This window comes from Neofelis nebulosa, chromosome 8 (genome assembly GCF_028018385.1).
Source record: "Neofelis nebulosa isolate mNeoNeb1 chromosome 8, mNeoNeb1.pri, whole genome shotgun sequence".
Taxonomy (NCBI): Eukaryota; Metazoa; Chordata; class Mammalia; order Carnivora; family Felidae; genus Neofelis; species Neofelis nebulosa.
Window position 1 is genome coordinate 63,238,060 of NC_080789.1, and position 70,101 is coordinate 63,308,160.

At 48.1% G+C, this 70,101-nt stretch overlaps 3 protein-coding genes and 2 pseudogenes across 3 annotated transcripts in view; 4 read left to right on the forward strand and 1 right to left on the reverse strand.

Moving 5' to 3' along the window:
• Positions 1-9,216: 9,216 nt before the first annotated feature.
• Positions 9,217-18,812, forward strand: KRT76 (keratin 76). The gene is made up of 9 exons (XM_058742682.1): positions 9,217-9,843; positions 11,385-11,605; positions 13,013-13,073; positions 13,764-13,859; positions 14,460-14,624; positions 14,734-14,859; positions 15,713-15,933; positions 17,811-17,845; positions 18,266-18,812. Exons 1-9 carry the CDS (start codon positions 9,217-9,219, stop codon positions 18,604-18,606), a joined length of 1,893 nt encoding a protein of 630 aa, XP_058598665.1. The 3' UTR covers positions 18,607-18,812.
• Positions 18,813-22,763: 3,951 nt separating this feature from the next.
• On the reverse strand, positions 22,764-23,957 carry LOC131519547 (ADP-ribosylation factor-like protein 2-binding protein; annotated as a pseudogene).
• Positions 23,958-32,484: 8,527 nt separating this feature from the next.
• Positions 32,485-36,987, forward strand: LOC131483842 (keratin, type II cytoskeletal 3-like; annotated as a pseudogene).
• Positions 36,988-37,680: 693 nt separating this feature from the next.
• Positions 37,681-60,268, forward strand: LOC131483843 (keratin, type II cytoskeletal 3-like). The gene is made up of 11 exons (XM_058682227.1): positions 37,681-37,714; positions 38,065-38,188; positions 44,281-44,513; positions 54,312-54,531; positions 55,502-55,562; positions 56,212-56,307; positions 56,544-56,708; positions 57,810-57,935; positions 58,546-58,766; positions 59,405-59,438; positions 60,233-60,268. The coding sequence occupies exons 1-11, from the start codon at positions 37,681-37,683 to the stop codon at positions 60,266-60,268; spliced, it is 1,350 nt and encodes a 449-aa protein (XP_058538210.1).
• Positions 60,269-68,875: 8,607 nt separating this feature from the next.
• KRT77 (keratin 77) overlaps positions 68,876-70,101 on the forward strand; it is a 12,315-nt gene continuing 11,089 nt past the window's right edge. The window contains exon 1 of the mRNA XM_058742667.1: positions 68,876-69,529. Within this exon, the coding sequence (XP_058598650.1) occupies positions 68,969-69,529 (561 nt within the window). The 5' untranslated portion in view covers positions 68,876-68,968. The remainder of the gene's footprint in view (positions 69,530-70,101) is intronic.

The following is a 70,101-nucleotide window of genomic DNA, read 5'->3' on the forward strand; positions in this document are numbered from 1 at the left end:
GGCCTACAGTTGGAGCAGTGAATGTAGATTTAGAAGGGACACCTGTTAAGACCGGAGACTCACATTTGGATGTTGTCTGCATAAGGACAGTTAGGGGAGTTTCTAGAGCCATGGGAACCGATGAGCTCTCCCAGGGAGAGGAAAGAGAAGAGGGACCAGGCTGAGCTCCAGCATCTAGAGTTAGGGAGAAGGGAATAGTCAGCTAGGCAGCACAGCCTCATCTACGTTTTCCAGAAACTTGGAAGCCTGTCCCTGAGAAGTCAAGGGGTTTCTAAATGGGCTCCAAAGGAAAGCCACAACAGGGCCAGACTTCGTTGGGACACTGTCCACTGGTCTCAGAGTTCACATTCAGCCAGTGGCCTCTTTCCTTTGTTGCTCCTCCCTGGATTCTGGTCTATGCCCACTGGCTCCTGTGCATCCTGTGGGCATTTATAGGAGACCTCCCCTACCTAAGTAGCCTTCAGGTGGCAGGGAGGATCCATACAGCTTCTTAAAGAGAGAGTAGCCAGGGGTTAGTCTGGCTCAGGAAGAATGGCAGCACAGAGAGGGCTATTTCTTGGAGATGTCATTGTCCCAGAGGAACAACTAGGCAGGTGAACTTGGTGCCAAGCCCTGAGACTGAAGGAGTTAACTCCATGCTTGGCTGGATAGTCTCTGCCCAGCCCTGATCATTTCTAATCTAGCCTGAAAACACTTCCAGGGAACTTTGCCTGCTCCCAAGTGCTCCTTCTTTTCCTTCTTGGCTTCAGCTTTCACAGAATTTCTTTGTGAAATTCTATGGTGATTTTTCAGGTGCTCTTAAGTCTCTGGGCTTGGGTTGGGTTTCTTGCCCTTGACTAGACTTTTTTATTCTTTGAGTAAGGAGCCAATTTGTGCTGTGCTGTCCATTCTTCTCCTGTCCTCTGAGGCATGCTTGTTTGCTCACGGGGAAGCTCTCAGAGATTGTTGAACAATGCTGACTTGTATGCCCTAAACTGGGATTTGGGGCCATTGGTCAGTGGTCAAGCATTTCTTTTGCTCTCTCTGCTTTGTTGCACGTTTCCTCCTTGGCTGCAGAATGGTACATCCTCCTGAGGTGACACGGGGACCCAACTACTATCCCTCACCCCACTCCCATCCCCATCCACCCCTCTCTGCCTCCTCCCTCCCCAGCCCCCACCTGGAAAGAATGCTCAAAACAGCACCTTCCTGTTTTAAGAGCTTCTTGACCCACTGGTTCACACATTCCTTGATGTTAAGGAAACCAAGATGGGTTTTTAGATTTCAGGTTATTTTTCATTCTTGTTCCTTCTGAGATGTAGGCTATGGGCCCGAGCAAGTATCAACAGTGATGGTAACACAGCCACAAAAGTCTCAGTTAAAGAAACCAGGGGATTGTTTCTCCCACAAGAATCTGCCTCTGGATAATCCAGACTGCTGATGATCCGGATTTGCATAGAAAGTTCTGGGTAATTTGTAGGAAAATCTCTATGTGACTTCTCTGTTTTGCCCAGAGCTGGGTGGGGGCTGGTTAGCCAACCATCAAAGATCTCGTCTATTGGGATTTGGGCAGCCCCTTCCCTTCTTCTCAACAGTTTCACCCATGTGGATTCTCCCTCCACCTCCAAGGCCAGAAATGTAGACACCCCACAACAATCTTGGGAAGCCTGAGAAAAACCCACTTGAGTTCTGAAAACGCTTCTTCACTATTTTATCTATGTCCCTCATTAGCCCTTCTGGGATTCAGACTGCACAGTACACATCTCTCTTGTGCCTAAAATCAAGCTAACCACCACCAATACCTCCAGTGCCATTGGCACAGGCTGAAGGTTGAAGACTGAAGTCTAGTTGGTTCTCCTAGGAAACTGATGGAGGTAACGTGGGAACAATCTGATAGCCTTGGAATCCATGGTGACATCAACTTCTGGAGAAGACAGGGGCAGGAAGTGATGGTTCTAGATGGCAGTAAGGCGTGATTTTCATTGGGGGCAATCTCCCCTCCTCCACCAGAGAACATATGGCAACGTTGGGTGACATTTTTGGCTTTTGCAACTGGGACAGTGCTATTGGCATCCAGAGGGGAGAGGACTGGTTGCTACTTAACATCCTACATTTCAGGGACAGAGCCTCAACAAAGGATTATCCAAACTGAAGTGTTAATAGGGCTGCTGTTGAGAAATTCTGGACCCACGCAAGGGGTCCTCTCGTTCACCCCTCTCCTTAGGGAAGGATCCTTGTCTAGCTTGGCTGTGGTTATAGCTGAGCTGAATAGAGACCATTCTGAATTTGAGGGAGGGAGATATTTTTAGAAGTTTGTTCATTTTAAAATGGAAATGCCCAGGGGCCCCTGAGTGGCTCAGTCAGTTAAGCAGTTAAGCGTCTGACTCTTGATTTCCGCTCAGGTCATGATCTCATGGTTTGTGAGTTCGAGCCCTGCATTTGGCTCTGTGCTGGCAGTGTGGAGCCTGTGTGGGATTCTCTCTCTCTCTCTCTCTCTCTCTGCCCCTCCCCTGCTTATTCTCTCTCTCTCTCTCTCTCTCTCTCTCAAAATAAATAAACTGAAAAAAAAAATGGAAATGCCCTTCTATTCTGGGCAAAGGCACAGGAAATGAGCCAGGCAAGCAATGTGACCTTATGTGGGCACTTGCAAGACCTGTGCCAATGGCCCGGGGGGTCTCGCAGTTCTGGAATAAACTTGGCTGTTTCATGCCTCTGTGCTTTTGACAGTCTGTTCCCCTTGCCAAGAATACTCACTCCACCTTCAGTGACTAGACCAGCTCTTAGTTATCGTGGAAGATCACTCGGGCACTGCAGAGTCTGGGGTCTGTCTGTGTTCCCTTTGGACCTTTCCTTACTTGCCCTTTTAGATTAAAATGACTAGTTTCATATCTGTTCTTCACACTAGGATGGAAGTAACTCGAAGGGAGGGACACGCCTTCCTCATCTATACACTTCTCACTGCTCACAGTGTCACGCAGGAGACACTGAATTTTACTAAGCTGATGATGTGCTGGAAAAGGACAGCGTGGGCTCTTCGACTGCTGTCCTGACACATTTAACAAAAACAACATGATTAAACAGCTCGCTTTTGTTCGGCACCCCCTGGTACAAGTTGCACACTGGGCAATTTGCACGTGTCATTTCATTTAATCCTCACCAGAGGAGGCAGGTGGCAATTATCCCCATTTTCTAGATGAGGAAACTGGGGCTTAGCAAGGCAGAGTAACATGGCTGGCATCCTCAGATCCAAAGCCTACACTTGTAACCACCGTGCTCTGCCGGCCTTCGGGATGCCCTCTCTTGTGCTAGCTCCGGCATGTGGTGCTAACAACTCTGCAGAGTCTTGAGTTGCCAGAAGTTCCAAATCTGGTTTGGTTCCAAACCAAACCCGAAGCTCCTATGTCAGTAGGAGAGGTTTCTCCATGGATCTGAGGCCCTGTGAGGGGGCAGGTCCACCTTCACGTCTAGAGAGTTCGGCTCTCCAGTAGAGAAGCCAGAGGCCAATCGGGGGAAATATCTTGATAGTGAGAGAAAGTGATCTCTCTTTCTCTCTTTAATTTTTAAATTTTATTTAATCTCTTTGATGCCAAAGAGGAATTTGTAAGGTTTAAAACTATTTTCATTAACACTAGTTGATGCTTCCAGGCACATCACATTCTGGGGGTGGGTTCTTTAAATGTTTTTTTCTTTTTAATGTTTATTTTTCAGAGAGAGAGAGACAGAGCATGAACAGGGGAGGGACAGAGAGAGGGGGAGACACAGAATCCGAAGCAGCGCCAGGCTTTGAGCTGTCAACACAGAGCCCAATGTGGGGCTGGAACCCACAGACTATGAGATCATGACCTGAGCCAAAGTTGGACACTCAACTGATTGGGCCACCTAGTCTCCCCATGTGGGTGAGTTCTTTCAATGACGAAGTGGACTTTTCTCTCTGGGTGCTGTAATTTGACTTGCTGAAGCTCACGTGAATTCATGACAGGCTTTGGATAAGCTAATTAAAATCCTAGGTCCGTCAGTAAGTTAATTAACCTCACTAAACTTGTGTCCTTATCTATAAAAATGTGAGTAAAAAAAAATGTGAGTGAAAATTCTGACCTAGTGGCGTTTTTATGACAATTAGAAATGATACTGAGGGTTGATGGTGGGGGTGGGGGAGAGGGGAAAGTGGGTGATGGGCATTGAGGAGGGTACTTGTTGGGATGAGCCCTGGGTGTTGTATGTAAGCGATGAATCATGGGAATCTACCCCTGAAGCCAAGAGCACACTGTGTACACTGTATGTTAGCTAACTTGACAATAAATTATATTAAAAAATAAATCTAAAACTTTTGGTAAAAAAGAAAAAAAGAAATGATACTTGTAAACAGCTTAATTCAGTCCTGGTGTTATGGCAGGCACTCAGCCACTGTTAGCCATTTTTATATTCTTTTTACAGATGGGTGAAAGGAGCAAAGATTTGAAAGAGGAAATTATTTTCACTAAATCATAGTCCCCACAATCCTGGGAAGTATGCAGTAGCTCAGTAAATATTGTTGACTTATGGACTGCATTAACTGATGAGCCCCCGGAGCAGGAAACTGGCTTGGCCAGGCATGGAAGAATGGATTTTATGTAACTTGCAATACCGATGCTGTGATTCCTTGTCACTTTATGCAGAAATCATCAGACTTCAATGCCTCATTGACCTTAAACTGGGCTACCCCTTAGAACTCTTCCCACCTTTCAGCCTCTAAACTGATAACTTCTAGGAGGGCTCTGTACATCAACATCATCACCAAAGGGACTGCCATATGCTGACCACCTGCTCTGTGTAGGGGCTTCTAACACTACTTCCCATAGTCCTCATGGAAACCCAATGAGGTGGTTATGCTAACCCCCATTTACAGAACAGAAGACTGAGGGCAGAGAGTAAAATGACTCGCTGGAGGCCTTGTAACTGGAAAGTAGTGAGGCTGGGGTTTGAACACATGCCTAACTCCAAGGCCTCTATGTTTTCCACTCCTCCAAGACAAGGAAGGATGGAAAGGAGGTGCTGTCATTTGACTTCCAGAAAATTCAGTATGCCAATGAAAAGGGATGAGACCTCTTTCACTTGGTGCTTCCCGAGGGAGGATGAATGACTTTCAGAAAGACTCAGCAAGAGAGATCTGGGTTTACAGGAGACTGGTCTTCAGGGACCAATAAAGAGAGTTAGCTAGTAATATATTTTTACTGTTCATTTGTTAAATAAAGTTATTTCTGTAGTGATAAGTTTGTATTTTATATTATTTTTTTAAAGTTTTAATTTTAATTCCAGTTGGTTAACAGAGTGTAATATTAGTTTCAGATGCATAATATAGTGATTCAACACTTCTCTACATCACCTGGTGCTCATCACAAGTGCCCTCCTTATTCCCATCACCTATTTAAAAAAACTTATATCTTGGGGCGCCTGGGTGGCTCAGTGGGTTGAGTGTCCAACTTCGGCTCAGGTCATGATCTCACAGCTCATGAGTTCGAGCCCCGTGTCAGGCTCTGTGCTGAAGGCTCAGAGCCTGGAGCCTGCTTCAGATTCTGTGTCTCCCTCTCTCTCTGCTCCTCCCTTGCTCACATGCTGTCTCTCTCTCAAAAATAAATAAAGATTAAAAAACCTATATCTTTATGAGAGATGTTACTTGAACGACACATTCATACACCATGTAGTGTCCGATATAAGTTTTTATTTTAACCTGGTAGAAAGTAGAAAATGACAATTCCTAGTCCAGGGACAGCAGATCCAGAATGACTGTACATTTTTCTTTTTTTTTGGAGAACAAATTAATGGTTATCTTGAAAATTGGATCTGTGAATCCACATGTATGAAGGGCATGTAGCTATCAGCTCCCAGGTGGAGAGGGATGTTTTCTCACTTTGACCTAGAGGTAGTGACTGCTGTCTTATGATTCATTCTTCCACTCACAATTATATTATGGGCAACTGTTATGCGTCCTCACCGCAGTTGAACACCAGAGAAGAGATTGGCTAGAGGGAATAACTCTGCTTGGTGACCATCCCCCCTAATTTGTAGGTAAGGCAATAAGGATCCAGAGGACTCAGCCATCCGGCAACTTTTACAAAGAACGTTCTGACAGGCCAGGGATTAGAAGAGCTCAGACTGTTGGCAGCAGGCAGCTTGTTGAGACGCCACTGCTCTAAAAGATCCTGCAGTGAATAAGAGAAATATTGCCGAAGATGCTAACTCTGTCTCCTTCTAGCAGCTTCAGTCAACAGATGAGAGAACAAACCCAACCAGCTAAAGAAAGCGATGCTTTGGCAGGCTCAGGAAATGTGGATTAGGGGAGCCCAACCCAAACCTGTGCTTTTGTGATCTGCCCATTGCGTCTCTCTATTCCTCTTCCCCATCATAGGCTAGGGTGACTGACATAAGCCACACTTAGGAGACTGCCACCCGCTGCCTCAGCACTGGAGCCAAGGGAGGGGAATCAGAATCAGAGACACTGATGTCTGGTTTTGTTTGCTTTGGGCTCTCACTTGGAGCTTCAGGTGAGCCTGGCTCAACTTTCTTCCCAGCGAGGTATTTGTTCTTCTGCTTTTAAGGGAATTCCAAAGAATGAGACTAAAGAGCTCACCAAGAGGGGCTGGCATTCATCAGTTGATGGGTGGAGTTAATGTCTCAATGAAGAGCCCAACACAGACCCCCTTCATGGATTGTCTATGGATGGATAATATTGACTGCAATATCCAAACATTTGTTGGTGGACCATATTTAAATCTCAAAACAATCCTGCAGGTGGGGTAGGATTCTTGTTTTACAAATAAGAAAAGAGAGGCTCAAAGAAGTCAAGTACCTTGTCCAAGGTCACCTCATAGTGCGAGGCAAACAAGGGGTTTGAACCAGGTCTGAAGTTCATGATGACAGGCTCTCTGTTAGACCACAGCTACCTTACTCTTGTGAGGCATTTAATGATTTTCAAGGGACTTTCGCTTATGTTATATCCTACGAGGCTCCCTACAAACCACTGAGGTAGGAAGGGATTTGACTGATGAGAACACAGACTTAGTGTGTTAAATCACAGCTCAAGGTCACCAGCCCAAATCCCTCCCAGCAGAGGTCATGCTCTCTACTATTCCAGCTTGGGTTTCTTACTCTCCATCCTCACTTGGCTTCCTTTTGCTACCATCCTTTGGTGAGCTGCTCAGGGGTGCAAAGTTGTTTTGAGAACAACCAAGGCCAAAGTTAAGTTATCTCCTTTCTCCATATCCCTAAATAGAGTACTAGCAATAGCTCGGTATACAGTGTCTTACTAGGTGTCAAACACCATGCTACACATTTTATATTTATTTAACTTAATGCTCACAAAAGCCCTATGAAGTACCCGCCATTATCATACCCATTTTATCATTGAGAAAACCAAGGCACATAGAAGTTAAGCAATGGCCAAGGTCAAAGAGCTAGTAGTGAGTGGTGGAGCTGGGATTCTAACCAGGCAGACTGGCTCTTGCCAAACTGCAGAACAGAAAATTAAGAATTAGCTGCAGAGTACTTAAAATTGATGGATTCGAGGATCTTCAGGCTAATCCTCTGCCCCAGATTGCCTTGTCTGGAAACCCCTCCAGAAAGACAGAGTGCTGCTGATTTGATTGCAATTCTGGAGATAATACCAACCACCTACTTCTTAGGGAGTCCAGAATCACTCCCTCCTGCTCCGTCATACCTTGTAGAGTCTTAAATGTGGGTAACAACTTGAAAACGTGTTCTTGCCATGGGTGGTGTGGTTGGGTGTGGAGAAGCAATATCCAAACATTTGGATATTGGGGGCATGGGGATGGGGGATAGTTGAGCCGTTGGAAGTTAGAACAGTAGTGTACCAGTGTACCCAGTCTGCTACCAAGGATCTCCCACCCTTCCTCCCCCTAACTCCCTGGCCCAGATGGAATATCCATAGTCTAGACCAGGGCTTCCCAAACTCCCCTGATCATAAGGATTACCTGTAGGGCTTATTAAAAATATAGACACTCAAGCCTCTGCTCTGAAGATTTGCATTCCATAAGACTGAGGTGAGATCTGGGTCTAGATAGTTCTATTCTTAGACACAGGTCATTGGTCAGTTAACAACACACGTCAGTGGTGTGCTTTCCCTATGCAAGAAGCTGGCGATTCAGAATGAGTCGGACTCAATCTCTTCCGTTGATGAGCTCAGGGCCTACAGGGGTACTGACAAGTAAACATATAAGTTTACTTTAAGACATGGGGGAAAAGTACAGGGTATGGTGGGAAAACAGGGAAGGGTATCTAACCCAGACCAGGTGGTGGAGGGGTAGGAGATCCTAAGGCTACCAAGACTGACGCAGCACACACTCTCATCCTGAGATGAATGGGATCTTTCAAACTATTCCACCCACCAGCTGGAGGGTCCCCACTTTCTGTCCTCTCTTGCTTCTGGATCCGGAAATCACCTGCTGTGGGTCAAGGGTGGTGGTGGAGGGGCTTGGTCTGAGGCTCCTCCCTGCGCCTGTCTTTGTCCTCTTCCCAAGCCTTATACTTGTTTGCTTCAAATATGACCCTCACTTTTCCCATGGGTCATTTTATCTTTGTTTTGTTTGCCATGAGCAGCACTGCTCATCTCGAATGACAGACTGGCTTAAATGGATGCGTTTGACTGAAGTGGTGCCAGAGTGGACTCTGTGGGATCAGTGCACCTCATCTCCCCACTCCCCCCACTCCAAGCCCTCCTCTGGATATTTCTCTGAAGAGGTGGGCACAGACGACATGTCACTGGGGCTGTGATGCTCTGGCATTACAGGGAGGGACTCAGCCCATATGGAAGAGGTTGTCTGGTCCTTACCCCTGTGTCATGGAACTCAGTGGCTCCTAATTCCCTGGTGTCAAAATCCAATTCATCCTGCTAGGTCAGGTGCTGTCTGAGTTCCCTAGGCCCCCTGAGGAGATCACAGGAAGGGAGGGAGCAGAGCTCCTGTCTTTTGTCAGCTGTGGCAAGTTTGGGTGATTAAGCTAAAAAAGCAAAGTCATTTTGGTCCAGAGGATTAGTTTTGAGGTGTGTTGCAAATCTAGAAGCAACTTATTGCCTGGGAGGCAAACCAAACCCAAGATGACTCTCAGCTAATTGCTTGCCTTTCCTTGTGCCAAGCCTAACTCCTCAGTATATAAAGGCCAGCCTCTTCTCTGTCCCCATCCTCTGCCTTCATCCTTCTAGGCTCTTGCTAAGGGATTGCTAGCTGACCTCCAAGCTCTCTAACCATGAACAGACAAGTCTGCAAGAAGTCCTTCAGTGGCGGCAGCCAGGGCTTCTCGGGTCGCTCTGCCGTGGTCTCAGGAAGCAGCAGGATGAGCTGTGTGGCCCGCTCGGGGGGAGCCAGCGGAGGGGCCTGCGGGTTCCGGGGTGGGGCGGGTGGCTTTGGCAGTCGCAGCCTCTACAGCCTGGGTGGTAACAAGAGCATCTCCATCAGCGTGGCCGGTGGCTCCCGGGCTGGTGGCTTTGGGGGAGGGCGTAGCAGCTGTGGCAGTGGCTTTGGGGGTGGCTATGGAGGTGGCTTTGGTGGTGGCTTTGGTGGTGGCAGAGGAATGGGAGGTGGCTTTGGAGGGGCTGGTGGCTTTGGAGGGGTTGGTGGCTTTGGTGGAGCTGGTGGTTTTGGAGGGGCTGGTGGCTTTGGTGGGCCTGGTGGCTTTGGTGGGCCTGGTGGCTTTGGTGGGCCCAGTGGCTTTGGTCCTGGTGGCTTCCCTGGGGGAATCCAGGAAGTGACTGTGAACCAGAGCCTCCTGCAGCCCCTCAATGTGGAGATCGACCCCCAGATTGGGCAAGTAAAGACCCAGGAGCGCGAGCAGATCAAGACCCTCAACAACAAGTTCGCTTCCTTCATCGACAAGGTGAGGGCAAAGCTCAAAGGTGGCGTGGATGGTTTTGGCTGCCAGGGTTTGGTATACAAAGATGCCAGTAGGATCTGCCAGGCTCATAGGTGAGGTATTGGCTTCTTCTTTTTTTTTTTTTTTTTTTAATTTTTTAAATGTTTTATTTATTTTTGAGAGAGAGAGAGAGAGAGAGAATGAGCAGGGGAGGGGCAGAGAGAGGGAGACACAGAATCTGAAGCAGGCTCCAGGCTCTGAGCTGTCAGCACAGAGCCTGATGCAGGGCTCGAACTCATGAACTGTGAGATCATGACCTGAGCTGAAGTCGGACTCTTAACCAACTGAGCCACCCGGGCGCCCCTGAGGTATTGGCTTCTTGTCCTGGTTCTGCCTGGGGCCCTTTAGGACAGCGAACATGACTCTTTTGCTCTTCGGACCCCGTTTTCCTAGCTGTGAAACAGGGGAAGGAAAGGGAATCCAGTTCCCAATTTCCTTCTAGGGATAGGACTAGGGAAAATGAAGTGAGGGTCCAAACATGCTCATTCTCCCTTTTAAGACTGGGGCATTAGCCATGAGCTTATTATAGCTAACATTCAATTTCTCTTGCAAAGCAACTTCTGGATAATTGAACTGGAATTGAGCTGGAACTCAAACTTGCATTACTAAGAACTGTGGAACTATCTCTTAGTGGTGGGTCTCAGCAACTGACTCACCTTTAAAAAATTTTTTTTTTCTTAAATGTTTATTTATTTTTGAGAGCGAAAGAGAGTCAGAGCATGAGCAGGAGCATGGCAGAGAAAGAGAGAGACACAGAATCCAAAGCAGGCCCCAGGCTCTGAACTGTCAGCACAGAGCCCGACGTGGGGCTTGAACTCATGAGCTGCAAGATCATGACCTGAGCTGAAGTCAGATGCCCAACCAGCTGAGCCACCCAGGCTCACCTTCTTGATTCGAGCTGTCTATGCTGGGGCAGGGAAGGGTGTGCTGGGTTTGGGGGAATGAACCGGGAGTGTGAAGTTAAACCCAAGCCATCTGTAAACTGAGTAACTGGAAGGGGAAACAATTAGGGACAATATGGCACAATTTAGGAAAAGTTAGACCTTGTTGACTATTTTCACTGCCTGTAGGGAGGTAAAATGTTCACTTGGACAACAATTGTAAATAACTTCATGCTGGCCTCCTGTAGAGGTGTTCCAAAGGATCCTAGTAGAATAAGGTAGTGCTGAGTGTGACCCTTAGCTTTGTCACGTAGTAGCCACATCACTTTGGGCAAGTTAAACTGTTTGAGACTCTGTTTCCTTGTCTACAGAGGGGATATAGTAACACCTCCTTTATAGGTGGTTGTGAGGATTAACTGAAATAGAATAAGTGAAGATACTAGGTATAAACATATTCTAGCTCTCCCTCGTCTAAATTCTCACTCTTCCAAGTTAAAAACAAAACACGACACAACAGAGGCTATCGCTGATTGGAGAACTGGGTTCATTTTCTACTCTTCGGGCTGCGTGGCCCCACTTGCCCAACTCAGGTGGCTGACTCCTTGTCTTTCTCACCTGATGCAGGTGCGGTTCCTGGAGCAGCAGAACAAGGTCCTGGAGACCAAGTGGAACCTGCTCCAGCAGCAGACCACAGGCACTGGCTCAGGCCCCAACAACCTGGAGCCTCTCCTTGAATCCTACATCAGTTTTCTACGCAGGCAGTTGGATTTGGTTCTGGGGGAGAGGGGGAACCTGGAAGGAGAGCTGAAGAACATGCAGGACCTCGTGGAGGACTTCAAAAAGAAGTGAGGGCCCCAACTGGGGAGTTCCGCCTTCCAGGGGATTAGCAGGGAGGTGTAGCCCCGGTTTGAGATTTTAACTGTCCCTGACTGCACCTTCAGTCAATACTCTTGGATGGACTTATTGAGTGAGGCATGACCAAGCGGAAGGGGTCAGAGGGTGGGAACTGAGACTTCTAGGTGGCTGATTCTGACACATTTCTCAGGCTCTGGGCAGGCCCCTCCTACACTAACTTAGGTGGATGAGAGAATCTTCCCAGAATCAAAAACGTTTTGGGATGAAGAGCCCTCCACACTTGCTGTACATGGGAATCACCTTGGGAGCTTGTCAGAAACACATATTCCTGTGCTCCAGACCTAGATATTGTGAATCAGTAGGTGTGGGGCAGGTCCCAGGAGTCTAGTGCCCCATGGTTCCCAGGGGGGAGACCACCTGGCTGATGGTCTAGGGACACACTTTGTAAAACACTCTTTCAATGTGTCCAGTCTAGTACTCTGTTTCTGTAGCTTCAATCAACCTTGTCCTGCATGTTTGGGGTTGTAGTTGATACCCTCTGAGGTCTGTGAGGTGAGGAGGGAGCTCCAGATATCCGTGGGGTCAGGACCCACAGGGGTGGGTACACCCGTTTCGGGGAAGCCCCATCTTGGGTCAACTGCACAAATCTGGCAGGCACCGCTCTGTGCTGGGCTCAGTGCTGAGTTCTGGGAATCCAGTGGCAACTCAGATTGACGTTGCCCAGAAACCTTTTCTCCTGGAATCATTCCATTTTCAGTCTTCATGAGATCCAGACCCTTTGGGGGAGATTTTAGTCATTAACGAGCAGGAATCTCATAACCCTGGTGCATTCAGGAGACATGAGTTCATTCTTAACCCAAATTCCTGTAAGAAGCAACTCTTAATGAAAACAGAAACAGCGAGGGCAGAGGCAGAAGCACCCAGTCTGAGCAAATACCTCTCTGGGTCTCATGTACACACATTGCGCTTTGTGACCTTTGTTATAGCCAGACAAGAAGTCATGCCCCTGGCCCCTCCTCCCCGCCTCCCCTCCTCCCCTCCTCCCCCTCCCATCTCCCCACACTTCAGCCTGTTACCTGGGCTTGGAGGGAGGAGGACGAGGCAGTGGCCTGAGCTTTGAAAGGTCTCCAAGCAGGATGGGTTATGTAATTCTAGGGGCTCAGTGCACAACGAAAATGCAGGGCCCTTGTTAAAAAATCGGGTTGGTGCCAGCAGAACATTAAACTGTTAGGACTTTCTGAACCCAGGGACCTGTGTAACTGCGCAGGTCACACGCCCATGAAGCTGGTCCTGTCCCCTGATGAGAAGATTCTGGATGAGTGCTTGGGATCCTCAATTTTTTTTTTTTTAAATTTCTGGAATGTCACTGTCCAAATATGTGCTTCTTTCTGTCCCAGATATGAAGATGAGATCAACAAGCGCAATGCGGCTGAGAATGAGTTTGTGGGGCTTAAGAAGGTGAGCAAGTGGGGAGCAACAGATCAAGGCTCTATTTCTGGGCATCACCCCCATGGAGTCAGGGCAGAGCCAGCAGCTCTGGGGCACAGTGACCCTATGCTGGGTGTGGGGTTTATATTTTTCCTGACAGTTTTGGAAACGAAGGAAGCAGCTCTAAATACGTTATTGGTGAGGAAAGACGCCTTACAATGTCACTGTGACTAATGAACTGATCAGTAATGCGAACAAATAATGAAGGATTTATGTGTAGCATTAATCAAGGTTTGCAGCCTACAGGGTACCCTGGATGGTATTAATAAGAACAATCAGCCAATACTCACAGCTGACTTGATTGTAAAGATGAAGTAGTGAGAAGAATAGAATATCCTCCTTTCTATTCAGAAGGCTGGTTACCTGGTACCAAACCTCCAAAGTCACATGTTAGATAAATGTGATTTATCTACCCATACTCCATGCCTGGCTAATATGGTTTATATTTTGTTAAAGCATCAGGGTTTGGTTGGTCAAAGCAACTAAAGGGAAGAAAACCACTTTGATTTTCTATTAAGAGGGAAGGTGAGAAGTGGAAATTAGGGGGAGGACAGGGGAGGGACAAGAGGAGGGACAAAGGCTTAGGAAAGAGCTGTGGGTGGTAAGGGGGCTGCGGGTCATTCTTTTGGGTGTCTGACTGCCCGTCTCCACACCTCGCAGGATGTGGATGCTGCGTACATGAACAAGGTGGAGCTACAGGCCAAGGTGGACAGCCTGACAGATGAACTGAACTTCCTGAGGACCTTCTATGAGATGGTGATTCCTTGATTTCTTGGTTTGCTGAGCTCCAGAGCCTTCCTGTCTGCATCTTCTCTGACATGCTTCCCAAGCAAGACTTTAGGGGATAGTTAAGGGGCAAAACACTCACAAAACCAGCAACAGAGCTCGGAACTCAGCTACACCCCACCTGGGAAATGCTAACTTAGCTTACCCAGCCTGCATTGACCTGGGCCTCAAGGCCAGGGTCCCTCTCTGACTTCTTTGTTTTCCTTCTGTCCTCAGCCTTTTTTGTTCTACACCTTCCCTCTGGCTCCTATGCCAGTATCACAGCTAGTTCCTTCAGAGCACTCCTCCCTACTCCAGCCCCCTGGAAACCCACACAGTTGAACTCACTGACTGATACTCTCAGGCTGACAACCTTATTCTATTTGCACATTTACTTTTTTTCTTTAACTTTGTTGCCTGGCATCTTTTAGGCGGTAGCCAGGCCTGAAATGCAAGCTTATTTTTCTGACTGTTCCATTCCTGGCCCCATTTTTGGGATATCTCTGCTGGTAGAAGATTCTTGGACTTATTCATTCCCAGCATCTCCTGGGGCCAAGGGATGGTGAGAATGACCATCCGTGTTCCCTATAGGAGCTGTCTCAGATGCAGAGTCATGTCAGTGACACGTCCGTAGTCCTGTCCATGGACAACAACCGCTGCCTGGACCTGGACAGCATCATCGCCGAGGTCAAGGCCCAGTATGAGGAAATTGCCCAGAGGAGCAAGGCAGAGGCTGAGGCTCTGTACCAGACCAAGGTGGGAGCCCTCTCCTTGCCTGCATACTCTAGGTTTAGGTCCCGCTGACCTTTATCAAGAATATTCTAACACTTTGTGAAGCTATGTTGATTGGTTTCCCCTCTGTCAGCTTGGGGAGCTGCAGACCACGGCCGGCAGGCATGGAGATGACCTCAAGAACACTAAGAGTGAGATCATGGAGCTCAACAGGATGATCCAGAGGCTGCGGGCCGAGATCGAGAATGTTAAGAAGCAGGTGGGTCTGGTCCTATCGGAGAGATCCTGGAGGTCTTCTGGGCCATGGGGAGAAAGAAGAGCAACAATTGTGCCTCTGCCACACGCTTTCTCTGTCCTTCCATGGTGTCACATGTGGGATAGCAGTCTCTGGGAGACTCCATTCTCCCTGAGATTCCCTCGGAAATCTTTCAAGTTCCCTAAGGAGAGATGGTTGCTCCTGCTGGCTTTCCCAGCAAATCTTGCAATTGTAGGGAGGGCCTTAAACACTCTGTTCTCAGTAGGATCTACCTTCTGTGAACTATTTGTCATGAACTTCACATTACCTCAATGGCTAATTTGTGTCACTGGAATAAACTGATTAGGCAGGGGAGTATTTAACAGTCTTGCAAAAAACCAGTTACCAGTTACCATTACTGCCTTTACCAGCAAATCAGTGTTTTTTTTCTTTAAAAAATTTTTTTTTTACATTTATTTTTTTTTGAGAGACAGAGACAGAACACAAGTGGGGGGAGGGACAGAGAGAGAGAGAAGGAGGCACAGAATCTGAAGCAGGCTCCAGGTTCCGAGCTGTCAGCACAGACCCTGACGCGGGGCTTGAACTCACAAACTGTGAGATCATGACCTGAGCTGAAGTCGGACACTTAACCGACTGAGCCACCCAGGTGCCCCAGTGTTCCTTTTCTTGATGAGACAGGAGTTAGTTTCAGTGGGCCATAGATAAATAGACCAATTGCAAAATAGACTTCTGTTTTCTGGGCATGTGCCACTGTGGTAAGGGATGGAGGGATGCTGAATGGAGAAAAGAACTTCAGGAAAAATCAGCTGTTTCTTGATCACTATGTTAATTAGTCTCCTACCTCCTCCTGGCCCAGAACGCCAACCTGCAAGTGGCCATAGCTGAAGCTGAGCAGCGTGGGGAGCTGGCCCTCAAGGACGCCAATGCAAAGCTCCAAGAGCTTCAGGCTGCCTTACAGAAGGCCAAAGATGACCTGGCCCGGCTGCTGCGGGACTACCAGGAGTTGATGAACGTGAAGCTGGCCCTGGACATGGAGATCGCCACCTACCGCAAGCTGCTGGAGGGCGAGGAATGCAGGTGAGGGGCTGTGGGGCCAGCATTCTCCAGATAGGATTTTAGAGTGACCTTTGATAATGAAGAAAGAGAGCAAGATGATTGGAGAGGACAACTCAGACAAGGGGTAAGGAACCTCCTGAACAACAGAATTTAGGATTCAAGTGCCCCCCATTTTTTTTTTTTTTTGTCAATCAAGATCGTCCAATTCTCCTATTTACCATGGATATATGTATTACACAGCTCTGTTGATCATTCTTATGAGCAATGAGTACGGAAAAGTGCTTTGGGGTTATGACAAAAGTTATAGTGATGTCCACTGGAACTTTTTTTTAAATGTTTATTTATTTTTGAGGTGGGGAGGGGCAGAGAGAGAGGAGGACAGAGGATCCGAAGCAGGCTTTATACTGACAGCAGAGACCCCAATGCGAGGCCCAAACTCACCAACTGTGGGATCATGACCTAAGCCAAAGTTGGATGCTTAATCAGCTGAGCCATCCAGGTACCCCTGGAACTTCCTGAGATGACAGAAATGTTTTATGTGCTCTCCAGTACAGTAGCCATTAGTCACTTGAGTACTAATGGTTAGTGCAACTGAGGAACTGAGTTTTATACTTAATTTAATTTTAATAAATGTGACTAGCTTCATGTCACTAGTAGTTACCATATTGGACAGCACAGTAGAGAGAGCCCTGTAACTTTCCACCCCTGAGGCTGAGTCCACAGGGGAGGTGGCCGATGCACACATACTCTGGAAAAATAGCACAGCATCAAGCAGCAGATAAGGGCTTAGGGAGTGGATATCAAACGCCAAAGGATTGGCAAGAATTGAGAGATCTTTCGCTGACTAGTTGCTCCGTGCATCCTGTGTTGAACCTCTGTCCTCAGGCAGCTCCCAATCCGATGGAGGAAGCAGAACTCAGGGGTGAGAAGGAAGTTTATGAATTTTTTTTTTCAACGTTTTTTATTTATTTTTTTGGGACAGAGAGAGACAGAGCATGAACGGGGGAGGGGCAGAGAGAGAGGGAGACACAGAATCGGAAACAGGCTCCAGGCTCCGAGCCATCAGCTCAGAGCCCGGACGCGGGGCTCGAACTCACGGACCGCGAGATCGTGACCCGGCTGAAGTCGGACGCTCAACCGACTGCGCCACCCAGGCGCCCCCTTTTTTTTTTTTTTTTTTTTTTTTTTATAAATCAATGAAAGGTGTGAGAGTGAAGATGGTGCTATGTGTACTGGGGATTGTGGGATAAAGACAGAGCGGTCGACCACAGGGGGGCCCACACTGGCAAGGGGTGCAGACACACTCTATGTCTGCTCAGATGTGTGGACGTGCCTGCTCCATGAACATGAATGAGGCACAGAAAGATGGGCTGTGTGGGCAGGACATTTTCAAGCTCCTCATGTGTTGAGTGTCAGCCCCTCTCACATTTTACCTTACCTTGAACCACCACCCCTACCCCCACCCCGGGAAGGCTCACTGGAGAAGGCGTCCTGGGAGAGGAAAATCAGAAGAAAACCAGGGCTGGGTGAGGGAGGTACAAAGACGGTCTCAGTAGGGGAAGAGTGGTGAGGCAGGACTAACCAATTGGGGGCTGGGTAGTTGAGCACTTTGCCTGGAACAGATGCTCTGGAAACTAAGGGAAAGAGGGCAGACAAATGGAGAAATGGAGGATGGCTGGTGAAGCTTCTGAGCACCTCAACCCCATCCCCTGGCCCCACAAGCTCCTTTTTCTGGGGAGATGTGGTCATAGAGACACTTGGAATAGCCTTCTTCCCCCGGGAACTTGACCTCTAGTAGGGCAAATAGGGGAACGTGGCTCCCAAGGTAATGAACCCTCAGCTCTGTGGCTAGTGACTCATTGCAGAAATAGTCCACATCTCTTTCTCTTCCTTTGTAGGATGTCTGGAGAGTGTCAGAGTGCTGTGTGCATTTGTAAGTAGCCCTTCAAAAATTCTCTCCCTGGGTTGCAAAAAGGGTGGCCACAGAGACACCCTCACTGACTGATCTACAGCAGGAGAGGCTGACCCATACAAGGAGACCAGGCCACCAAACAGTGCTAGGGCCATGGCCACACACTCCCCACCTCACAAAAGTTGGGAAACTCTAAGGCCAAAGCTAAAATGCCCATGGTCTTGGGGAATTCCCTAGGTTGGAGAACCAGAAATTTCTGTGGATGCTGCTGGCTCTTGTTCTTGGGGAAGGACGCCAGAGAGCCAGGCTCACTCTTGTCATTTATTTACAAGTTGAGGCCTCAGAGAAGTTAAGCACCTTCCTCCAATTCACAAGCCAAGCAGGGTAGAGTTGTGATGCAGACCCAGGCTTTTGCTTGAATTGAGTGCCTGTTCTCTGCAGCGGTGATCAGCAATGTCACCAGCACCAGCAGCGGCTCTGCTGGAAGCCACGGAGGGGTCAGTGCCAGCAGCAGCGGTGGCTACAGAGGCGGCAGCAGCAGCAGAGGCAGCAGTGGTGGCTATGGAGGGCTCAGTGGTGGCAGCAGCGGTGGCTACCAGAGTGGCAGCAGCGGGGGTAGGCTCAGCAGCGGAGGCAGCAGCTCTGTGAGCCGGAGTGGAATTGGCTCCGCCTCTGGTGGCATCCAGACCTCGGGAGGCAGCAGCTATAAGTCTGGCAGTGGAGGCAGCACCAGCATCCGCTTCTCCCAGACCACCAGCTCGAGCCAGCACTGCTCCAAGTGATCCTCTGGGGTCATGTGTCCAGGCCCACCTGCATCCCTCTCAGCCTGCCACAGCACCTCCTACTTTGCTTGGCATCAACAAATGCCAACCTCAGCCTCGCTTTTCCTCAAGTTCCCCGGAGAAGGGGCTGAACTTCTTCCTGGCTCCTCCATCCCCAAGACCTTTTCTAGGCTAGGAAGGTCCAGCTGCTAGTCCCAGAGGATGATGCCCCCAGATGAGCCTGTGGGCATCATACCACTGTGGGCTTTTCCAGCCTGGCCTGTTCCTACACTGGCCCATCTCCCTTTCTCACTGGGAGTCGATCGATGGTCTGAAGTAGGCATGTTTCAGCCCCGCTGAGGAGGCGGGGGTGCTAGAGGGTGAATGGTCAAGTTCTCTAGACTGTTGGTTCTCAGGGTGCCTTCTTCACATTGGCATCATGTTCTGACCTTGCCTCTGTCCCCTTAATTCCCCCAGCTGTGGATCCTCTGGTGATGATTATGTTGCACTTTCTTTTCTCAATAAATTGCACTGTATTTCACATTCTGGTGTTTGGCTTTCATTCAGGGAGTCATAGAATAAACTGAGGTCCAAGAGAGGAGAGAAATTAGGTGTGGTTGGTGGTCTTCCAGAAGTTATGGTAGGTATAAGGGATGCTCAATAGTCTTAGCTTCTCCTTTATCCATTTGGCTGGGTTCTTGTGATAGGTCTGCCCAAGAGTATTTATGTTGCTTAAGTGAAGACCCCTCCACTCCCATGGAGGTTTTCCCATCCATCCTCCTGCCTCTGAGCAGGCCTCTGGGATCCAGTCTTGGAAAAAGAGGGTTTTGCAGTTCATCAAGGGAAGAGATTCTCCTGGGACTGTGGCTCTTTTGCTCCAAATCCCATGCTGGCCAGACACAGCAAATTCTCTTTCTGCAAGCACAGCTCCTAGAGTCTGAAGAGGTCAATGCATGACAGCCTCTTTTCCCAGACCAGGTTCTGAGACAATTAAAAAATAAGAGAAAGGAATGAGCAAATGGAGAGCCAATATTGCCTTTATTATCAGCAAAGCAGATACTGGAGAATACTGATTATACCTCTGGTGGGATGGGGTTCCTTTACAGGACCTCAGGATTATACCAGATTTCCTACCTGGGCAGACACAATATAGGGTCATTGTAGCCTTCCTATGGGTTCAGACCCCTCATGGGACATAGGAGAGCAGAACATAAGCTTGCTTTGGGTAGTCCGATCTTGAGAGATGGAGGGACAAAACTATGCATGCCCTACCTTCCTTCCAAACTCATATCAGGCAAGAGAGAGAGAGAGAGTAGTAGAGCCACTAGTGGAATTCTCTCCACATGGATGAAAAATTAGGATTGAGGACGATGCATACTCGCTCTATACTGGCATTTCCCAGCTGTTCTCAGGAAGGTGAAACCTAAACCCACGGAGGAGAGGGGCAATGAGACAGCCACTGAAGGAAACCAGGAAGCTGAGAACTTCAGTGGAGTCTCTGTTCCTTCCCCGACTCCCAAATCCAATCCCATCTGCATGCCTTTGAGCATGGTAAAATGTGTAAGTCACTGTAGATCATACATTATCTCCCCACACTTCCCAAAGTCAGATCAGAGCTGGACTAATGAGAGGTCACCTCATATGAGAGGACATAAGAGATGACCTCTTATCTGATGGTCCAAGAAAAGTACCAGGACCTGGCCTCCATGTTCTTGTGTCTGATCTGATCTTCTACGCTCTACCCCATCTGCTCTCCAAAATATAGCAGACCTGGTCTCAAGCCTTGGAGGAATCTAATTTTAAAGCTCCTACACTTGAGAGTGTAATAAATCCTTGCCTATCCTTTCAAGGCCTGCTGGATTCTTTAGCTCCTTCCCCGTATACCCTTGGCATAGCTCTAGGTACTGTGGAAGTAGAACAGTCTATTCTGTATTGCTGCTCTTACTGGCTTTTTAGAGACATTACAAGAAGCATCACTGTGTGTGGGGCACACAGTGAAAGTTTGGGGGTCAACTGAAAGAATGAAGAGAGTAATGAGAGTAGACTTCCCTCCACCCCGGAATAGGTCCACTCCAAGGCAGGATGAAGCTGAAAGTTGAGAGTGAGAGCCTGGCACCTTCTTATAAGCTCTTGCAAGGGGGCTATGGAGGGAGTTGGCAAAAGACTACAGGATACTTGGAATCCGGGGAGTGGGGGGTCAATCAAGACATGTTGGAGCAGAAGCCTGGAGCAGTACTGGGAAGGAGAGTCTGGGCAACATGGAGGTGGGGCAAGGTTACAGGGCTGATGTCCAGACCAAAGCCCAGGAGAATTCTAGGGCTAGCATCACGTTTCATGTTCTTGACACAGGCTGGAACTAAACCATGTGCTAGTGAAGCAGGGAAGCTTCCAAGGTGAGGGCACCATGTCTGAGGCCAGGCTAAGGGTTGGAGAGGATGGAATATCTCTAATATGGAAAGCTGGCAATTCTGAGCTTTCTGAGCCATGAAGAATCCCTCAAATCCATCTCCCATGTGAAGACAGAGCTGGGGCAGCTCTTTGCTTCTGAAGGTAGCCAGGGTATATAGAGTAGGTAGTATTTACCTTTATGTAATGGTCAGAGAGGTGACAGGAGCCTTTCCAAATTGAAGCTTGAAATCCTACCAGTTACGTCTTTAGGATTAAACAATCTGTCTCCTGGAGGCAACTGTTTCTTCATTCTCCATCTTTTATCTTTTATTCTTTATCCCCCACTCTTTCCCTCTTCTTCTAAAGGTCTTCTTCTAGATTACAAAAACAGCACATATCTGTAGCAAAAAATGCATAAAATTTAGCAAAGTTAAAAAAAAAGGAAAAGAGAGATCATCTATAATTCCACAATCCTGTGACATTTTCCTATGTGTATGCATGCACATGCACGCACACACATACATATGGATAGGTACATGTAAATATATCATCTTTTACACAATAGGGCCTTAAAATACATATTGCTTTGTAACCTGATTTTTCACTTAATCTATTGTGGAATTTATCCATTAAGTGAGTTGACACTAGAGTGAGATCCTATCATTCTCCAGACACTGTGCCAGGCTCAGGAATAGAGTGGAGAACACATACAGTCTCTGCTCTCATAGAGTTTACAGTCTAGCTGGGGAGAAACTTACCAAATAATATCTTACCATAACAACCAATGTAGATGGAGATTTTCTTTTTCAGTGCAGTTTCTTATTTTTACTTAAAAAAAAAAAACCAAAGGTACACATTGGGAATTAAATTACTATTTTTTCCTTCTTTCTAAAGGTGTGACATACATGTTTTCTGGTCATTAATATTCTACCAAACATTTTACTAACCTAAGCCAGGCAGAGACCATTAAAGCTCTTTGCTATCCCTTCCTATTCAGACTGAGTTAGACCAATGAATACCACTTTGGCAGGGAGAAGAAGAGAGCTGGAAGGGCAGAACTTGGAGAATCACATTTTTACCAAACTCATTCTAACCCCATCCCAAAACCTAACAAAGTAATTTATACAGAAAGGATTTTAAGCAAATCTGCATAAATATTAATATGCAATAAGAAAAGGATAACTTTAGTCTGTTTCCAGACTATAGTATATATTCACTGATATTCAGTAAAATAGTAACTCCAATGAAGAAAGTATTTTTGCCTTCATAGTGCTAACAACTAAAAAGTACAAATATTTAGGGGAGCCTAGGTGGCTCAGTTGGTTGAACATCCAACTCTTGGTTTTGGCTCAGGTCATGATCTCATGGTTCATGAGTTTGAACCCCACATCAGGCTCTGTGCTGGCAGTGCAGAGCCTGCTTGGGATTCTCTCTCTCTCCCTCTCTCCCTGCCCCTCCCAAGTCTCTCTTCTTCTCTCTCAAAATCAATAAATAAACTTAAAAAAAAAAAAGTACAACCATTTAATACTTAGATCTTTAACTGGATAATTAAAGAAATTCTAAGATTAAATCTGCCAGATTAGTGTGAGTATTCATCTATAAAAATGTTTTTTTCAAAAATGATTCTTATTTTTAAAAAAAGGCTTCTTTTGCCACAGTAGGACTCCATCAAGACTAGAAGAAGATAGTGATAAAAGAACTATAAACCCAAGACTAAGAGTTGATTTTCACATGTAGCTTTTGGGTAAAAGACATCATGTTTTAGTTTATTCCCATAGCCAAGACTAGTTCTAATTTTCCCATGATGGTGGGCTGAAAATAGGAGTTTCAGAAATCTGAAGACAGGGCCAGCTGTTTTAACACCATAGATAAGCATTCCTAAATAGTAAAAAACTCCACACAGGTGGGTCACTGGGTTTGAAGGACTGAAACTCTCAATCAAGTGAAAGAGCTGTGAGCAGGGGGAGATTTATGCAAAACCTGCCTGTGGTATTGCAGACAGGGAGAGTTTATGATGGTGTTGTGCCTCTTGGTTGTCACAGGAACATGTATTCTGGGGGAAGGGGCCTTCTAGATGAAATGCTTGACATAGTGTTTGTCCCAGAGCAGTCTGACTCTCCGAAACACCTGAGAGAGGTGTCTACTTTGGCAGGAGTACTAGGGGTTATTGAATAGAAGAAAGTATTTCAGGAAAAAGAGAAGTCCTGGGAGCATCAGATAATTATCTTTTCGACCCATCAATACCTAACATTAATAAACAGTTGCAGAACAGAGTCAGTCTTTCCAGGGTGTAGTCTCCAGTCATCAGGAGCAGAACCCTCCCCTGGCCTATTGGGCCCATGTTGTCCAGAAGGCCGCCATTACCCACAGGTGGAAGCTAGTGCTAGGGGTTGTTCTGGGAAGTTGCCACCGAAGAGGATTTGCACAATGAAGTCACTATTAAGCCACTGCTTAAGACCAGTCCTCAGCCTTCTTTTTCTGCTCTGTAGTCTAGAAATATCTATTTAAATGTCAGAAAGTCTGTAAATGTGAGCAGCATGTCGAATAGGTCATCAGCCATCTCATCTTTATGGTGCTTTAATGTTGCTGTGAAAGCAGCCATGTTGAATCCCAGAATCCCTGTCAGCTGCAGTTCTTCAATATACTTTTCTACCAAAGAGAGGTATTCATTAAAGATGGGTGTGTAGGTGAGTTTATTCTCTTCCATGTCTCCAAACTCCTGGTAGTATCTGTCCATGAAATTTCTTTGCAGTACTTGGAACTCTGCATCCATGACAATGTCCTTGATAGATCCAACCACAGCAGCAAATTCAGCTTCAGAGGCGGAAGAGGTGGACAGTGCAAAGCTCTCTTCTTCCAAGACTTCTGCAGCCTCCATTCCACCCTGGCTAGTGGCTGGTCAGCCTCCCTGGAGTCTGAGGCTGGTGAGTCTGTGCCTGCGCTCGGGCCCAGAGGCCTCCATGCCCTGCCCAGCTGCCCTGCACCGGGGCCCCATGACTGACTTCCAGGAGCCACGCCCTGCCTCCTGTCACAGTGGCCGAGGTTATCATTCCTAATGAGTGCACAATTTCCATTATGTGGATATAGCACATTTTGTTGCCTATGTTACGTCCACTTTTTCCACAATAATAAACATCGCTGCAATGAACACGTGTCTGTGAACACTTGTCCTATTCATTCTTTAAGATAACTTCCTAGATGTGGAGTTGCTAGGCCACTTTAAAATTATGATTTATATTGTCAAACTACTGTTCAGAAAGAGTATGCCAACTGGTACTTTTACAGGTAATGCGTAAGACTTTTTGTTTCTCCAGCTGCATGAACACTGCAGTATTTTTAGTGTTCGACAATTTTCTTGGTTTGATTTTCATTTCTTCGATTGCTAATGAGATTGAACATTATGAATACATTTATTAGCTATTTAATTTTCATTTTCTGTGAATTGTCTATTTGTGCAGTCCATTTTCTCTTTGGATAGTCATTTTGGTTTTCTTTTTAATCTACTTGTCAGAGGCAAGGATTCCAACAGCACTCGAGCCACTCAGGAGGCCAAAATCTGGGCAACAGTCATAATTGGGCCAGAATGAGTGTCCTGTGAGGGAAGTGGGGTGAGGAAGACAGAACTGGCCCAGGCAGAGGGAGGCCAGAGGGGGCTAACAGGATTGTGGGAACGTGAGGCCAAGTTCCAAATGGGGAGGAGTCACTTCCAAAATCAAGTCTGCTGTGGCAGATGGGATTATGGAGTGGGGTGGGGAGGCTAAGAGAGAAACAAGCAGGGTCAGTCATGTAGGGATGAGGGGTCTGTTGTGAATGGCCCTCTACTCCCAGTCCTGCTTTAATAACTCCTTTACAGAATTGATTGCAATCTCCATCTCAGAGTCTGTCTGGTGGGGAATCTGACCTGAGGCAAAGGCTGAGGGAGCAGCTAGATGGCTGCTTGATTGGGGTTTGAAGGATGCCTCTCTTCAGGTAAGAGCTAGTTCTCCTGGGGAGAGTGGAGAATATGCTGAGCTCCTTGAAGACCCTGGAGGTGAAGAACCAGGGGCAGTGGGCAGCCCGCCTTATACCAGAGAAGTCATTACAAAGTTCTTCAGGGATTCGGAGGGGAGTGGGCTTCCCTGGCTTCCCTGGCTTGCTGCCATCTGATTAGTTGTAAACCTTGCCTGGAATATTCAGAAAAGCTGGGCTGTGGCTGGGGCAGGGATTGATGTGTCTCCCCAGCCCACCTTCTGCCTTGTCTGACCATTCTGGATTTTTTTTTATCCCCCTGGTTGAGTTTCTGAGGACTCCACTCTGGCCAAGGTCAGAAGTCAAGACCCTTATTAGCTGATCCCTGGCTGATAGAGATAAACTCCTAAGCATTTTCCCTGCCTCCAAGCTGCTGGGGATCGATCACCTCCCCCAGTCTACCCTTTATTGGCATCTGGGGAGAGCAATTGACAAAAGTGTGCATTAGAGCTCCTTCTCATGCTACTGCTTAGACTAGTCTTTTGGTTGTTTCAAGCCAGGTTCTGCCTTATTAAAGATGCGGTTACTTGCAGTCGAAGCCTACACAGTCCTCATTTGAATGCCCATAAATTTATTTCATGCACCTTTTGCCCTGAGAAACTGGTAATTAAGATGCAGGGTCTTAGCTGTCCGACAATAATCTTTTGTGATGGAAGTACAAAGAAAGTCTGGGACCTGAGGCATTTCTAACAGTTATTTTAAGCTTTGCATAATTATTGCTGTTCAGTTAGAATTAAATACAAATTTTAGTATAGAGTTGAATGGGTCTACCCAATCTCTGCATCTGCACATGGCTGATGTATCTGAGTCTTTTGACTGTAACTCCTGCCTCACCCATCACACACCTACATATACACACAGACATACACATACCCACACCCACATGCCTGCCTTTTTGAAACAGAGAAACACTTGTTAAAAAACAAAATTCAATTGAGTAAATGTGAAGATCTAATTGGCTTTTTAGAAAAATGTTTATCTTGAGAGAGAGAGAGAGACAGCATGCGCGTGTGAGCCGGGGAGTGGGGGAGAGGGAGAGACAGAATCTCAAGTAAGCTCCATGTTCAGCATGGAGCTAACGTGAGGCTCAGTCTCACAGCTGTGAGATCACAACCTGAGCCAATATCAAGAGTTGGAAGCTCAACCAAGTGAGCCACCCAGGTGCCCCTCTAATTGGCTCTATTAAATGATTCAAGAATCGGGCCACATCCTGACTAACAAGTATAGGGAGGCTCCACTGAACTGAACAAAAGGATTTTAAAGGCAGAGAGGGGGCATAAAAAAAGGAGAAAGGAATTTATTAGCAAGGAATCATTGTTCAGACAAGGTAACCCTTTTAAGAGGAGTGGAAGATGTTTATCAGCAAATTTCCTAGTATTGATGAGAAAATTCTGCATTGGCTAGTTAAGGGTTACGTTTCTGGGGGGCGGGTGTCAAAAAGTGCAGTTAGTTTAGGTAATAACTCTTGGTTTGCTGACTTGTCCTAAATGATTCTGTTTTGGGACTGTGGCTTTCTTTCTTTAAAAAAAAATTTTTTTTGTTTTTATTTTTGACAGAGAGAGGGAGAGAGAGAGAGAGGGAGAGCGCGAGCGAACATGAGTGAGGGAGGGGCAAAGAGGGAGAGACAGAATCTGAAGCAGGCTCCAGGCTCTGAGCTGTTAGCACAGACCCTGATGCGGGGCTCGAACTCACAGACTGCGAGATCATGACCTGGGCCGAAGTCGGACCCTCAACTGACTGAGCCACCCAGGCGCCCCAAGGGACTGTGGCTTTCTTTTTAACACACTAAACGGCAACAGGGAACCCCCCAACCCCCGCCCCCGCTGCCAAACACACACATGCACACACACACACACACACACACACACACCCCTGATAAGGACCCTGGTAATAGGCAGTTATGTTGTTTGGTTGATATGCAAGAGATGATCTTCCGTCATTATACATAGGATGACACTATTAGCTAAGAGTTAATGTGTACTGAGTGCTGTTATACACCTGGGCCTGTTCTAAAATAATTCTTACAACCACACTATGAAGTAGATCATATTGTTATCTTTAGCTTATTGAGGGAAGCCAAGGCACAGCGTGTTAATTAAGCAACTTATGAAAAATCATGTAATTAGGAGCTGGAGAGTCAGAATTTGAACTCAGGCAGTTTTACTACAACATGACTTGACTGACCCAAATACCAGTGGGATACAAGAGAAGCAACTGTTTTCTAGTAGTGGATTCTTTTTGTCCCAAGGCTCATTATGTCCAACTCTGGTGTTCCAAGGTCTTCTTGGCCTGGCTGGTCTTTTTGTGAATTAGAAACAGGTGTCCACTCTGTGCAGATACAGCTCTACAGGCTTGGCAGAGGACAACACTTTGTGTAAAGTAAAAGATGCCTGTGCTCCAGATGGACACAGCCCATGCCACCACACGCAGGTTGGTTACCAGAGCATGAGTTAAATTTTGGCTCTTTATCACACTCTTGTGAAGGACACAACCCACATAAATGTACATGGCCACTCAGGTGGTCTTGTGTTTGAACTCTGAGATCTGGGAGGAGGGGAAATATCTCTAATTCCTTGTTGATTCATTGGTCTCTAGTCTCTGTTGTTGGTCTGCTTCTACACCTTTTCATCCAGCGTTGGCACTGTCTTTCTAGAACGAGACAGTAATAACACCACCACTTCTTTTAACTTGCTCACACAAGTGAGCAAGTTACCCTTGTGGCCCAGGGTCCCACAGAATCGTAGGGCTTTAGATTGACTTCAGCCTGCAAAGAATGGGTAAGTGCTTTCTTCGGCAAGGAATGCTCTGTCCAAATTCCTGATAAATTGGATCTATCCATGGTTTATCCACCACATCCAAAAGAAAATTACCAAGTTACATGAAAATGAAGACTGGAACCTATTTATGTGTATTATAGCCCTTTAAGGAATGACGAGATTCAAAAAAAATATGTGCAAGTTAGTGAAGTGATATTGAAAACAATGGTTTTCATGAAAACATGCTACTACCATGTTTCAACTGTAGCAGAGAGATCTATGAGGTAGTGAGGGCCTAAGGGTTTGTACTGCATTTGGCTTTTAGGAAGCCAGCAAAGAATGTACTCTCAGGACTGTGGTGCCCATAATATGGTGATTATATGCAGAAGAAGATTTCATAGGTTTAGGAGTTGACCAGTGATAGGGAAATGGATAATGTGAATTTTGATTACCTGTTTGAGACCTTTAGTTGAGAAAGGGAAGAGACAGGATAATAGCAAGAAGGTGTCATGGGGTCAAGATAGGGACTTTAAAGATGGGAAAGACTTAAAAAAAAAAAGATGGGAAAGACTTGGGCATAGAAGAGAGATTGAGGACATGGTGGGAAAGAGGGTAACTGAGTAAAAAACTAGAGGAGGTGGGTAGGGAGGCTGTCTTGTAACCCTGTACAAGAGGAAGAAAAATAAGGTGGGTGTGGAGGCAGCTAAGAGTGAAGGCATGGAAGAGATGCCAAAAGGAGATCACTTATGATAACCTGAATTTTCCCAGGGAAGTAGGAAGCCAGGTCATCTTCTTTGAACAGAAAGCGGGGACTGAAAAGCGGCTGGAAGAGAGTGGTGGAAGTTTGGGACAAAGGTCAAGGGCATTAATGAGAAGATGACAGGACAAGAGAGGGATTGAACCCCCAGCTGAAGTGGAGATCAGGACTCTGTTGTGCCCCAGATTACATGCTTGTGTGATTCTCCCAGCAGTGCTCAGCTCTTGGGATAGGAGGGGAAAGGGACGTTGTAGCCTCCTTCAAGACATGGGACTTCGTTAGGTGACTGGTGGAAGATAGCAGAATAAGGAAATGGAGGATGCTGGTGAGAAGGTTGTTCAGATGGTCAGTAGACTGTTCCATGAGGGATGAGACAGTATTAATTTTGCTCACCACTCCCTACCACCTGGTAAGTGCATGGCACATAATAGATACTAAAAAGGTATTTGTTGAATGAATAATGCTTAGGTTGGGAAGAACAGGAAAAGAGGCCATGAGAGGGCTAATAGGCTAGGAGAAAATGAAGGGATGAAGACAATGGTAGTATTTATAACACTGAAGAGCAGGTGTGGTGGGAGGTAGGTGTCAGTAAACTAAAGGATGAAAGATTATGGCCAGAGAGTAGGATTTGGGATTTAAGCTTCTAAGAGGGAACATTTCTTTATGATGACCCAGGGCATGGCCCTGAGTGGGTGGCTGAGGTGGAGGAGGAAGAAGATGAGTGTAATTGAGAAGATCAAGGAATTCCTAGGTCAGGATGCAGGGTGGGTCACACTCTCAGAGGGAAAAGTCTCCAAGGGTGATGGCGAGGGAAAGTGGGGGAGCATCATAGCATCCCAGAACCCAGGGGGCGGAAGAAACTTCAGAAGTGGTTTGGTCCAACTTCCCACCAAATGATAGCAAGAAGATTGACTTGGATGGAGTGGCAAGGCCTTAATATTAAAGGGAGGCACTGGGGAAGGAGGAAAGAATAAGGGGCAGAGGAGGAAGGGCATTAGAGGTCAAGGGAGAAGCTCATTCTTCTAGAACAGGAGACCTAGTCATTTTCTGGGTGGAAGAGTGACAGGTTGAAAGTGGTATTTGTATAAGATCATGCTGGCAGCGATGTAGGGGTGGATGGGAGCAAGGAGAGACTAGAGGTTCTGGGTGGGTCTTTGGGGGAGAAGTGAACCATGTCCAATTCCATGACCCACCATAGTTTTCCAGGTTGCCATGACCGGCATAATTTCTTCCCACGCAATGGGTCATGCTGGTACACGCCCCCGCATCTGTGTATATAACATACTACCCTCTGTTGCCTTAAGTAGCTTCTGATGATCCTGCTTCAAATAAAGCTGTAATGTTTGCTGCACAGGCTGGTTCCTGCAAGTCTTTTCATCCCAACATGGGATGCTGTGTGTCTTCTTTATCAAGTTGGCTCATGATGTCTCCTCTGGGAAACCTTCCATGGCTAACTTCCCTCCACAGATCCCATTTCCATCCCCTCCTATAACTGCAATAGACGCACGGCTATTACTGGCTCCATCTGTGCTTGTCTCGTGTTCTGGGTGACAGCGTCAGACTGTTTGCTTCCTACATATATAGAACATATCTCCTTTTTCCTCTGAATTCCTTGCTCTATGACCTAAAAGATGCTCAGTAAATGCTTGAATAGACCTGTTTTTGCCTAAACTTTAGCTCTTGTGCTTTCTTGTGTGCCTTGCAATGAGTACGTTTCCCACAAATCTTTGAGAGCTGACTTGCCATCATCTGGTGAGCTATTCCCATGGTGCTGTCTATAGAGGCAAGGCATGGTGTTAGGTCCATGCAGATGCTGAGGTGTGGGGAAATGTGTATTCCAAGCCCAGTGTAAGCTCTTACTGGAAGCAGAAAGAACTCTGTAAACTCTAGTGCCCCTGACCTTGCCTGACTTTTTCCCTTCCTTCTTTCCACCTCGTGTGACTAGAAGGTACTCAGGTCTCTCACACAGGGTCAGATGGCAATGGATCCATGTCTGACACCCAATCATGACTTCCTTTCCTTCTAGGGGAGATACCACAGCAGCCCTAAGGTGCTCCAGCTCTCCTAACCTCTCTGTTGGGAAGGCCTTCTGGCATCCCTCCCACTGTAGTGGGTCCTTTTCCTTGGCTCAGGTTCACCAGAAACCACCAGATTCTGATCTCTCCTTGTAGCTAGGGTGGCTTTTGCTATTACCCCAAGTGTGGAGTTCTTAATGAAATCACTTTTTTTTTTTAATTTTGAGGACAATGCAGCCTCTCTCCCAGCTCCCAAGGTGGTCAGGTTGCCACAACAAGCATCCAAGGTGAGATTAAGAGGGCTTATGAAGATAAGAGAATGTGAGAGTTCAAGGGAGGTTCAAGGCCTTCTGATGAGTCGGGTCCCTTCTCCCACCCATGGGCTATCTGGTTGCATTTCCTGTGCACTTAAAATGGGTTTGATACACAGCTGGAATATTTAGCAGAGAGAGAAACCATCCACACAAATGGCAGCTAATTTACCAGTTTTTGTCTTAAAACCGTATTCTGAACTCACGTGTGCCAGGCTCAGTCCTGAGCTTGGGGTAAGAGACAATCTGGGTGGGAGGAATGTCCTAAGGGAAAAGGCTTTCTTGTCCAGTGTGACAATGGAGGTGGGACACACACAGGGACCCATATAGAAGGGCAGTAGCAGAAGCAGGAAAAGCTGGGCAGCCATTCATTGTACAAAACTTGGGCCCAGGTGCAGTGCTGGGTGATGGGGGCACTGTTGCACCAGACAGATAAGACCCCCCCGCCCTTGCCCATGGTGTCTATTGTTGAGAGGGCAGGGCTGCAGCCTTCATGCAGGAAAGAGGGAGGAAGGAATGGAATGCAGGTAGCAGAACCCACAGGAGCCTGAAAGGGGGAGGCTTTCTGGAAAGGGAACCGAGGAGGCACCTTTGAAAGGGGAAGAAACCTGGCATGGGAGTGAAAAAGGGGATGTGGAGGCTCCCAGGGCAGTGAGTTGAACAGGAGCAATAAAACCATGCAGGGAGCCACAGGGAGACAGAGGAGGCAGTAGAGATCTCTTGGTCACCCCAATAGTGAACACTGTTAATGCTCAGATGAATGTCTTTGGTATTGAGTCCACAGCCTCTGGGTCAGTCTGGAACATTCTCACCCCTGTGACTGGGGTAGCAGAGGTGCTGCTTGTAGAGCCAGGGATGCACCAGTAGAGGCTCTCTGGAGAATTCCATGGGGACACACTGTGAGATTTGTAGGTGCTACAGTTAGGAGGGAGCCCACTTTCCACTCTGTCTTCCCAAACTCTTCCCAGACTCCTGTGTAGAGTTCGTTCTGGGAGGCAGACAGCACAGTGACACCAGTGGACGCCCAGAGTTTTGGGGGAATGAAAAAGCCACAGAGTCACCCAGTTGAACCTGCTGCCTCCTGAGAAGCTGGTGCCTGGGGCCCTGGGACTGAGCCATGCCTGGCAGGAGCCAAGCTCATTCATCAAGGGAGGGCCCTGGTTCAGTAGTGCGCAAAATCTGTAAAAGGCTAATTACAGGAAAGACTTGAAATAGAGACTCTGGGATTACAGCGAAAGAAATTGGTGTGGGAATTAGTTGTAGCCAGAGAATGAAACCTTGGAAATCATCCAATTAATGAACCAGTTCACTGGGACCTATAAAAGGGGTCACCTATCTCCCTGTGTCAGAAGGTGCCCTTTCTTCAGAGACGTCTGAACCAGGACATCTTCCTGTGCCCAGAGAAAGTAATGAGCCAGCAGTCCAGCAGGCTGTCCCAGGTCACCAAGGGCTCAAGGGGTCGCTCTGCTGTCGTGGCATCCAGCCAGGGCTGTATCAGCCCCACCAGGTCCCACTCAGCCTCGCGCTCTGGGGGAGGCAGTGCCTCCACAGCCTGTGCCATGATAGGGGGTGCCTTTGGCAGCCAGAGCATGTAACAGCCTTGGGAGGAGAAGGAAGGTCTCTCTCAGTGTGGCCAGATGTGCTGTCCAGGCTGGGGGCTCTGATGGGGTTACTCAGGTGTCTTTAGAGGAAGCCTGTGTGGGGCTGGAGGAAGGGGCAATGGAGACAGATGTGGTTTTGGAGGTATTCCTGGTGGATCAGGGGGCCTTGGGGATTCAGGGGGCTTTCCCTTCAGCATCCAGGAGGTGATCATTAACCAGAGCCTCCTTCAGCCCCTGAACATGGGAATCGACCCTCTAGATCAGGAGGGTGAAGACCAAGAGAAGGAGCAAATCAAGATGTTCAATGACAAGTTTGCTTCATTCGCCAACAAGGTGAGGGCTCATGGTGGGGAAGAGGTCTGAGAACACGAAGTCTGGGTTGGGGCAGTGGGTCTGCTCATGAGCTGGAGGCTGGGTAGGCCATGTGGTCTCCTCCCTTGTTGACCACAGGTGTGGTTCCTGGAGCAGCAGAACAGGGTACTGGAGACTAAGTGTGCTTCCTGCAGGAGCAGTCGGCCACCTCCAAGGCCAGCACCAATGACCTGAAGCCCTTCTTTGAGTCCTACACCAGCTGCCTGCGAGCCCACCTGGACAGGCTGCTGAGTGAACTGCATCAGCAGGATGGAGCACAATGCAGAGCACAATGCAGACTCTTGTGGAGGAATATGAGAGGAAGTGAGTGAAGTCTAGGTGATTGTGGTGCAGGTCAGGAGGTGTGGAGGCTTTCCAGCCAGGAAATTGTTGGTGTATGTCCTCAAGGACCTGAGTCTGTAGGCCAAAGGATGGGGTATCAGGTTGGGGGTCTGATGACAGGAGGATCTGCTCTCTTTTGATATTTGTGTTGGTGGCAAGGAGAATGAGGTGTATGTCATAGCATGGGCATCTAGGGAGCTCCTTTAGACACAGGAAGATGTCAGGCACTCTAGCATTAACAACAGTGGATCTCATCATTTGTTGTTTACCAGAATCACTTTGGGAGCTTTATAACTTCAGAATGTCCAGGTTGCACTCATGACTCATTGGTTTTCTGGGCATTGGAGCCAGGCATTGGTAGCTTTTATAGAGCCCCAGGTGATTTCAACGTACTTACAAGAGTGAGGACCAGTTAGAGAATGTGTTTGTCCTGGGTGATGAGGGAGATTCAAGGGGAGGTAGGACACAGATGGAGAACGGAACAGCTGGGAGCTTCAGGGGCAGATGGAAGGTGGCCTTGGGAGTGACAATGGGTCTTTGTTCATGAGGATGAGACTGACTTCCTGCAGTGGAGAATCCAGAGACCTCTATGAATGTGGTGTCCAAGGACACCAGGGGTTATGTACCAGTTCCACCACACGTTTTATCTCCTTTTTGTGTGTGTGTTAAATATAATTTATTGTCAAATTGGTTTCCATACAGCACCCAGTGCTCATCCTAAAAGGTGCCCTCCTCAATGCCCATTACCCACTTTCCCCTCTCCCCCACCCCCCCTTATTTCCAATACCCTGTAGTGTCAGAAACGGGGTGCCAATGTGCTCTTAAAGGCCCTACCATCATAATAAAGCATGACACTCAACTGGCTTTAGCCTGGTTTTATCCAGAGAATAGCCACCTGCAGCCCTGCCCCAGGTTATACACTAGCTCCTGGAAAAAACACCTTTCCCTGGGCACATGTGCACATACCCTTGGCTCAGCCACCCTTAAGCATGACCTCCTTCCTTTCTCATAGGTACGTGGATGAGTTTAACAAGTGCTCAGAGGCAGAGAATGAGTTCACAGTTCTGAAGAAGATGAGCAGGCCAGTGGGGAAGAACAAGACAGCACAGGGAGGAGATGGCATGAGGGAAGGGGGAATGGTGGTGCGTTCCCAGGGATGTGAGACTGGAGAATACTTTGTCCCGAGCAGGATTCTAAGTGTTAATGACCAGAACCCAGGACAGTGCCAGCCTTGAGTCTGAACCTACGCCCTGAGGGTTTTCTTTCTGTAGCTAAGATATCTCTCAAGTGTGTTTGGTTTATCAGTTGCAAAATGGCTTTAAGCCAGTCCTTACATATTACAGTTTATTGCCAACTATTAAAAATTACAAAAATCGATAATAAAGATCTTTTCTAACACTGAGCTTAATTGTCAAAACTCTCTACTGCAAGTGTAATGTCTGGTTTAAGTGATTTTTGCTCCCACAACTACATAAGCATGGTATCTTTTTTAAAAATGCTTATTGATTTTTGAGAGAGAGAAAGAGAGAGCGAGAGAGCAAATGAGCACAAGTGGGGGATGGGCAGAGAGAGAGGGAGACACAGAATCCAAAGAAGGCTCCAGGCTCTGATCTGTCAACACAAAGCCTGAAGCAGGGCTGGAACCCACGAACCGTGAGATCATGACCTGAGTCGAAGTCAGATGCTTAACCGACTGAGCCACCCAGGTGCCCCAGTATCAATATTCTTAAGTGCAATGGTAATGAATGAGAGCAATACTAAAGCTAAGAAGGCTGGTTCTCTGTTTTTTTACTTTCGGGATGTGGATACTTCCTGCACGACCAAAGTGGACTTGGAAATAAAAATGGAGAGTCTGACCAGTGATGTCAACTTCCTGAAAGCCCTCTTTGAGGCAGTAAACACCTCTACACTATCCTGTAGGGTGGAAGCCACAACATGTGGTGTCAGAACTTGCTTGATTCTGGGCATTCAGCTTCCTTTGTGAAATCTATTTGGCAGCAAACATTTGCAAAGTCTTTCCCATCTTTATCCCTATTTCTTTTCCATTTTTTCAATTTTATACCTCCTTGGTAATATTGCTTATGTTCTCCTTCCCCTGGCTCCAAGCTTTCAGAATCTGCAGCCCATATCTTTAGAATCTCCATGTACATAGCCTCTCAATGGAAATCCTCGGGAGAGTTAAGGGAAATCCCTCACTGCCTGCTGGGAAGTTTCTTGCTGCCTGGTTTCTGGGTCTCTGTCTTGTCCCCTTCCTTTCCCCCCAGTAAGATTTAGTTTTCTAGATCTCACAACGTTCCGAAGCCAGTGCATGGAAGGTTTAGGGCATCCCAGAGAGAAGGCAACACTGTGCAATGGTGTGCTCCTGTGGGCATATAGGAGTACAACCAGGTGCTGTCAGAATCCAGTGATATGTCTGTTATCCTGTCCATGGACAACAACTGGCATCTGGACCTGGACAGCATCATCAGCGAGGTCAAGGCCCAGTAGGAGGAGATCACCCAGGGGAGCAAGGCTGAGGCTAAGAGGCTGTACCGGGTCAAGGTAAATAAGGGTGACTGCATCAGTCTAGACTCACCCAGGGCTCCTGCTCCTTCACCTCCAGCCCCTCCTGGCCCCATCCCAGATAATGCACATTTTGTTCAATGGGAAACCCACTGAAATAACTTTCGCAAATATCCATAATTTGCAGTACATTTCATTCTACTACCCGATATCTTTAGGGGCAACTGTGATTTTTAGTTAAGCAATACTTTTCATTCTAAATGCCTGCTGGACCTCCATGTAATGTTAGGACTTTCTGGATTAACTGCACTTCTATTCTCATTTTATTTTATTTTTTCATTTTAGGTGGGGGCAGAGGGGCAGAGGGAGAGAGAGAGAGAATCTTAAGCAGACTCCATTCTTAGCATGGAGCCCAATGGAGAGCTCAATCCCACGACCCAGGAATCATGACCTGAATTGAAATTAAGTCAGACACTCAACTGACAGAGCCACCTAGGCTCCCCCTATTCTCCTTTTAACACACATGTATTTGAGGGTTAGAGATAATCTCTCCCTATCTGCTCCACACCTTCTAGCTTGGGAGGCTGCAGACTATAGCCAGCTGGTATGGCGTTGACTTGAGGAGCACCAAGAATGAGATTGCAGAGCTCAAAAGGATGGTCCAGAGGCTGTGGGCAAAGATTGAAGGCACCAAGAAGCAGGCAGGTGTGGCTCCCCAAAGCCTAGGATTGTAACTCTGATGCTGGTGGGGTATCTGAACCTAGCAGGCTGGAAAGCCTTTCAGGTCCTCATTGGAACCTACAGGGGCTTCCCAGGATACACCATACAGAGCTATGGCTTCATGTATGTTACCTTTACTCCCAGCCATCATCTTCAAGATAGAATGGTCTTCCCTCATTTCATTGGGTGTGGCCCCAGACTCCATGAAATATGTGGCATTGAGTTTCTGGGGTCTCATACCATGGAGAATGAGATTTAAGAGATTGGGAAGCAGGTGACCAATATCTCTGAGTAAGGATTCAAATAACCACTGGAATTTCCTAGCATAGTGTAGCCACATGGATATGAATGATATGGGCAGAAGAGGTTAGCATGGTTAACAACACAGCACACAGCTTAGAAGTTTTCATTAAGACAGTTGGAGGGAGACCTGTGGTCGCCTGCTATGTGCCCAGGTGGGTTTAAAGATTGAGCCCTTCTCTTTTTTCTCCTCCCATTTCAGAATACCAGCCTTATCTCCTGTGTGACTACCAGGAGCTGATGAATGTCAAATTGGCATTGGATGTGGAGATTGCCACCTACCAGAAGACGCTGGGTGGCGAGGAGTGCAGGTGTGTGGGAACTCTGGCCAAGACAAGGAGGGCAACTTGAGAATCAAGTTTCTAAGGATTGTATGGTCCTTGGCTGGACACAGTGGTAGGGAACAAAGGAGGGTCTTAACAAATGCTCGCTTAACTGAATTATACTGCCTAGCACTCCCCCTTTGGGCTCGGGGACAACACCAACTTTATATATTTGTTACAGCTGAATACTTAGTGCTTTCCAACAGGCATATGGTTCTCCCCAAAGGTCAATGTCAGTCAATCCTGGGATGGTGGGCAATACAAGATGGGTACTAGGTGGTCCTGGTAGCCTGCTCCTCCAGTTCTACAAACTGGTTTCCACTCCTCTCTGCATCAGTCTCTCTTCTTTGACTCTATATCTCTGGCACAGATAAAAACTGTGTCACTTTTGGTATAGGCCAAGAACTGTACTAGACATTCTTCATGGCTTAATTTACTCTCTTCAACAAACTGATGAAGAAGTATATTATCCCAGGTTTGTCAGTGAGGGAATCAAGGCCAAGGTGATGACAGAGCCAAGTATCCAGAGACACATTATATCTCTGTTCTCTGCATCCCCATCCTAGAATCCCAGGGAAGCCCTTCTCATGTCTAATTTCAATCCCTGATGCTGCAACTCAGATTATTGTACTTTGGCATCCCAGGGGATAATTCTGAACAGAGATGCTGAGAGGAACCACCATGAGGTTCCCATTATATTTATTTTGTTTTCCTAAACAAGATGCCTGGGGAGTGTCAGAGCCCAGTGTGCATCTGTGAGTATCTTACACACTCCATTTCTATTGTTTGAGATGATTTCTTGTGGCTTTGCTTCAGCTTGCCTACCTGCAAATTGTCTTTTCCACGGTTTGATTCCAAGAGTAAAAGAAAGGGAGGGGCAAAGGGAGAGTCGTATTTGGGTAAGACTTATCTAATGTCCTATCCAGTGTATGTCCTGGATTCCCCCTCAGACAAAGAACTCCCTACCATGGGAGGGTGGTCACCTTTTTTTGAATTTTCTCTGACACTCATTCCAAAGATAGGAATGCATACAGTGGGCATTTAGACAGACAGATGACACTGAGCAGCACCCCTCCCCGCCCCCCCCCCCCTTTTTTTTTTGCAGTTGTGGTCAGCCAAACATCCAGCAGCAAGAACATTAGTGCTGGGAGCACTAGCAGCAGCAGCAGCAATGGCATTCGGGCAACAGAGGTGGCCAGGGCATCCAAAGGGACAGTGAGTCCACCAATGTGGGAAGGGCATCCAGTCCAGAAGCAAGAGCATCTCCATGGATCAGAGTCCCAGACTGAGCAGTTCATCCTCTTCCTCAGCTAGGATTGTGCAGACTGCCACCAGCAGTGACCAGAGCTCCTGCATCAAATACTGAGACTGGACCTTGATGTGCAACTGTAGGATTTCCCCTGCCTTTAGCCACACCTCTCTATAATCGCTCCTCTCTCCTAAAATACTCTCATCCGCTTGGAGGCTCAAAGCCAAGAGGGGACCCAGGTAGACACTGTCAGGTGAGGAGTTTGTCCCTGAGCATATCACCTGCCCATTGTTCTCTTATATAGAAACTTTTCTTGCCTCCTCTCAGGTCTCTGTTTCCTTTTCTTCATTAAATTATAATATGTGATGGTGTATTTGACTCTATGAGTTTTTCAGAATAGTAGGGACCCGTGATGTTTGCCGAGTCAGAGAGCAACATACTCAAAATGTGGCCTGCAGGACGTTACATTAGCAGCTACGTATGGAGTGAGAGAAGAAGAGAGGAGGAGGGTGCTGAGGGTGTCTTTGGAGTTAAGCCAACTGGGTCAGACTTTGCTCAGTTGCCATGCTGTGCTTCACTCTTTTTGGATCTATCCCAGGGCAGGACACGCCTTGGGGCTGGCACACTTCTCATACTGGCATCAGTAATCCTTGCCAAGAATTCCAAATGCCTCAGTGACAGCCATGCAGTGCCCAGCCTGGGTCACCTCCAGGGGCAGCCTTTCTTTATCTCCTCCTTGGGGGCTTTAGGCTACAGTGGTAGGAGAATGTGGTCAAACGTTGCCCTTGTGTCCTCATTCCTTATGATTCAATGACAGTTGCCCCTCTTCCCAGTAAGACTCTGTAGCTCTCTGTCTCCCTTTTCCTCCCACATCTTGAGATCTCAAGGCTCTGGAAAATCAATAAATGAAAAAAGGTTTTATTAAGTAATTTTCACCTCCTCAGACATTGTTCGGAGAATTTCACACATAAATAATTTAATCTTCACAATGATCTTATGAGGTAAGTATGATTATCCTCACTTTATAGATGAGAAAAAGGAGCACAGAGACATAAAGATCACACTATGCCAAAGGATGCAGTTAGCAGGTGGTACAGCCAGGGTTTGAACATGAGTAGTTGGACCCTAGAGTCCATGCTTGTAACTTGCATGGTGTACTAATGTCACATGTGTGGTTTTGTTTGTTTCATGATAGATTTGTGGGGTGGAATGTCTTTGGTCTTTGAAGGCAGAAGCTGACTATTCACAGCCCTGCTCTGTCCTTGGTTCTGAGATCTGGTCCAGATACCTGGGGGATTCAATCCCTCCAAACCTGACTTCTCAGTCCCACCTTTAGTTCTGACTATTTACATGTGCTCACAGATTTTCCACTAAAGATCAAGTAATGTTAATATTAATATTTGTTTCAAAGTTCAACTTTAAAATAGACCCAGGCTTTGTCTGTTTTGTTTTGTTTCTTTTAAAACCAAGAACAACAAACAAGTGTCAGAGTCCTTATAGATAATAAAACTTACCTAATTTAGCATGTTTGCTTTTTTGTCTCAGCTGCTGGGCAGTATTTGTCATTGGATGATTAGCATACTTGCTTCCTTTTTAAAAACATGGATTATTACTTTTATTACTGTTATTATTTTTTGGATTATTATGTTTAATTTAACTCCCTTATTGGGATGAGAGGGAAATGAAAATAAAGAAAATTGAGAAGATAGTCTTCTTCTCTTGATCAGAGCTAGGCTCATGATGAGCAAATTGGAAACTGGACACTCACAGAGGAAGAGAGTAATTTAAAATATTAGCTGTTAGTATTCGCTAATGTGATAATAAAAATAATATCTACCTCTCAGGGATGTTTCAAAAAATACATGAAATAATATACATGAAAGTATTTTATAAAGTGAAAATATTCATACAGATATTATACTACTTGTATACAAATTTTGATTAACAACTAGATTATAGACTCTTTACTTTTTTTTTTTAAAGTTTTTAAAAATGTTTTATTTATTTTTGAGACAGAGAGAGACAGAGCATGAGCAGGGGAGGGGCAGAGAGAAAGGGAGACACAGATTCTGAAGCAGGCTTCAGGCTCTGAGCTGTCAGCACAGAGTCCAACGTGGGGCTTGAACCCACAAACTGTGAGATCATGACCTGAGCCGAAGTTGGACGCTTAACCACCTGAGCCACCCAGGCACCCCTAGATTATAAGCTCTTTAAAGAGAGGGACTATGCCGTATATTGTTTGTATCTTATATAATATCAGACAGAAAATTTGTACTTGTTGACTGATGTATTGATTAAATTGTACAATGCATGACAGAGGTCAGCTCCTAGAACAAGATAGGTACTCAATATATGGGAGATATTACCACTATTATTTTGAGGGTTACCACTGTTAATTAATTTCTGAGGAGTCAGACTTTCAAGGCTAGAAATGACTTCAGAGGCCCTGAAAAGGAATCCCCATTTGGACACTGAGGTCTTCTCTAAAACACCATTCTATAGTCAGCAGCTTCCTGTGGAAAGTAACTCCTCTCTTTTATAAAGGACACTAAACTGAGTTTTACCTTGTAAATTCTACTCATTGGTCCAAGTTTTTTCCCCTCTGTGGCTATAGGGAAAATCCTAAGTCCTCTTGTGCACAACAGTCTACAAATGTTCGAGGATGTTTTTCCCCTTTATTGGATTCCTTCTCCTTGTGGAATCATTTCATTTCCAACTCTGCTTTGGGTGCCCTTACCATTCTGGGTGCTCTGTCATAGACATAACATCCTCTGGATGTCTGGAACCCAACCCAAACTTCCAAGAGTGGCCTGACTAGCCCAAGGAAAAGAGTGGGCATGGAGCTTCTCACTATGTATCCTCCAACTTTGCAGTTGGCAGTTTGGCAGTTCCTGCCACTGACTCATCCTGAGCTGGAATAGAGGAGAAAGGTGTTATATTTAATTTTAAGGGAAGTAGCTTTTTAAAAACTTTTTTTATTATAGAAAATTTCAAATAAATATAAAAATAGACAGAAGAGTAAATGAATGCTTCTTTCTGTACCCATCAACGATCAACTCAACAATCAACTCATTATTCTGTTTCATTTCTATTCTCCCCACTCCTTTTACCCCTCCAGATTATGTTGAAACAAATCCCAGACATCATACTATTTTATTCATACATAGTCCTTAAGTTTCTCTAAAAGATAAGGACTTTTAAAATAATATAACCATATTAAAATTATCACTCTTAACAGGATAAACATTAATTCTTTGATAAAAAAATTCAGTCCAGTTTATCAACTATATTCAAATAAAAAAAATCCAGTCTGAGTTCACATTTCCTATAATGTCTTGTGAATGTTTGCATTAAAAGCACTTGTTTAATCAGGATCTAAAAAATGTTCATGCATTGCAATTGGGTCATATCCCTCTTTTTTATTCCTAGTAATTTATTTCTTGAAGAAACCTGGTCATTTGTCTTGTAGATTTAGTGTCCTGCTAATTTAGTGTTCCCCCACCTCCACCCCTCTGCCGTGATATTGTTCAACATGTTCCTTTTTCCTTTGTCTGTATTTTTAATTATCATATGTTAAAATGGACTTTTTTGGGGTGAACTAGTCTATAAATTTTAACAGTTATGCAGTATAGATTCGTGAAGCCACTGCCACAGTTAGGGTCCAGAATAGTTTCATCACCCCCCAAAACTCCTGAATGTTATTTTTTATAGTGACACACTCCCTCCACCTTTAACCATGGGCAACCACTGACTTGTTCTGTCACTATAGTTTAGTCTCTCAGAGAATCTCATATAAACAAGTCACACAGTAGGTAACCTTTTGAGACTGACTTATTTCCCTCAGCATAATGCCTTTGAGATGCCTCCAATCTGTTGTGTGTATCAATAGTTTGCTTCTTTTTATTGCCAAGAGTATTCCATAGAATTGAAGTACTATGGGTTGTTTATATCCTTACTTCTTTTTTTTCTTTTAAGTTTTTTTTTAAAATTATTTTTGAGAGCAAAAGAGAGAGCATGTGAGCTGGGGAGGGGCAGAAAGAGAGGGAGGAAGAGTGGCTCCTACAACATGTCAGGAGATCACACATGGAGGCCACGGTCAAGGAAGCATTTCCCAGGGGATGCCCATGACATTTCTATCACAGGGATGTCAGATAAGGAACTGGGGTCATTCCTGGATCGTACTGTACTCTCATTACAGTACATCATTGGCAAAGGAAGAGGGTTGGGTTCAGATATCGGCCAGGGTGGGCTAGGGGCAGACGGTGGTCTTGGGGACTGGGAGCAACAGGTAGGAAGACGTATTGTAGACTGACCAGGGAAGGTCTGGCTCAGGGCTCCTCCACAGGAGTATGTGGGAGCGGGAGGTACTGAACTCCCTGCAGAATTGAAATGGAGGTTGGACATTTGGTTGGTTATTAAAGGGAAGCAAGACCTGGGAGGCTGGAGGACTTTGAGGGTGTCTGCATTGCATTTGAAGCACAAATCTTACCATGTTATTTCCCCATTAAGTCCTACAGTGCTCCCTATTGCCTGAGGACGCAATCTGACATCTTCGTATGACCTATCAGGCCTTCTTGAAGGGGCTCAGCCTGTTTCTCCAACGAGGTCCCAGAACACCACACCCTTTTCTGTATTACCTTTACCAGTGAGCAAAAATGCTTCCATTTTCTTAAACACTCTGAACTATTCCAAGTCTTCGGTCCTTTGCAAATGCTTCCCTTTTGGCGGGCATACTCTCTGAGACCCCATCTTCCTTCAGCTCTGACATCTGCTCTTGAGGAGAGATTTCCATGTCTGCCCCTCAGCTACCAGCAGAGTTACTCACCCCCTCATCGTGTCACCAGCAGGCCCTGAACACACCTGTCTTTCTCAGTACCTTTGTATTGACGTGTCTGCCTTCCTTGCTGGCCCGTGAACTGGCAGACTGAGCAGGCAGAGCAGGCAACAGCCATTGTTTGCAGCACCTGGCAGTTCTGGGCCCAGAGCAGATACTGGATGAGTGCATAGTGAATGAGGGTGGAGGATCGAGCATCCTGTCAAGGGGCACTGTCCAGGTCAGAGAATGGGAGTCAGCTGGCCATGGATGTGCTATACTTCCTCCAGGTCTTTCTCCATCTGCCTCATGAGCAACCCAGTTGGCATCTTTCTGGGACCCTGTTTCCCTACACCTGTAGTATCCTCTGGCTTACTGGGCAAGTGGCCCCTGTTGAAAATGAGATAAAGCTAGTCTGTCATAATGTGTCTTTAGTAAAGCCCTGTTGGCCCTTCAGGTCTCATGGAGGGCATGTGTGTGTGTGTGCGTGTGTGTGTGTGTGTGTGTGGTGTGTGTGTGTGTGAATTGCTCCAAATTTATCCTGAGATCAGGTCCTGAGGCTCATGGCCCTGCTGTGGCTTTAGGGTCTCTGTGTCTTTCCATGTGCTGTGTGCACCTCCATTCCCTTTGTCAGCTGGGGAGTTCTCAGTGGAGGAGCCTTCTGTGTCTTCTTCCCCCACCACCCCCCGCTATCCAATCCTGGTGATTGGAGAGGATCTGAGACGGACTCCCTTATTGGATCACGATACAACATAATCTTGTCCTTAGGAAATGCAATGCCATTACTGAGTAGTAGTCTGCACTGCAAAGTCAATGCCAAATCCTGGTAGCTGGTGCAGACTTAGAAGGCAGCAGATAATTGGTTATGCTAAATTCCCTACAACAAAAAAATTGTGCCACTTCTCAAGCATTCTTACCGCATTTCCACCAGAGCTGTAGCACATCTTTATGAGGCTTTACCACAAAGGACTTCTAGCTGAGGCCCAAGCAGTGGAGTGGAGTGGGAGACAGAGATTCAGCCCACTGTCTATGACAAAATTCTGCACTCCTAGGACTACATCATTTTTGGAGGGGGCACCTTTATCTAACCTGCTGTAATAGCCTTTGTCATGATACAGGATGCCTTTGGCAGCCAGAGCCTATACAGCCTTGGGAGAAGCAAGAAAGTCTTGCTTAGTGTGCCACCCAGGCTGGGGGCTCAGCGTGGGGATGCTGGGGATGTTTGGGTGTCTTTGGAGGGAGACTGTGTGAGGCTGGAGGAAGGGGCAATGGAGATATGGTGGTTTTGGAGGCATTCCTGGTGGATCTGGGGGCCGTGAGGGTTCAGGGGGCTTTCCCCTCAGCATCCAGGAGGTGACCATCAACCAGAGCCTCCTTCAGTCCCTGAACATGGGAATCGACCCTCTAGATCAGGAGGGTGAAGACCAAGAGAAGCAGCAAATCAAGATGTTCAATGACAAGTTTGCTTCCTTCATCGACAAGGTGAGGGCCTGTGGTGTGGGGAGGGGGCCTGGGAACATAAGGCCTGGGTTGGGGCAGTGGGTCTGCTCATGAGCTGGAGGCCAGGCAGGCCATGACCTCTCCTCCTTGGTTGACAGCAGGTACAGTTCCTGGAGACCAAGTGGTGCCTCCTGCAGGAGCAGCTGGCCACCTCCAGGGCCAGTGCCCATGACCTGCAGCCCTTCTTTGAGTCCTACACCAGCTGCCTCAGGCCCACCTGGACAGGTTGCAAAGTGAGGAATAGGGAAGAAGCTTAATGCGTCTCACTGGTAGACCAGCAGTGTAGACTGTGTTTATGAGCACAGACTCTAGATCCACACTGCCCAGGTTTAACCTTGACTATGTGACTTTCTAGCTGCTCAGTCATAGGTCATTTACCTAACTATCCTGTGTCTCAGTTTCCTAATTTGTAAAATAGGGATGATAATTGTATCTACTCAGAGGTTTGTCCTGAGAGTGAATTCATTGAACATATACTGAACATTTCAAAAGTGTCTGGCAAAAGGTGATACAATGTTATTATTATCTTTTTAAAGTTTATTTATTTTGAGAGAGACCGAGAGAGTGGGAGTGGGGGAGGGGCAGATAGAGAGAGAGAGAGAGAGAGAGAGAGAGAGAATCCCAAGGTGGCTTCACGAAGTCAGCGCAGAGCCCAATGCGGGGATGGAATTCATGAAACCGTGAGATGACAACCTAAGCTGAAATCAAGAGTCTGATGTTTAAAATGACTGAGCCAGGTGCCCCACATTGTTGTTATTATTAATTCATATTAAGTGTCCAGAAACCAGATTCTTAATAATTATTATTTTATTATTATTACAATTATAGTAACTAAAATGTAAATAATAATAAAGCAAATAGAGTGCCTAGTCTGTGCCTGGCCCTCTGCTAGGCATTGGGGCTCCTGTGACCAAGGAGTTGATTCATGGTCCTTATTCCCAGAGCCCTCTGTCTGGGGACCAGAGCAGCAGAGCTGGGCCTCAGCATGACTGGGCACAGGGATTAGATTAAGAGAGGGGCTGCAGAGACAGAAGCCCAGGGTCGCTCTCTGGGAGTTCCTAGCCCTGTGGTAGACTGCAGGGATATTAACTGCAGTGCTGACTGAGGAACAGAGAGATACTCCCGAGCCATGGGGGGTCCCCAAGCCTCAGAGCGGGAGCGGAGTGGGGGAGCGGAGGAATATGGGAGAAAAGAGGATTGGACCTGAGTAGCAGAGCTGCAGAATGGGAAAGGAGGCCGTGTGTCATCTAGGTCTGTTTGGGCTTGGAGAAGTACTGCCCTTACCCCATTCTATGGTCCATTACCAACATCCTGAACATTTATGCCAGAGCCGGGATGAGCTGGGAGGACACAGGACTCAGTGGGTCCCTATGACCAGGCTGGCTTTCTGTTTGGCTCACCCATGGAATCCCAGGGCTGGAACCTGGAAGCTGGAACATGGGGTGAGCTGCGTCAGCCAGGGAACCTTCCTAGCATGCCTCTGACACAGCTGTGCCCAGCCCAGGCTTCTCTCCTCTTGCAGGTATGGTGGCCAGATGGACAAGTGCACAGCAGCAGAGTGGCTTTGTGCTTCTCAGGAAGGCATATGAAGGTGGGGCTGGGCAAGAAAGAGGAAAGCAGGGAGCTGGGGCCGAAGCCACGTGGGATGGCACTCCTCAGGGGGCAAGCCCAGTTCCTGTTGTGCCTGTTGGACCTCCCAGGACTTTCTTGGAGCTGGAATGGCACACTCGTCATTCGATCTGTGTCAGAGAGGCGAGGTGAGGGGGTGAGGGCGATGGGAGAGAGCGACCCTCCCCCGAAGTGGAAAGGGCCATGCATGAACCCTTTGCGTCCACCATCACTACTATCTGAACTCTTTGAAAGGCATAAATCCTGCCCTCTTTTGTATCCCCGCCGGAGACTGAGCTATTCCCAGATTATAAGGACTTGATGGTAGACAAACCACATCAGCCCTGTGGAGCATAATGTCACCTTTTCGCTGCAGTGAGGGATTGGCATCACGCACAAGAACTGTCTTTAATTCTGGGTCCCATTTTCAAGTCACTCTTATCCTAAGTGGTTTAGTGACCAGAGTAGACATGGTTTCTATTTCCCTTCATAAAAACTGTAATTATTGACAAGTGTGTATTTTGTTTTATTTGTTTATTTTTTTACGATTTGAATATGGTTTATTTATTTATTTATTTATTTTTAATATGAAATGTATTGTCAAATTTGTTTCCATACCACACCCAGTGCTCATCCCAACAAGTGCCTTCCTTAGTGCCCATCACCCACTTTCCCCTCCCTCCCACTCCCCATCAACCCTCAGTTTATTCTCAGTTTTTAAGAGTCTCTTATGGTTTGGCTCCCTCCCTCTCTAACTTTTTTTTCCCCTTCCCCTCCCCCATGGTCTTCTGTTAAGTTTCTCAGGATACACATAAGAGTGAAGACATATGGTATCTGTCTTTCTCTGTATGACTTCTTTCACTTAGCATAACACTCTCCAGTTCCATCCATGTTGCTACAAAAGGCCATATTTCATTCTTTCTCATTGCCGCATAATATTCCATTGTGTATATAAACCACAATTTATCTATTCATCAGTTGATGGACATTTAGGCTCTTTCCATAATTTGGCTCTTTTAAATTTTTTTTTTCAACATTTTTTTTAAAATTTATTTTTGGGACAGAGAGAGACAGAGCATGAACGGGGGAGGGGCAGAGAGAGAGGGAGACACAGAATCGGAAACAGGCTCCAGGCTCCGAGCCATCAGCCCAGAGCCTGACGTGGGGCTCGAACTCACGGACCGCGAGATCGTGACGTGGCTGAAGTCGGACGCTTAACCGACTGCGCCACCCAGGCGCCCCTAATTTGGCTCTTTTAAAAAAAATTTTAAAATGGTTTTATTTTTGAGGGAGCACCCAAGCAGGGGAGGGACAGGGGGAAAGGGACAGAGGATCCAGAATGGGCTCTGTGCTGAGAGCAGAGTGTTTGATGTGGGGCTTGAACTCACGAACTGCGAGATCATGACCTGAGCTGAAGTCAGACGCTCAATTGACTGAGCCACCCAGATGCCGAGAGAAAGAGAGAGAGAGAGAGAGAGAGAGAGAGAGAGAGAGAGAATCTTAAGCAGCCTCCATGCTCAGCACAGAACCCAACACTGGGCTTGATCTCAAGACCCTGGGATCATGACCAGGGCTGAAATCAAGTCAGATGCTCAACTGACTGAGCCACCCAAGGCGCCCTTCTTGTCCCCTTTTTAAAATCAATTTCACTGAGGTATAATTTGCATACAATAACAATGCAGTCATTTTCAGAGTACATTTCAGTGAGTTTTGACTCACAGAGAGGTGTATCCCTGTGTAAATACAACCACAATCAAAATATAGGACATCTTCCAAAATTTTCTCCCACACCACTTTGCTGTCAATCATCCTCCAGCCCTCAGGCCCAGGCTGGGGCTTGCTTTCTGTCACTACAGGTTACTTTGCCTTTTCTAGAATTTCATGTAAATGAAATCATACAGAATATATTCTTTCTGTGTCTAGCTTCTTTCTCTCATCATGATGTTTTGGAGACCCATCAGATACATGTTTGCCCCAGGCTGTGGTTCACCTTTTCTTGCCCTTTCTCAGTGATGTGTTTCGAAGCTCCCTGCTGGCTCTCCAGAGCTCTGGTGGTGCTTCTCAGTCATCAGCATTTGCACCTGCCTCTAAAGACTGGCTGCTTGGCCCAGCCTCTTGGTCTAGATAAAAGTCTATACCTGGTCTGAAGACAGGATGGGTGACTCTGTCTTATGGCTCCCCCAGCCCTTCACAAAGATGTGGAAGTTTTCCTCCTATAATAAGGTTGCTTATGTTTTAGGGATTAGTACATCAGAGTTAAAGCAAACTGGAACTTAAAAAAAATACAGGTGCCTGGGCCACATTACCTAAGATTCTGATTCAGGAGATCAAGAGTGAGGCCTGAGGATCTGGATTCTTAAAAGCTGCCCAGTGGTCCTGATGTGCAGTCAGCCCCAAGGCCACTGCCCACAGAGTGAAGCCTTGATTCTGTAGCATAGCACAAAGACACCATCATAATCAGTTTCAACCTTCCATATCACCTGTCCCCCCCTTCCATGTCCTCTATTCTGCAAGAATGTGGGGTCTCTCACTAACCCTCCCCACTCACCTGTATCTGAAACGTTTTCCTCTCTATTGGGGATGCTTTTCTCTTTTTGTCCATCCACGGGGCCCATTCCTACTCATCCCTCAATACCCCACTCAAAATTGCCTCCTCTATGATGCCTTCCATAGCCTTTCTTCCTCTTATGCCTATAGTACCGCTGTCCAAAACACTGATCCTGATGTGATATAAGGAGTTGTTTACATGACTGGCTCCTCCTTCAATACAACTGTGAGTTTCTCCAGACCTTGGACCTTGTGCAGAATCGTGTTCCTATTGGGTAGCCTGGTGCCTGGTGTAAGTTAGGTGCTTGACGAACGACCGCTGAGAGAATGAATGGACGTTTGGAAAGATAATGGTATGGATGGTGGTCCTTGTACCCCTTGCTGGGAATGGAGTCCTGGGGAAAACAAGGGTTGGCTACCCCTACCTGGGCTCTCTGAGCATTGTGCCTGACCCTCACTCCCAGCTCTGGTTTCCACGCCTCTTGGGAGAAAGCAGAGTCAGACAGCATTTACCTTCTGACTGTTATCAGTCTTCAAACCTCGTTCGTGCTTAATGCTTTGGTCGTTTTCATTTGGGGTTGCAGGTCGTTTGAGAGCATTTTGTCTGTGAGTCACGGGAGGGTGTGTGTCTCTGTGTGGCATGCTTGCCCATTTGTCTGTCAGTCCTGATAAGTGAAAGGATTTTAAAAAGTTGAAGACACTCCACAAATGTCAGATGCTATTAAGTGTTGGCACGTATGCTTACGAGGCTGTGGCTTGGCACTTTTTGGAAACAAGAATGGCTCAAGTTGTACAAGGCTGGCTGGCTGGGTGCTGAGGGTATAGAGACCGCCCCAAGTATGGTCCAGCCCTCCACGGGCTTTCCCGCTGGTTGAGGGGAGGAAAGACATTCTCGTCTGACTTACTTAGGGGCAATGGTGTCCCAGGAGCTGTAAGACAGAACACCATTGGGGCTGGGGTGCTTGCTGGTTTCTAAATTATGGGTCAGTTTGGGTGTAAAGAAAAGGGGAGGGGGGCTTGAAGCCAGAGGATTTTTCATGATCCCTGGTACAGAGGAGGAGCTAGTCAGAAGAGGTCAAGGTAGTACCCAGCACAGAAAGGTGTTCAGAAGGGGTGGCTGGGGAGCAGATGAGGGGGAGGGCAGAGGAGCCTCACACTAGGGTCTCATTTAGAGGCGGGGCTACTAACTGTGAACCGCTTAGTGTCAGGGTGGTTCATGGCCCTGGCCTGCGGCCCATTGGCTTGCAAAACTGGGACTCTGATACTCACTGGAAAAAGGTAAGATGATATAGCACCCATCAACTACCCCCACTGCTGGGGAACTACTGCCAAGTGCCCTTGCTGGGGGCTTAGACAAGAGTAGGGTCCTGCTTGTACCTTGGCTCCTGGTTCTGCACTCTGTTTTCATCTGCCATTTCCCAAACTTGATCAAATCCGAGTCAGTTGCTCAGAGTCAGGGCCTGTTCCATGAGCTGAGCTCTGGGTAGGAACAGACACAGAGCACTGTGTGGGGTCCCCACAGGAGGCCTTTGCCAGAGGCCCAAGTCTTGCCTGGCTGCTCCACAAACACGGGCTCCAGACTGGGACAGAACGGGATCGGAGGCTATTGGCACTTACTGTCTGTGGGCCCTCAGACAGGCAATTTAACTTCTGAGCCCCAGTTTTCCTCATCTGTGAAATGGAACTACTACGTGCCCTTCCCTACAGGGTTGCTGGGAGGGAGGATAGAAGGGAAGAGGTCTGTGAATGTCAATCACTGAGCCTGCCCCCTGGCCAGCACGCCACGGCTTGCCTACCTGCCGCTATTATAGTCCCTCACAGACACAGACACAGAAACAGACACAGCGTGTCTGCTGTTTGGTTTATACAACACTGTATAGCACTTACCTCACGTCCCAACTCCCAGCCGCTTCATAGGCGGAGCAGGAGTTTATCAGCTCTATTCTGATTGGCTAAATGGTAGCCCAGAGGGATCCGGAGCCTGGAAGCAGGGCTTCCTGTTTCTGTCCAGGGTGCTTTCCATGGCACTGCTCTGATGGCCTCCTGGGGTGGCAGCATCTTGGCACTTTGAGGAGGCTGCCCATCTGTCAAGGACCCTGTCCTTTAGGACAGCAGCTGCTGGCCTAAGACCTTTCCTGGGTTCTAGATGCAGCGAGGCTGGTCCCTCCCCAGTATGACTTGGCTCAGAGCTCACCTAGTGTTGAACAGTTCCCTATAGAGCAGGGTTCTCTCCAGTTGCTCACAACAGGATGACAGTTTGTCCTGGACACCAAAACACAGTCCCTCACCTCGCCCACACCCGATCCAAGGCCTCCTGACTCAGTGCCCCCATCCTGACGCAGCCCCACACGCTTCTTTCTCCTCAACTCCTTCCTAGCTCCACTCAACCACCGCTGTCCCCAACCCACATTATCTGCCATCTGCTGTGCTATATGTTGCCAAGCTGGTCCTTAACCCTGAGCGCCTGAATCTGAGTGCCCTGTTTCCCAGAGAAGCCAGGGCTCCCTGCAGCCAGGAGCGATTTCTCCTCTGCCTTCCTAACTCCCCCCAGTGACAGCCCGGCTTCCTCAGAGCAGAGGGGGCCTTGGTCATGGTACCCTCGTGAGAGGCCTAGCCATGGCCATGGAGAGGAGGGGCTACAGGGCCCCGAGTCTCTCAAGGAGCCCCTATGCCCTCCCCTCTGGGAAGGCCCAGCTGTGCTGGTAATAACACGCTCTGCTCCCCTTTCTAAGAGGCATCCGAGGAGAACAGCGGGGTTTATAGTTTGCAGGTGTGGGGGATTAGCAGTGGGCTTTGCCAGGAAGAAGGGATTTGGGATGGGCCCTCATTAGAGCCTCAAACTTCCACCCCAATTTCTTTGGAATTTGTTCTTTATGTTTAAAATGCAACCTGATTTCTCAGCATATTCAAACTGGGCCAGGTTGCTGGCAACCATCAAGGGGTGGAAGCCACTGCATTGTTCCAAAGTGTTTCCCTTGATAGCAAGGATTGGAGAAAATGGTAGGCAGGGGGTGGGAAGACAGTGTGGCACATTTCCTCATTTGCTCCCAGGTCTCTTTCGAGGAAGGCAGGGGCCACACTGGAAATGCACCGTTCGGATTTGGGAGTCAAGACCAGCCTCACATGTCTGCGAAAACAGGGTGACTTTATATAAATATTGTTATAATGTCTCCTCCCCACAACTCCCAGCCGCAAACCCACCCTCCTTCCACTTTCCCCAGACTGACTCTGTCCTCAGCATCACAGACGTCAGCAGGCCAAGGTGGTGGATGGAATGTGGGGCTAGGACACTGGTGCCCTTTCTCTCATTTCCATACCTCCTTTGAACCCCTGACTTCAGTAGGTCCAATGTCAGCCCCGCTCCCCTCCCCCTGCCCACTCAAGTCTGAAGCCCTGTATGTGCAGAAAAGGAAGCTGAGTACAAGGAGACTCAGGAGGTGGCTGTGTCCAGACAGCCCCTGGGCTGTGAACTCTCAGTCTGTGACCCGATTCAGACTCAATTGCTGTGTCTTGCTTTTTCAGATTAGCGAGAAGCTTTGGGCAAGAATCAGGGCCTTGAGGGCATGGGGCAGGTACGTAGGGGGTGAGGGGGCAAGGAGGGCAGTCCCCGTCTGCGACATAAAGGGCTTCACGGGGAAGAGAGCCCAGGGCAGGGCACTGTGATGAGAGAGCAGGTGTGTGCGTGTGTGTGGTTTTGCGAGTCTATCTGCATGTATATGTTAGTGGGAATGCACACTCTATGCAGGCTCTTTCCCCCCAGAGGACCTACGGTTTCGCTGCCAGCAGCAGAGGCACCAAGACTGGTCTCTGCTGCTGAAGGGAAGTAGGAGACAAGTGTTACAAAAACGACCTACATTCACACCGCACCCAAGTGACAGAGAACTTTTCTCATACATGATCCTCTCAACAACCTGAGGAAGAGGCATCCTTCATTTTTCTTTCTTTCTTTCTTTCTTTCTTTCTTTCTTTCTTTCTTTCTTTCTTTCTTTCTTTCTTTCTTCTTTCTTTCTTAACTTTAATGGAAATAACAAAAGGGAAATTGGTAGGTTCAATGGGGCTTCTGTAAAATTTATGGGTTTTAGGCAGTGCGTCCTGGAAAAGGAATTCAAGATGAGAGACAAGGATGTCACTGGCTGGTGGGAAATACAGATGACAGTGTCCCAACAACTTGGAACACTGAGTCTGAAGGTATCTGAAACTTTGTTTGTAATATGGAAACAAGAACAATGTAAAGAATTTGAGGACAAAAATCTACTCCTCCAGGATGATGTGTTGGATGTAACTAGTCCTGTAGCATATACATCATGATGATAAATAAAAAGATACTTCGGGGGCGCCTGGGTGGCTCAGTCTGTTAGGTGTCTGACTTCAGCTCAGGTCATGATCTCGTGGGTCTGGGAGTCAAGCCCCATGTGGGGCTCTGTGCTGACAGCTCAGAGCCTGGAACCTGCTTCGGATTCTGCGTCTCCCTCTCTCTCTGCCCTTCCCCTGCTCTCTCTCTCTCTCTTTCTCTCTCTCTCTCTCAAAAATAAACATTAAAATTTTTTTTAAAAAAGATACTTCAGAAAACTCATGGTGGAAAAGAGCCTTCACTGGCATATGATCTGGCTCAAGTTAAGTAGCCACTGCCCAGCTGCAGAACGGTGGTGATTTTTATAGTTCTCATTCTTTTTAAATTTTCCTGGGGAGGAAACCCAACCTTCCCAGATGGGGAAGGTGGTGTCTCTCACGTGAGCCAGGGGGAGGAGGCCTTGGGAATCCTAATGTGAGCCTGGAAGAGGAAAGTCTGGTGGTCTCTTGGGTCTGGACGAAGTGGTCTACACCCACTTCCTGGCTGGATTGGCCCTCCTCCAGCTTTCCCTTCCCAACGGGCCCCTCTCCGTGCCTGCTCCCCTCCTTCTCATGAGCCTTGAGGGTCTTGAGCCTCTCATGGTCTTGAGGGTCTTGACTGTCCAGCATAAGCCCTGGCAACAAGCTTGGTGCTCTGCAAATGTTTGTTGAATGGCCAATTGATATTTATTCTACATGTGTGTACAGTTGGCCTAGAACTTTTAACCAGTGGTTCAATTTAAATGCAGCTGAGCCCTACATTTAACCAGGTTTGTCAGACGAGGCTGACTCTAGGTGTGTCTGGACCCTGTTCCTGGGACACAGGCTGCCTGAAAGCCAGTTCCCTATGGCTTTTGCCACTTCCCACATTAGTGCAGTGTACCTGGCGGTCCTGCAAACCTCTTCCTGGGGACTCTATCTACTCTTGGATGTTGGGATCTCCTGCTATTTGTTGACTACTAAATGACTGAGGAACAAATGACTGAGGAATGAATGAATGATATAGCGGGAAGATCATCAAGCCTAAGTATCAGGAAACATCACTTGTGTTTTGTTACTGACTTGCTGTGTGCCCTTGGTCATCTCTGGGCTTCGGCTTCCTTACCTGTGCAATAGGGCTCTGACTCCCCTGCATTACCCCAATGCTGCTGTCCACACGGGTTTAGGACTAAACTGTTGCAGAGTTACAGAATGCAGCCTTGCAGGAGAGAGGAGGAGACCCCTGGGACTTTGGGGAAGCCAAGGGCCACCATGATTGGAGCTGGCCCTAGACAGCTCCCTGGGGCTCTTCCCATTGGGTTGCAAGTGTGGTTCCTGGAGCAGCAGAACAAGGTCCTCGAGACCAAGTGGACCCTCCTTCAGGAGCAGGGCTCCAGTTCTAATAGCAACGACAACAACCTTGAGCCTTTTTTTGAGAACTACATCAGTAACCTCAAGGCCTTCCTGGATGGGCTGCACACGGAGAAGGACAAGCTGGAGGGTGAGCTGAGGAGCAGGGAGGAGACGGTGGAAGACTTCAAGAAGAGGTGTGCACTGCCTCGTCCCTGGGTGAGGCGGGTGAGCTGGCAGGTGGCAGGGGTGGATGGCAGGAGGCCTGGGCTCTGGCTTCACTCTGTTCCAGCTGGCTGCCAGCTTGTAGAATTTACCCCATCCTCTCTGACTCTCAGTAGTCCAGTCTTTAAAGGAGTGGCTTATGGCTTGCTTGAGGCAGAACTCTTTCTGAGAATTTAGTGAAAGGGTATACACACAGAATTCTGGGGAGTTCCAAGACACCCCAAAGTTAACAGACTCGGCTAATGCCCTCTGTCCTCCCTGGGCTAGACCGTCTTCAGGTTCTCCTCCGAATCAGAATTTTATTTCCCCTGTCAATAAGCTTCTCAGCAAATAGCAAATTGCTATGCCTTGGCCAAGCCTCATTCTGCCACTTAGGAGCTCTGTGATCAGTCTCCTCACTGTAAAATGGAAAGAGTGGGAGCATTTACCCTATTGGTTGTAACGAGGATTCAATGAGTTAATACAAGCAGAATTCACTGGCACATTCTTAGCGACCCATTTTTGGGTTTTACTGATTTGTTAAGTGTCTACTGGGAGCCCATGGGGCTACTATACTCACTATACACTAGTTGGTACCACCCACCTCCCTCCCAAAAGCACCTGGCAGCTCAGCCATCTCCCTTTGGTCTTAGAAATGGTTTTCAAAAATCCAAAATTTTCCAGGAAGCCTTAGGAGATGAATCAAAATAGGACCCCAAAATAGGAACAGGCTTCTACCAGTGTCCAGTAATGACCACCGCCATTATTAAGTGGTACCTGGCACATAGCAGAGAGTCTGTTGAACGAATTCTTCCTTGACTTCAGAAGGGCTGTGCATTGCAATGACACCTGTCTTGAGTGAAACTGGCAGAAGTCCTGAGTCCATGTTACTTATGAGAAGGGCTCTGGGGCCATGGGGACGTCCCAGAGAAGGCAGATCAGACAGGGGCTCTTTTCTCACAGGTATGAAGAGGAGATCAACAAGCGCACGGCTGCAGAGAATGACTTCGTGGTCTTGAAGAAGGTGAAGGGTCCCTCCCTACTCCCACCTCCCACTAAGCAGAGTGCTGGGAGATTGAGGGGAAGCATGAGTTTAGTCCTGCTAAGCTGAGGGTCTCCTTTAGGCTATGTGGGTGAGGGCCAGGGCCCGGGAGGGAGGCTGCTGAGCAGGGTGGGCAGGCAGGGGCAGGTTATAAAGGGCCTGCCAGACTTTGGCGATACCTCTCCCTGATGGGCATGTGGGGCTTATGAATCTCATTAGGTCTTGAGTTTTGATGAGAAAATGGACAAAGGGTGGCAACAGGGTTTTGTGTTTTCAGGAGTACATCCCCATAATCCATCTAAAGAGAAACTTTGAGGGTTGCACAGTCACAAACCCTCCTCTGCCCTGGGCCCATTGTGGTGGCCCCAGCCCTGCTCTCCTTCCCACCCCCCCCCCCCCCCCAGCCCCTTAGCTCCTTTGCTCCTCTCTGTCGGGTATGCACCAGCCCAGCCTGTCAGACAGTGGTTTAGTCCTGTGAGGACACGCCTGCCTCATTTCCCCTGAGAGGGAGCTCCTGGGCGGGGGGGCGGGGGGGGGCGGTGGAGGGAGAGGCTCCGGTGGCCCCTTCCTCATGGCCCAGGACTGGGCCAGCCCACAGGCTGGAGGGAACAGTGTTTGAACTGTCCCCCAGGATGTCGATGTTACCTACATGACCAAAGTGGAACTGGAGGCCAAGGTGGAGACTGTGACAGATGAGATCAACTTCCTGAAGGCCCTCTATGATGCTGTGAGTGTGCTTTTCACGTGCAAGCCTCTGCCCCACCTACCTCCCCTTCCTGGAGAGGAAGGCACTCAGAGCTCACTATTAGGCTCTTGAGTCCCGTCTGTGCTTCTGACAAAAGTGATATCTTTCCACCTGGCCCTCAGTCACTCCCGACCCCTCCAGAGCTGGTGGCTCCCCATCTTCTGAGGGGCCCTGGTGTGGATCTGCTCAGGAATGGGCATGTCTGCCTGGCTCCGCAGGAGCTGTCCCAGATGCAGGCAGACACCAGTGACACGTCTGTGGTCCTGTCCATGGGCAACAACCGCTGCCTGGACCTGGACAACATCACTGCTGAGGTCCGTGCACAGTATGAGACGATCGCCCAGAGGAGTAAGGCAGAGGCCGAGGTGCTCTACCAGACCAAGGTGGGTGACACCAGCATGTAACTCTGGAGGATCTTGCTCTCCCATCAAGCTACATGAGCAGGCCATTCAGGAGGGCAGACCTTGCCTCTGAGTCATTCTTTTCTCTATCGCCAGCATAGCAGTCCCCTCACTGCCTCACTGGTCTGATCTCACCCACATACATCTCCCTTCCTAACCGGAAAGCTCTGACTTTGCTCAAACTTGGTGCTTCTCAACAGGAGGGGAAGGCATGATTTTCTCCCAGGAGATGTTTGACAGTGTCTGTAGAGACTTTTGGTTGTCACACCTGGGGTGGCGGTGGGGGTGCTACTGGAGTCTAGTGGGTAGAGGTCAGGGATCCTGCTACACATCCTATAATGCATGACCCTGCCTCCCAACAAGAAATTATGCTGCCCAAAATGTCAGTATGCCCAGGTCAGAAAATCCTTAATTCCTCTGGCTGCATTCCCTTTATTGCTGGAGACACTTCCATCACTCCTCCACCAATCAGGACCTTGTCATTGTGTGCTCTGATTCAATCACACTGAGGGGTTGAAGCCAGCATCTGGAAAGAAGTGGGGAGACACAGAGGGGGGTGGAGCAAAGGGGCTACAGGCACAAGGAGTTCTGTCCCCCTCCTTCTGTTCCCAAATCTGAATGGGGCATCAGCTGGCCCATGTACGGCTGACTCTTCTGTCTTTTCTGCCCAAGGAGGGACAGTCTGCTGGTTAAGAAGATGGTTCTAGCATCTGCAATGTTGGCATTTAAATTCTGGCACTGTCACTTGATAGCTGGATGAGTTTAGTCATGGGACTTAAGCAGTCTGTGCTCAGTTTTCCCATTCATAACATGGAGGTAACCATGCCTTTCTCACCTGGTTGTTGTGAAGTATGACATCAAGCACAGGGCCTGGTGCAAACTGCTCCACAAACAGCAGCCGTTGTGCTAGAAGACAGGTCCCTTGATGCAGGGGTGAGAGCACTCAGTTCCACCAACTGGGTGACTCTGCACTAGTCACATGTCTGTGTTTTGGTTTTCTTGTGTATGATGTGAAGGGTTGGGTTAGGGGATCTGGAAGACACCTGCTGGCTTTCTGAAAGGGTAACTCTCTCCTGGACACAGTTGGGGGAGCTGCAGACCATGACCGGCAGGCATGGAGATGACCTGAAGAACACCAAGAGCGAGATCTCTGAGCTCAACAGAATGATCCAGAAGCTGCGGGCTGAGATCAAGAGCACCAAGAAGCAGGTGGGAAGAGGAGGAAGAGCATGTGTCTGAGACTATGGGCTTACGCTTGCCCCATAAATCTCAGGGCTCAGCACTTACCACAGTGAAACCATGTCCTGGACTCATGCATGCCAAGATTGACCAGGTGCAGTTCTGGGCTGGGTGCTGAGCAAAGCTTGTCATGTGGATCCAGGTCCTGTACCCCTGGAGTCTGGTTGCTGATGTGGGTCAGAAATACTGAATACAGACAAGGTTAGGGAGGTCGGGGAAAGAAGCTGATTGGGTGAAGAATGAATTGGGAGAGTAGCTCAGGAAAGTTTCTCTGATAATCCAGGAAGACTTCTTGGAGGCGGGAGGTCTTTGGAAGATGCTCAGTCTCTTACCAGGAAAGGCGAGAAAGGCAGAGTCTGACTCCTTGTGAGCCGGGCTAGGTCCTTGAGGCCAGGTGTCACTAACTCCACCCCTTGATGTGCTAGGACCTAGACGAAGGCCCAGGTTTTAACCTCTGTGGGTGGTAGTTTCCTCATTTGCCCAGTGTGAGGTGACCCACATGCAGACACCAAGCATACAGTGCAGGCTCTCAGTGTATGTCACTTGAATCTAAATCGAACTCCTGCCCCCACCCCCCGAGAATGCCAACCTGCAGACAGCCATCGCTGATGCAGAGCAGGGCGGGGAGCTGGCCCTCAGGGATGACAATGCCAAGCTCCAAGACCTCAAGGCTGCCCTGCAGCAGGCCAAGGAGGACCTGGCCAGGCTGCTCTGGGAGTACCAGGAGCTGATGAATGTCAAGCTGGCCATGGACATTGAGATTGCCACCTACCGGACCCTCCTGGAGGGCGAGGAGTGCAGGTTAGTGGGAATCCCTCTGGTTCCCAAAGAGGCAGTGACGCCCGGTGGCTTTCCTGCCTGAGCCAGCTGCCAGGTATCGGGTACCATCAGTGTGTGCATGTGCGCACTGCTGGAGGTGGTGATGCGCCCTTGGCGGACCCAGCCTGCTCCTCTTCAGGGCTGCAAGATGCTGCCAGACCTCCAGAGAGCTGTGTTTTCTGTACCATAGTGACACCACCAGAACCTTACCTTGGGTAGACTTCCCACCCTTCTTGTCTCATGTCTTAGCTGTAAAACACATGTCTGCAAAGAGGAGTCATAGGCATAAATATTATTTCTAGGCCATTTCTTTATCATTGGCTTAATTGTAGGTCTGAAGAGTCAGTTCCTGTAGCCTGACTCTTGGGTTCAGGACCTTGGCCCATATGGATTCAAATAATATTTACTGAATAAAGAGAGGATGGGTAGGCCAGGGGATGTTCCTCTACTGTTACTCTGGGATGTTAGTAGGAAGGGCAATAATTAAAGTCCAACCTTACCCATCCGGAGTCCATCCTATTTCTTATTGCCAACGTCAATTGCTGTGGACCTAAGTAGGTGCATCTAGCAGAGGGAGTTGCCACACAGGTCGCTAACACTGACCTCTGCTCTTCCCACAGGATGTCTGGCGAGTGCCAGAGTTCTGTTACATCGGTGAGTTACCCAGTGCTTTCTCTGGGAAGGGGCTGGACGGCTGAGATTAAGGTTTCTCAAATTGTGGGCCAGCGTTGGTGTGAGATCATCTCACCTGCAGGTTGGGAAGAGCTCTTGGGTGGTGGCCAGGGTAACCCAGGGGCTCTGAGTCCCTCCTTCCCCTGCCAGCCACCTGCCCTCACCACCCTGTGTGGAGTTTCAGTGGGCGGGACACCGGGGAAGGCTGGAGGGCAGAGGGGGTGGCCCCGGGGCTGTAGGATGCCCCATAGGCTCCCTGACCTCAAACGCTCTTTGCAGAGATGATACAAAACACCAGCAGCGGAGGCGACACCGGCTGTGCCCAGGGAGGGGCCGCCCTAGAAGGCAGAGCTGGGGCCCACAGGGGCTTGGCTCCGGAGGGGGCTCGGTGGTACGTGGGGGCTTCTCTAGTTCGGGGGGCTCATGTGCCATCAGTGGGGGTGGCAGCAACAGCTCCCGCCAGGTCTTGCAAAGCTCCTCCCAGAGTTGGCGGTCCCACCACAAATTCTGAAGGGGGCGCCCCAGGTGTCTCAAGACCCCAGCCCCCTTCGTCTGCCCGCACACCCCAGTTCTGCGTGCTGTTCCACACCCCCGTGGGACCCTTTACCAATTCACCTTCTGACCTGCAACCTGGAGTCCCACCTTCCCAGACGACTGGCATCTTAGCCCAAAATTTGCTGCCAAGGATGATTGGGTTGAAAAACCATCTATCGCCCCAAAGCCAGGCTGAGGGGCATGGCCCAGGAGCCGGGTTTTTCATCATCTCTGCCTCTCAGATGCCCCCCTTCCAGCCCCACATCCCACTGGCTTGAGGGAAAGCCCCAGGCAGCCGACGCACACACCTATCTGTGCCTTGATTTCCCATGAGTGGTACTTGTCCGTTTTTGGCTCCAAGAAAAGACCTCTCTGTCCTGTAGCTTCAATAAACTGCATTGTGGTTCGCACCTGGTGGTGGAATTTTCATTCTGGCTTCCATGGTCCCTGGTTCTTTTTTTTTTTTTTTTTTTATGTTTATTTTTGAGAGAGAGACACACACAGAGTGCAAGCAGAAGAGGGGCAGGGAGAGAGGGAGACACTGAATCCTTAGCAGGCTCCAGGCTCTGAGCTGTCAGCACAGAGGTGGACTCGGGCTAGAACCCATGAACCATGAGATCATGACCTGAGTTGAAGTGGGGGGTCTAACCAACCGAGCCACCCACGCGCCCCCCATAGTCCCTGATTCTAGTCTGCACACCCACCCATGGGTCATGGCAGACCCTTTCACACGGAGACTTCCTCCTGAGCCTGGAGGGAGACAGGAAGCTCTAGTTTCCAGGCAGCAGAGGCCTTTTCAGCCAGCAGACACTATGGATGACACGGATCCACGTCCTTAACTGATAAGATTTTCAACCCATAAAAATTTCATTACATTTGAAAAAAGTTATAGGTTAGATTTGCTTGCTTTTCAGTAATTCCAAGTATGTCTGAAATTGTCCACAAATTACAGCTAGTTGTAATTGAATGAGTTGTCGGTAGACAAATATTTTCAAAAGGCAATTATAAAAATTCAAATGTTTCATAGCAAAAGCGAATGTGTTTGATATGATGTGGGGTGAAGCCTTCGGATCTGAAGAGTTATGAGAACCGACAAGAACTTAGAATGGCCTCATGACAGGTCACTGCCCTTCCCCACCTCAGACATTGCACTCGATCAAGGCAGATCCAGGGGTACTTGGGTGGAACACAGGTTCAGTGCAGGGCCAGGGAGGACCCTCACAAACCGGGGACATAGAGGTGGGAGAAGCAAAAACAAAAGATGAACAAAGGTATGAGTCCATGCATGAATACCTTCTTTGTAAATCATGGTCCTCATTAGCATAAAGGACTGCCAAAGGATGTCAGATAAACAGAAAGAGAAGACACACCTTAGAGTGATCACAGAAACTCTTAGCTAAGTAAACACCCACCTGCCAGAGAGCCAAATACTCACCGGGCTAGAAAAACACAACACACAACTGCAGCTTTGACAAAGAATGTTCTCGCTCTAGAGTGAAAAGTTTACCCGGAATAGCCAGAATAGTCTGGAGAGAGGGAAGTCTAGGGACTGTCCCGTTGCAGCCGGTCCCCACAGGGGCTGCAGCCTCACTTCTCAAAAGCAAACCCACTGTTGGCCATACCTGGTGCCCCTCCATCCACCCCCCTCCGCTCCATCCCTGGTGGTGAATGCCTCGTGGTGGAGAGAAGTGCCTTTAGCTTAATGGCTTGTTTCAAACTTACCACGAAGTTGCCATATTCCTTAAAGTAGGATGATTAAAGAAAAAACTTTCTGAGTCTTTCATATGGTTTACAAAATATCACAGGGCCATGTTTTCTGGCTCACAATGACATTCTGATTTGTTAAGGGAAGCGGGATGGAAAAAACAGTTTGGTTAATAGAAATCTGCACACATTGTGCAGCAATACGATCTTTGTTAAAACCGATGCTGTCTTGTGATTCGCCTGGCACTCTGCTAGCAGCTTTTTTTTTTTTTAATGTGTATTTATTTTTGAGAGAGAGAAAGACAGCAAGCAAGGGAGGGGCAGAAAGAGAGGGAGACACAGAATCCGCAGCAGCTCCAGGCTCTGAGGTGTCAGCACAGAGCCTGATGCGGGGCTCGAACTCACAGACTGCGAGATCTGAGCTGAAGTCGGACACTTAACCGACTGAGCCACCCAGGCGCCCCTCTGCTAGCGGCTTTTTATGAACGAGCTCATTTAATCTTCACAGAGGTGGGCAGTGTTATCGCCTCTACTTTACAGATGAGGCAACTGAGGTGCAGAGAGATTAAGTGGTGGAGCCAGGATTCAAACTCCAGCAGCTGTTCCGAACCTGCCTCATAAAGCAGAACGTGATCCAGCACAGGCTTTGGCAGCAGGCTTCCCTGGTGTGGTGGGGGCCACTTGCAAGCTGCCAAACCATGGGCAAGCTGCTTGGGGCCCCCCCACCTCTCCCCCGCCCGCTCCGTGCTAAATCTCATCAACAAAATGAGGTTGCTCACGTTGAACGATATCGTCTGTTTAACCCCTGGCACATTGTGAGAGCCCAGTAAATGATCATTACTGTCAATGGACGACCTTTCAGGAACCCACCTATTCTTTAAAAGAAGGAATGGTAAGACATTGTTAATTCTTTACGTTTGTGTCTCTCCCACTATGGGCAAGGGGAGACATGATCTGGGAGGTTCCCACAGGTCTCCCATTCCCTGCCCCCACCCTCCGTGGATTTGTGATTCTGGTCCCCAGCGCATCACTTACTAGCCCTGTAACCTTGAGTCGATCCCATTTTCCTCTTTGGCCCGGCGTAGGGAAGTACCCTCTCCAGACAACCCCAGTCCCCTGCCAGGGCCTAGAGGTCTCTCTTGGAATTCAATCCCCGTCTAACCCATAGCCTTATTTTCCTTCGGGCCCACACCTGTCCCGCTGCTCCCTTTGCCTTAGAGACCAGAGAGAGGTGCCAGCTTTATAAATGACTGTATAGTCATGGCTTCCAGCATGTTGGATGGAAGGGTTTGATATGTCTGGAACAATATTATCTCTGGACCTTGGCCATGAGAATGTGCAGGGCTGCTTTGAGACCTTGTGAGGGCTTGTGGCCCCAGAGCACCTGCTGGGTTTTACGAGAAAGAGAGACACTGCCTGATCCTTAGTTTCCAGGTAGGCCTTGGGATTCTAGTCAAAAGGATATCAGAGGTGGGGGTCCTGGCTGGTTTGGGGCCTGAGGAAAAGCTTGAAGGCTACACTCTTGCTGCAAACACCCACCACAACCCAGAAATTAGGAGAGAGATTTCCCAGGGGTGTGCCTCTGTGTGGGGCACCACTTTCTCACCTCTGCAGGCAGGGCCTATTAGAGATTGGAGGTGGGGCTCCCCCATATCCATTTCCCCCAGGCTGCAGGAACAGAGAGGCTGTGGGAATTCTTCATAGGCTCTGGTTCTTTCTGGGTTGGGAGGGAGGGTACCCAAGCTCTTGCATCACCAATTTTCCCAGTGACCTCGACCAAGGCCTTCCTTTCTTTGTAGCTATTTCTTTCTTGTAAAATATGAAGGCTCTGGGCTGGTGGAGAATAGTGGTCTGAGGGAATGGGAAGCCCAGGTCAGGAGCTTCGATTCAGTCCCAGGACCCTGCTCTCCCTGATCTCTGTCACATCATTGCCTTCCCCTGCTGCCCAGCGGTCCAGAAACTCCTGTCTGAAGGAGATTAAAGGCCTCCATACCTACACCAGGGTCATAGCTGTCCCTCCTTCCTGAGCAGAGGTGACTGAAATTCTCCCTCCCTCCCTTTCTCTGTCCCCACACCCCTGCCACACTTCTGCGCTGCCTGGCGATATCCACCTCCAGACCTGGGAGGTGCAGGCTGAGATGGGGAGCAGATTTGTGGGGGCTACCCCTGCCTGTCACTCTGGCAACTCCTCTCGAACCCTGCCTCCCACTGCTGCCCAAGACTGTGATCTGGTGGCTGATAAGTGCCCTGGGCCTCACCCTCTTGGCAGCCCTGGGTTTCAGCACCTGGGAGACAAGCAGGGCAAGCTGGAGCCCTCAACGGACTTGCTCCTTCCCTTTAAGGAGAGTGCTGCTGGCCCTGGGTTTCAGCACCTGGGAGACAAGCAGGGCAAGCTGGAGCCCTCAACGGACTTGCTCCTTCCCTTTAAGGAGAGTGCTGCTGGCAGGTGGGCAGAGCGGGGAGGGGAGGAAGAGGGCACGTCTATCTCCAGAGACCCCACATCTTCTGCGGTACATGTGGGCTCTGGAGTGGGAGTGCTTGGGTTCAGATCTCCACACCACCGTTGTCATCTGTGTATTCTTGAGCAAGTTACTGAGCTCTCTTAAGTCTCCTTTTCCCCACCTGTAAAATGAGAGTAATTATAAGAATGGCTTCCTTATACGGGCGCCTGGGAGGCTCAGTTGGTTAGGTATCTGGTTCTTGACCTCAGCTCACGTCATGATCTCATGGGTCATGGGATCGAGCCCTGCATCGGGCTCTGTGCTGACAGCAAGGAGCCTTCTTGGGGCTCTTTCTCTCCCTTGCTCCCTGCCCCTCCCCCACTCGCTCTCTTTCCACCTCTCAAAATAAATTTAAAAAGATAGTTTCAAAGAATGGCTTCCTTATAACGTCGCTTCTAGATTGAGACTCTCCATGTTTTAGACCTAGCACCACGCACAGCCCACAGAAAGCACTTGGTAAGAGGTTACCACGATTATGTATTCTTTTGTCCTTGAGCTGAATAGAATCTCAAGATTCAAGATTTCATTGGTTCTGCTGCTTCCTCCATGCCAGTGGTTTCAGAACTTTTCTGCCCATTAAAGCCTTCTGGGACCTTTAAAAAGTTCCAGAGCCCAGATCACAACACACCAGATCAGTGAAATCGCAGTCTGGGGGTGGGGGAGTGCGGGGAGGCCCAGGCACCAGTGGTTGTTGAAGCTTTCCAGAGGATCCCAACATACAGTAAACTTAGAAACCACTGCTTTTGTTGACCAACCAACTGGTCGAGGGGTTTCCTATAGGGGTAGCAGTTTATTACAGAAACCTCACCCAGCATCTAATACTGACCCGAGGACAAGTATCTCTTTGAGGTCAAGTAAAACTCTCTCATGCTTCACTTTATGCCGAGTTTCTCTTATCTTGAGAGGGAGCAGAGAATAGCTGTCACCCTATACCAAAGGCTCAGGTCTTTCCCCAAGGCCTTCACGGGAGTGACAGCAGCCCACCAGGGGCCATCCAGCTGACCGGAGACAGACTGGGGTGTTGGCATTGGATGCTGGTAGCTGGTCACAGCCAGAGACAAAAAAGCTTTCTAAATTCTGTCTGGGACTTCCTCTTTTATTTTACCATAACTTAATCATTCTCCCTATCCAGCCTGAGGGTAGATATAAACCTGGGTGAACTTCCTGTTTATTTAGCTGGTACACACGTGGAAGAGTTAACTACATGGCATTCTTCATGACGGGGCTCGAAAATGAGTGTCACCAGAGAGCACTGTAGCAGGTGAGAGAGGTGAGCTCACATGCTCTGGGGTCTTCAGGGGAGGCTGTGTGAGGGATCCCCCCGCCCCCCACCTTGTATGACTCTTTGGAATTTCCAGTATGCTTTTCCATGTTTGATCTCAGCTACTCATTATAATCACCTTGTGAATCTGGTATTATTATCTTTGTTTTATGGGCCAGGAAAGAGAGGCTCAAGTGCTTGTCCAAGCCCCGGGGCCAGGAAGGGCGGAGCCAGGATTCAAAGCTGAACCCAAGGATCTTTTCCCACACCACGGCTGCTTCCTGTCTGGGATCTACCTCTGTTTTCATATGCTCTCTGTTTTCTCTGCCTCTTCTCTCTGCCTCTACCTGACGCAGAATCTTTGCCTTCAGGTACCTCTCCCACACTGACCCATCCCAACCCCTAGCTCCACTTCCTGTCCTTCTGCTGGCTCTGCTGGTTTTCTCCCCACATCTCCCGTGCCTGGGGCTGAGCCTTGGATTCCCTTCCCTACCAACAGCTCCTCGAGGTGGGGGGGTTAGGGCCAGGACTAAGGCTGTGCAGACCTAGTTCTGAGATGCCAGAACTAGGGTGGCAACTGTCCTGACTTACCTGGGACTATCCTGGTTTATGCACTGAAAGCCCAGGCAAAGCGGGTCAGTTGGTCATCTTACCAGGATCTGACAGTAACTATATGCTTCTTTAGTGCATGCTTTTTTCTTTAAAAAAAATATTTTTTAATCTATTTATTTTGAGAGAGAGACAGAGTGTGAACAGGGGAGGAGCAGAGAGAGAGGGAGACACAGACTCAGAAGCAGGCTCCAGGCCCTGAGCTGTCAGCACAGAGCCCGACACAGGGCTCGAACTCACGCACTGCTAGATCATGACCTGAGCCAAAGTCAGACGCTCAACCGACTGAGCTACCCAGGCACCCCGATGCTTTTTTCAATGCCTTAGAGCATTGGAGAAGTTTCCTTGAGAAATAGCTACTGATTCCTTTAAGCATCTGAGGCTCTGGAGTAAGGGACTTGCCTAAGATCACAGGTTAGTAGAAGTAGGGCTGGGAGCTGAAACCAGTTTTTGTGACTGTAAATTTCAGGTTCACTCTCTCGTCTATCCCACAGTATCTCCTGGAGACGGTCCACTAAACAGTTATTAAGTAGAGAAGGTGTGGAGGCCTGAAGCTGCTCACATAGCCCCTCCCAGCCTAGGATGCTTTCTCACCGCTGCTCCCAGACACCTCTCTTGTTCTTTCCCACCACCCACCTTTCCCACCTCTGTAGCTGTTGGCAGCTGTCATCTCAGCTCCTGCTTAAAAATTAAAAAAAAATTATTTATTTTTGAGAAAGAGAGACAGAGTGCAAGTGGGGGAGAGGCAGAGAGAGAGGGAGACACAGAATCCGAAGTAGGCTCCAGGCTCCGAGCTGTCAGCACAGAGCCCGACGCGAGGCTTGAACTCATGAACCTCGAGATCATGACCTGAGCCAAAGTCGCACGCTTAACAGACTGAGCCACCCAGGCGCCCCTCAGCCCCATCTTTTGCAAAAATGTTTACTTTTTGCTTAAATACGGAAGAAAAGGACATTTGAAATAGGGAAAAAAATCCTCCCACAATCCTTGATAAATTGATTCCCTTTTTTTTTTGCTTTTTAAGTCCACCTTCTGTGCATTTTTAATTTCTGTAAGTTCATAGCAGACAGGCTTGTGTATTAGCTTTCTTCACTTAATATCATATCATAAGCTTTCCCAACAATCTGCAACACCGTGTCCATGATGATAAGTTACCAGTTAGCCGTTTTTCTGGGTCTGGACACTGAAGGTTATTTCCCCCACATTTATTATTATTATTATTATTATTATTATTATTACAAAAGCCACCATCTGTGTCCAGAGGGCAAGTACACATTTTTGGCGGCTGATGCTAATGCTTGTTGTATGAGCTGTACTCCGTGTCGGCTGGTAGTGCTTTACAGAATGTGGGGCCATACACCAGTGCTGGGCCACGGGCACTTTGTTACTGCTTTGAGAAGAGATAAATACAGAATTTGAGAATAACCACTTAGGAACGTACATTTCCCCCCCCCCCCCACTTTTAACAATAGAACAATTTTATGTCTATTGATTCCAAAAATAAAAATTGGGGCTTGTGGCGTGCCTGGGTGGTTTAGTCAGTTGAGCATCTGACTCTTGATTTCAGCTCAGGTCATCATGGTCTTGTCGTTGTGGGACCAAACCCCTTGATGGGCTCTGGGTGGGGTGAGGAGCCTGCTTGGGATTCTCTCTCTTCCTCTCCTTCTGCCCCTTCCTCCTGCTTGCACACACACACACACACACACACACACACACACACACACTCTTTCTCTCTCTCAAAAAAGAAAAATTGGGCTTGTATTTTGTATATCTTTAAAAAAATCTCCTTTTAAAAAAATGTTTGTGTATTTTGAGTGGGGGAGGGGCAGGGAAAGAGAGAAGGAGAGACAGAATCCCAAGCAGGTTCCTCACTGTCAGCACAGAGCCTGACATGGGGCTCCATCTCACGAACCGTGAAATGACCTGAGCTGAAATCAAGAGTCAGATGCTTAACCGACTGAACCATCCAGGCGCTCCAAAAAAAAATCTCTTTTGAGGGGAAATTTATTTTTATTTTATTTTACCAAAGCATTGGTCTGCAATATGTTGGAAATAAAAAAAAGAGAGATTTCAGGATGGTTTGCCTTTTGGTCTAGAAGAGCAGGTTAGGTTCTGGTAGGTGCTGACAGCATCTGCAACCACATATACCTTGAGCACTACAGGAGGAGTGCTCTGTTTTGTGGCGGAGGAGACTGAGACCCATAGAGCAGCACACGACACACCCAGCAAGATGTGAACAGCCTTGGGCAGAGTGCCCCGGCTTTCACTTACACTCAATGACCACAGTACCATGTTTTCATGTGATTAAAATTTGGGGTGTGCACGGTGGTGATAACAGTGGGGAGCAGAAGCAGGGTGAAGGGAGGTCAGAACAACTCTTTCATCCCAACCAGGGTAATGCTATGGGAGCAGATGTCTCCACCCTTGTCCCCGCTGTGGTTGCAAGGCAGCTAGACAACCCCTTGCTTTGTCCCAGATCTCCTGGTCACACCCTAAGACAAACAGCTCAATGGTGGGAGTTTCTTAGGAAGATATCCGCTACTGATTTGGGGGGAAAGTGTATAGGAGTTTCCAGCAACTTGATCCTGAGAGATTATTTTGCACTCTGATCTCAAAATGGCAAGAGATGAATGATAAATGATCAATTCAGGGAAGTTTATCTACAGTGCAATTTCTGCAACTCATAGGTGTGAGGTTTTAAACAGATGTTGTTGGCAGGCAAACTAAACACAAATATTCCCCTCCCAGGACTCGCAAGGTGCCCAGCCCAGCCAATGCACGTATATATAGGGACTGAGCCAGATGGCTTGTCAAAGGAGGTCATAGCTCCTTCCCTCCCGGGTCTCTGCCTCCTTCCAGCTGGGCCTTCTCTTCTGGCTGCTTCTCTTGATGCTCTAGTAACCATGAGCCGCCAATTTAGCTCTCGGTCAGCATTTAGCTCCAGGAGCAGGCGGTTTTACAACATTAGCTCTTCTGCGGGCTCTGGTGGTGGAAGACGGGCTGTGGGGTCTGTGTGTCAGGCCCGAGGCAGGTGTGGTGGTGGCGGGTATGGGGGCCATGCCAGGGGGTTTGGTTCTAGGAGCCTCTACAATCTGGGAGGCAGCAAAAGCATCTCCATTAGCCTCGTGGGGAGAAGTGCCAGTGGTTTCTGCCAGGGTGGGGGAGTGGGAGGGGGGCTTGGAGGGGGCAGAAGCTTTGGGGGTGGTGGCTTTGGAGGTGGTGGCTTTGGGGGTGGTGGCTTTGGAGGTGGTGGCTATGGAGGAGGTGCTTTTGGGGGTAGCAGTTTTGGGCTTGGGGGCTTTGGTCCTTCCTGTCCCCCAGGGGGCATCCAAGAGGTGACTATTAACCAGAGCCTCCTGCAGCCACTTCACTTGGAGGTGGACCCTGAAATTCAGAAAGTCAAGACCCGGGAGCGGGAACAGATTATGGCCCTCAACAACAAGTTTGCCTCCTTCATCGACAAGGTGAGTACCTCAGGGGCAGGCGGGTCTCTGGTCCCTGATCAAGTAACTGAGAGGGCCTTGTGCCCTGTTGCTTCTTACCACCTTGTGTGTCTCAGTTCGGTGGTGACAGTCACTTCCAGAAGTATATGTGCTGAGACCTTAAGAAAGGAAAGCATTTACCTCACTAGGCCTCAGCTTGACTTATTGAAGCAATTTATTTTTATTTTTTCCTTTTGATGGGAAAGCAGGTAAGAAGTGTGAAAATACCCACAGATAAAATACATGGTGTAGTAACTTCAATGTTGTTCATCATTATTCACTTTCCATCCACCTGCTCATCCGTCCATGCATCCATCCATCCATCCACCCACTCACCGATTCATCCACTCATTCCACAAACATTTACTAAACCTCTACTATATGTCAGATACAGTGCCAGGTGCTACAGGGTGACTAGAACATGGGTCCTGTCCTCAAGGAGCCATTCACAGCCTAGGTGAATGCCCTGGGGAGGGGGTATCACTGGGGATTAAAGTGATAGCATACTAAGCAGGATTCTGTCAGAGTTCCTTGTTTTAGCTCATCTAAGGCCA

Excerpts from the sequence above, each read along its gene's own strand:
- KRT76 (XM_058742682.1), top strand. The coding sequence starts at position 9,217 with ATGAACAGACAAGTCTGCAAGAAGTCCTTCAGTGGCGGCAGCCAGGGC. Across the intron at positions 14,860-15,712 it reads TCGAGAATGTTAAGAAGCAG|AACGCCAACCTGCAAGTGGC; the intron begins GTGGGTCTGGTC and ends CTCCTGGCCCAG. Across the intron at positions 15,934-17,810 it reads CTGGAGGGCGAGGAATGCAG|GATGTCTGGAGAGTGTCAGA; the intron begins GTGAGGGGCTGT and ends CTTCCTTTGTAG.
- LOC131483843 (XM_058682227.1), top strand. The coding sequence starts at position 37,681 with ATGCCTGGGGAGTGTCAGAGCCCAGTGTGCATCT. Across the intron at positions 38,189-44,280 it reads GGGACAGTGAGTCCACCAAT|GAAGGGGCAATGGAGATATG; the intron begins GTGGGAAGGGCA and ends GTGAGGCTGGAG. Across the intron at positions 58,767-59,404 it reads CTGGAGGGCGAGGAGTGCAG|GATGTCTGGCGAGTGCCAGA; the intron begins GTTAGTGGGAAT and ends CTCTTCCCACAG.